The sequence below is a fragment of the Nyctereutes procyonoides genome, unplaced genomic scaffold (genome assembly GCF_905146905.1).
Source record: "Nyctereutes procyonoides isolate TBG_1078 unplaced genomic scaffold, NYPRO_anot_genome, whole genome shotgun sequence".
NCBI lineage: Eukaryota > Metazoa > Chordata > Mammalia > Carnivora > Canidae > Nyctereutes > Nyctereutes procyonoides.
This window is the reverse complement of record NW_026575133.1, coordinates 60,135,022-60,195,969: the sequence shown is the minus strand read 5'-3', so window position 1 is coordinate 60,195,969 and position 60,948 is coordinate 60,135,022. Positions and strand designations below refer to the sequence as shown.

Sequence of the window (60,948 nt, the reverse complement as noted above, 5' to 3'; positions counted from 1 at the left end):
AATCATAAAAGTCTTTGAAAATTTATCCAAGAGATTAAGACAAAACTAACCCTTGTTCACTCCATCTTCCTCTATAATGACTATTGTTTTCTTAGCTTGGCATGTTCGCCCACTTTCTGGGAATGGCAGCATAATTTTCTTCTTGAAAGTATTCTTCTCCCTGTCTTAATCCAGAGGGTTCAGGTCAATCTCCCACCCACCTCTCCTGCCCTCCACTGCTCTTTCTTCTCTGTCTCTGGGGGAGACATGTCATCTGGTTCTGGTCAAGCCACATGATCACCTCTCTGACCCGAAGGACTATCTCAGGACTCTACGTAACTGAAGCAAGACCAAGGAGCTCTGCTGTCAGAAACAAGTTTTTCTTGGTCAGACTGAAAGCTGGTGAAAATCAGGCTGTCAACCCTGAAGCCACCATATGGACAGAGCTGCCCTATAGGAGGGACGCTAACAAGGGGAAAGAGCTGGAAGACTGGTGCCAGCATTTGCCACCCTGCACTGAACCCAGTCACCTTCTCCTGTGCATGAGGATTTTTGCCTTTTGAAATTCAAATGTAAGAAAGAAGCTACCCTTTGAATGATACTTAGTATGTGAAATGACTTGAACTTTATTTAAAAATTTACATTTTCAGACTTCTTCAGCATCCTAAATTTATGAACAGAGAAAAAAAAAACTAGACAGAAATCATCACATAATCATTTATATTTTAAGTGGCACAACAAGCAACTAAAATTATTTTGATATGAAAATTAAGTTTGATGGACATTCAATGCCATTATCGAGTCTTACTCTTTTTTCAGTGTCCACATACTTTTAGCTTTGCTATTCTGGGAACCCATTTATTAAGAAATGTACATTTTAAAAAATGCATATTATTTACATTAGGATTTTCACTGAAAAAATACAATTAAAGAAACTAAGGCTTTCCATTCCCCCAAATTTAATGTTATTTTTCCCCAACCAGTATACAGAGATATCATATAACATTATACAGGTTTATTTAAAGCTATTTATAGCAGATACATTTTAATATAAAATGAACTTTTCCAACATACCTCATTTTTTTCAGTTCTACTCAGTATCTGATTTTAAATGTCTGCAGAGTTCACTGATTTGAAAAACATTCAACTCAATACACTAAGTATATTGACGACTGCCAGTACAAAAAATTATCCATAAATGAAAAGTTTTAGCTCTAGTGGAACATTACAGTAGGAAAATAAGGAAGTAATACTCCCCATGCCTGTATTATTATTCACTGACTAGTTACTGCCACAATGTGTGAACAAGTTTGTGCATTATTCCCACTTTTCTCTATCAGACAGTCCTGGATTTTCATTTCTCGTTGTTTTTTCAAGTGCATTATGTGAAACTCTGGACAAGAGTTATTCATATTAAAATTACTCTTTAAAAGTGAAGGCAATATTTTCTACGGCAGAATTAAAACAGAGCAAGACATGACAACACTCCAGTGTCTCTAGAAAACCCCCATCCATCTCTCACATGGACGGAATTTGCTCCAAGCTGGGAGCTCTGAATTTAGCAGGCAGAGTGAATCACATATATAGTATTCCCTAAGAAAATGGTTGATTTGGAAATCTTGTGCTTTCACTATTACTGGCATTAATTATTGCTTGCAAATAATGATACCCAAAGCAGTTGCATTTACTGATCATATGTTAAAATACTTGACAGGGAAAACAGCAAAAACATCACAGCTACCTTTATCTCTTATTATTGTGACTTTGAGCACTAACGATCAAGGCTGTGACAAAATTGGTTTCTTCTCCTCGAAAGCTATACATATAACACTAAATAAGTTCTGGAGATTAAAATGAAAGAAGATTTTTATTAAAAAGTAGGCACTGTGGAAACGGGTATAAATGAAATAACCTGAAAAATATTACATTTCTATTTTTTTCTAAATGAGGCAATCTTAAATATAATATTGTAGAAGCACTAACTATTACTTTTGCTATAAGTGTTAAAAATGTCATTCCTGAGCTTGTTGGAGAAAATTAAATTTCTTAAAGTAAGCAAATAGGAAAGAAATGGTTTCCCTAGATGGGAGGCTGAACTTGGATCAATATCTCAGCCAATTACTTTGTCATTTTCCCATATATCAGATTTTTCATTTGGGATATAGTCATACTGTACTTTATTTCCTAACTACTGGCCCCTAAGTATGTCACATCTTTAAAGAGCTGAAATGTTCAGCTGAAAAGTGGTATATAAGTAAAGTTATTATTACTAAAAATTTGCCATTGCAGGTAGCTTCTCTTTTTTACTAGTGAGAACATAAAAACAAAATGAGATTTTTACATCTGGTTTGACTTAAATAACATTTCAAGTATCTCCTTTAAAATGATATTCTGAAAAACATTAATATTCATGTACCACAAATTTAAATACATTTTCTGAAAGGCAGAATATTCCTCGAATATCCTTTGTTTTAATCATTACTTAGACTTATATAAAAATCAAAAGTTAACTTTGGTTCACATCCTATCTTTGAGAGTTCCTGATTTTTTCATCCAAATACCTAACTAATCATTTAGAGATAAAGTTAATCTCAAACGCATGAAAGAAAGCTTCAGACAATAACATTTCATTTAAAAAGCTATATTCGATGAAGAAATGGTCTAATGGAAGTCATTTGTTCTTGTTTTCAGTTACGGCCGATACAGAAGATGTTCACTGAGTTTTTGCATGAAATGGAGTTGTTTCATAGTCTTGAAAATGAATTCCCTTAGAGGTTGTGATCTTCATAATAGCGCCATTCAAAGCATCATCTTCAATGAGTGTTATTAACCCACTGGCAATCATTGATGGGCTAAAAATAAAGGGAATATTGTTTTTAAACTAAATATGAGGCATAATTATCACTACATTCTGAATTGCTTTTGAAAAATCTACTACCTTTAACATGTAATAGGGAAATATCTATCATGAAGCTATTGCTACCTCCATATTTTAGTCAGTTAGATATCAACTAAATTATATGATAAATTGAGTGTTAGATTTCCATGCCCAATCTCTGTCATTCTGACAGGAAGAATTTATGAATTTATATTTATTGTTTACATTGAGAAAATGATTATCTTCTCATCTTTATCCTAAAGTAGATCTTAGACTTATCAGATAAAAATGGTATTAAAGTAGATATGTGAAGAATTACTGATAAGAATGTCTCGTATTTATCTGTTGCTGGTTTAAGAACCTTTCACTATTCAATGCATTCTCGGATTATTTTGCACAAGAGAAAACTGAAGTACCCAGAGGTTGACAGATAAATGGTAGAGGAGGGATTTGATCCCAGGTGGTCTGATTCCTTCGACATGACAGTTATGACTCTGTGCTATGAAACCAACTGCTTGAATTCAGACACTGTCCATTAAACATGTGTCTCTGTCAACTGTTTCTTATAAAACGGTTGCAACTAGGGGGCCATATGAAATTTCACAAAAGGTAAGTGTGAATATTGCTTGGAATTCAGTCAAATAAGATATCTTTACTTCCAAAGGCAACTAAACATGAACATTAAAAAAAAATCTGATTATGACTGAAGGCATTATGATCTGTATCTCGAAATTCATAATGTGTAAACACATTCTGTTTGGAAATCCAGAAAAAAAATTTCTTTTAGAGAGTTTGCCAAATTAGTTTCTCAAATGTAAAGGGTTATTTTTTCCCTTTTTATTGTTTATGTCTAGACAATACTTTGTTCCATCATAGTTTTACTTACTCCAAAATTCCATAGAACTTCATCATATCCTTGATATGATCCTTATATTCTATGTATTGTCCCATGTTTTCTTCTTTCTCAATGGATTCAAGGATGGGTGTATTAACAAAGCCTGGGCAAATGGCATTCAGTCTAACACCACTGTTCATGAGATTCGCTGCCATCTGCGGATGAGAAGTAGAAGGTTACAGGCTTCAGTTGCTTTGTAAATATATACCATGGGACACACTGATAATTAAAGCCATTCCAAAGACCGTGATGTGAAAAATACTAGCTATCTAACAATGACAGTGTTAAGGTTGACTGGTAGCAGAAAGTAAAAGATCACATACTTAAAGTGTTAAATTAATACCTGAAAGCCTCAGCTAATTCATTCTTTCAAAATCAGTATTACTGGGAAGCTCCTGAAAATACTTGATTATCTAAGCTACTCTTATCTATTGAACTCTGCAGGAACCTAAATGCAAAAAACCGAGGCTCGGAATTAATATCTCAAGTTTGGTTTCAAAGATTAAGATTGCATAACAAAAAAAATATTTCTTTAAAAAATACTGTTGGTGGAAAGTTAGAGACTCCGATTGATGCTATAGATACTCTTGGTAATATGTACTACGTGGAAGGCAATTTACGTATTTCAGACTAGCATTCTTTGACTTAACTTTCAAACTATTGATTTTATTTCAATTATTTTTGAGACAAAATGTAGTTAATTATTTTTGGACCCCACTTACTTGTGAAAGTTTATTGGTAACCACCAAAATCAACAGTCATGGAGCTTTTGGGGTCAATTTTGGACACAGAGCAAATGTTCCAGCTAAAATAAAAAAGATGCTTTTGTTTCAGCTCTTATGCCATAAACAAATATCCTCTTTGTGATACATTTAGTCTATGTTTTTCCTATTTTTGTGCCATTTGTTGATGACTTTGCTATTTAAAATGCCTCCCAACCATGATGGTAAAGTGCTGTCCAATGTTCCTTCTAAGTGTGAGAAGGCTGTGATGTGCCTTACAGAGAAAATTCAGGTGTTAGATAAGTTTCAAGCTGTCATGAGGTATAAATGCTGTTGGTCATGTTAATACAATACATATTGGACACAGTACATATTATATAAGATGTCTTTACACAGAAAGATACATAAGATTAGGCTATATATGGATTGATTGGTCAAAATGCTGTGACCAGAGGCTCAAAGGAACTAAACTCTGTTTCTCCCCAAGGAGCAACAGTTCAGTATTCTCTAATGCAGTGTTTGCAAGTGAGTTTATAGAACTACCTACCACAAATAGTGAGAATTGACTGTACAGATTTTCACTCTTGTCATTGTAAATAGGAAATTTCTGGTACTTAAGATTTACCTTCTTTTGTAATAGCTTTATTGTTCATTAAAAGTTGAATTAATGATCAAGTCTCCGCAAAGTAAATAAAAATTTCCAAATCAATTTGAATTGTGAGCATGAGAGCTGCTTATCTTTCTTTTGACTGAATATCTACCATTCAGACATTTACTTTCTCTACCCCCATCTCTTCCCTGTCTGTCTCTGTCTGGTCCCTCTCTTTGCCTTACTTAGACTAATCATTGCAGAGATTCCCCCAACTATTGTATCTTCTTCTACGTTTGTTCTAATACAGTCTCTAAACAGTAGCCAGAATGGTCTTCTGAAAATGGAAATCTGATCTTGTCATGCCTTGGCATAAATGACCCACTCATGATGGCTGCAGTTAGAATAAATCTCATCTCACGGGGCACCCGGATGGCTAAGTGGTTGAGTGTCTGCCTTCGGCTAAGGTCGTGATTCTGGGGTCCTGGGATCAAGTCCTGAATCAGGCTCCCTACAGGGAGCCTGCTTCTCCCTCTGCCTATGTCTCTGTTTCTCTCTCTGTGTCTCTCATGAATAAATAAATAAAATTAAAAAAAAAGTAATCTCAGCTCATCACTGTGATTAATAAGCTGGGGTTTTTGTCTGGCCCCTGCTTCTTACTTTCCCCTTGCTCTTCAGGTTCCATTCAAACTGCCTCTTTTCAGTTATTATGAAAAGACAAGCACTTTCGTGTCATGCCATCAGTGCATGCAGTCAATTAGGCCCAAAATATTTTTCTTCACTCTGTACATTTCTCACCCTAGGCCCCATGGAGGCGTCATCCTTGACTACTCTCTCCAGTAAATTCCTGTCCCGTCCCTCTGTGCTCTCCTTTTTTTCCTATTTCCAGTGATAAGTAATATCTAGAGCACACTACATATTCTACTTAAGGAGGCCTAAAGTTAATAATTTTTAAATTTGGAGTCAATTATAAAATATAGGTAGTATCTTCCCATTTTCCCCCCTTAGGATATTTTTCTTTTCTAAAGATTTTATTTATTTATTCATGAAACACACACACACAGAGAGAGAGAGAGAGAGAGAGAGAGAGAGAGAGGCAAAGGGAGAAGCAGGCTCCATGCAGGGAGCCCGACATGGGACTCGATGCCGGGTCTGCAGGATCGGGCCCTGGGCTGAAGGCAGCACTAAACCACTAAGCCACCCAGGCTGCCCCTTAGGATATTTTTCAATACACATCTGTGTTTAGGAACTAACATCATTTTTAAAAGATCTCTTCTTCATTTGTTCCTTGATGTGATCTGAAAACCATCTTTTATAATAAAGATTAGAGGATAATTTATTTTTCTCTCTTAATCCAGAGGTGCTGATTTCTGAATTTATTACCCTCTATGTTATAGAACTCATGTTTCGTATATAGACAGAAAGAAAAAAAAAAGGGATGTTGTGGTTGTGATCTCACCGCTGCTGAGCGTGTGAATCCGATTATGCCATGCTTTGAAGCACAATACACAGGCTGTTGTGCCACAGGCATGAGCCCTGAAACAAACAAAAAATTTAAACAATTTCACTAAGAAAATAAGCAGACAAAATCCAATAATTGCTATGCAATTGAATAATTTGTGCCTGTTCTATTAGAAGCGTATTCTACAAAACACACTAAAATAATTACTGGACAATTTTCCTTCTGTGATCTCTACTATACTGGCCAGAATTGACCAGTATATAAGTTGCAGCCTAGAAATGAAGTGAAGAGTGATATGTAAGTCCTTCTTTCTCCCTGACCTTCTGGCAAGAAAAGTAAATGTAATCTGGAACATAAAGAGAATCACCTTTAAATCCAATGTTACCATCAATTTTCAGTTTTTGTTTGGATTTTTAAAAGTGTGTATTCTACATTTTGTAAGGCCTCCAAATGGCTGAAGTGTAAATTTCTTAAACGAGATTTGGAGATTATTTGACTTTGCTATAAATTATAAATTAGTGTGCATTTCCCCATCACCAATCATACTGAATGATCCCTTTAAAGCATCCAAGAAAACGTCTTTTGATTTTGATCTGTAGTAGATGCCTAGATCTTCTTGCCCATGACTTAAAGAAAACTAGAAATTCAAAAAAGTAAAGACCAGAAATAAAAATGTATGATCCTATTTTATTTCATTTCATAATTATGCACTCTAACAGAATTCAAGCAATTTTAGAATTGGTTTAATTCTCCACATAAATACAATAGTATCTATTTTAATGTACAACTGAATTCATGGCCTGCAAAAATAGTAGTATTGTAGCACACATAGCATGTTTTCTCCCCTACCTCCTACCCCAAACCCCCAAAAGAAACAACAGGAAAAACCTTTCGCTGAACTGTTACTCTCAAGTTTATTTCTCATAATTGTCAATTCTCTAATCAACAGTGATACCTTAAACTAGAGCCATTTGTATATTTCAGTTTTTAACAAATTTCCTCCATTATCTCCCAAAAGAAACAACAGGAAAAACCTTTCGCTGAACTGTTACTCTCAAGTTTATTTCTCATAATTGTCAATTCTCTAATCAACAGTGATACCTTAAACTAGAGCCATTTGTATATTTCAGTTTTTAATAAATTTCCTCCATTATCTCATTTTAACATTTTTAAAATTTGTGATTTCTGAGTCAAGAAACAGTGATCTCTGATTGCTATAATGTTATTAATATCAAATGTCATGCTAATAATACTAAATTATTCTGCTGAGACATGTTCATCTCCACCCAGCTAACTAGTCCCAGAGCACCACCAATCAGTTGAGCGTGTTGTGCCAAAGTTCAACAATAAATGCAGACCTTAACCACTCCCTGGGTGCCTGCCAGGTCTCAATTTATAAAGTATGTTTGCTCAAGAGCAGTTTAAATCCCTGAGGATGGTAGATCACACATAGTGTGTCCACCCAGTGATCTCAAAGTACTGTGGCTCTCTTCTTGTTATTGTTTTGTTGTTTTCTCTTAGGTTAAGTAAAATGTGTAAGTTAATTGAGTTCATCGCTGTCAGTCAACAGGAATTTATGATGCCTACACAGGGTACACAGGTGTGTTAGGGGTTTGGGATAAAACAAATAAGGAGGTGGAGCCAGGCATCGCTGCTGCTTGTTCTTCTAAGCTAGTTGTTGCTTTGTCTCTCGTTAAATGTTTATGAGACAAAGGCAGTTGGTTGGAGGATAGTGTTCACTGACTGCAGGAAATGCAGAAAGAACCTCAATCAGAGATAAGCTGACACAGCCACAGAAACAAAAAGCACAAGGACACTGTTCATAAATGTTGTCAAAGATGAATTTGGAATGAATTTTTGTTACTTGTATGAAGGCTCTGAACTTCTGAACCCCAGCTGGTTCAAAGTGTCACAGAAGTGAAATAAATCAAATGGTGTTAGGTTGGTTCCATTTAAGAAGCAAGCACAAAACATATACTCTCCTCTACAGGAACAACTGTAAATGTGACCAGAATATGAAAAAATTGTTTGCATTTTTAAAGTGGCACTTGGTTTTATGGATCTTTTGACATTATAATGACATTTTCACTGCTATCCTGCAGAATGTTTACTTGTGCATTGCTTTCACTTTCTGACATTAGATCAAAGGCTGTATAAAGCAGTATCAGACATTCAGAAATTGTGTCCTTTCTTATTTTTTTACAGCTTTATTGAGGTATAACGGTCACACAATAAACTATATATATTTAACGAGTACAGTTTGGTAAGTTCTGACATATGTATATACCCACGAAACCATGACCACAATCAAGATAATGAACACATCCATCATCTCAAAGTCTCCTCTTGCCCCTTTGTCATTCTTTCCTTCTGCCTCTCCCCTCCCTGTAGGCAACCACTGATCTGCTTTGTGTCACTGCAGTTTGCCTTTTCTAGAAGTTTATACAAATGTAATCTATATTGTAAACTCTTTTGGTCTGATTTCTTTCACTTGGGATAGTTATTATGAGATTTATCTATGTAGTAGTATGTATCAATAACTCATCCCCCCCCTTTTTTTCTAAATAGTATTCCACTGTAAGAATATATCCATAAGTTGCATATACATTCACCTGTTGATAGATATCAGGACTGTTTCCACTTTTAGGGTATTACAAATTAAGAGAATTCTTTTTGTCAATTATTTAGCAAGTCATAGTTAACTTAGAGATTTTTTTATCTTTCCATACATACAGATTTTAACTGTTGCTTCTTATGAGTCAAACAGATAGGGGTTAGTGATCTGCAGTGCTTTCCTCCCAGTTTCTCTACAGACTGAGTCTGGGTAGAAATTTACTATCTGTACCTCAGTTTGCTATTGTGAAAAGGAGGCTAAATGGGGAGAGAAAGTCTTTTTCTTAAGGCTTTTGCTTTTCTTTTTAACAATAATTTTATATTCTGAAATATCTCAGAAACCCAGCATTTTCCACTGGATCTCAAGACCCACTTTTCTTTTTATACATAATGTTACTGCTGTTGTGGATTAGCTTCAGTTTTGGTTAACCGTAGTTCTATTACTTACTTTAGCCCCACAACATTAATATATATTGTTCCTATATATTTGAAATAAAAATGTATCCTGAGGCTGGGAATCAGAGTTAGTACACAGAATTGTGCAGAGTGTGTATGTTATGAATCTGGAAACACCATTGACATGGCAGTATAAATTGTGCCCCCTCCCTCAAATTCCTGCAGTTTACAACTTGCACAACTATACATGGCAGCCATCTCTGGTAGAAGATGATGACCAAACAAAAGAGACTAAGAAGAAAGCACCAGTGGAGGTATGAAAAAAAACAAGTTAAGCACCATGTCCCGGAAATTAAAGATAGCATTCTAAGAAGTCTACAGTGGTCACCTTGAGATATGAACATGTCTCAATATCACTTGTCTTAAGGTAGCACCTTTGGTCTCACATTTTCCTTCAGCTACCCTTCCATATCTCTTGACAACAAAAAGTACTGAAGGGAATTACTCTATTCATTGTCTCTACTCTCCTTGCCTCCCACTTGCTGCACAACACACTCTACTTGGGCTTTCATTTCACCCCACCAATTGCACAGATCTTGTGATCAACACTTTCTTAAACTATTTAAACATTCAAAAACATCCTTTTAATCAAACTTGTCAACGGAGACTATAGCACGGACTCTGGGGGCCAGGCTGGCCAAGTTCAAATTTTGAATCCACTGCAGTGAGCTATGTGACCTTTGAAGGAGTAGGCACTGCCTATCGAGGTATTTTTCTTCTGTGAACTAGAGCAGTCACAGTAGTTGCTGAGCCTTGAATGAGCTAATTCACATAAAGTACTTAAGGCAGTGCCTGAAATATAATAAACACTACTATCTGTTATTATTTTATAGAAACATTTTTCCTTAAGATGAAATATCCCCAAAATAGTTTTATAGACTTATTTATCCACATTATATCTTTTTTATGAAAATGTACATTTTAACTAAAATGGCACAAATCTGGACCAGTGTCCTAACTCGGTTTGGTTCCTGAACCCTGGCAAGCTGTGGGCTGCTGTGAATCCTAGTTCGAGAGGATTTATAGAATACTTATATTTAAGGTCCATGTGTTTAGTACCTGTCAAGTATAAGGTATGATGAAATGAAGTAGTCTTTAAAATATAGTCTATTGTAATGTGTCAGACTAATGGGAGGTCCCCTGGTGCAGGGCGAGGCTAGAACATCACTGGTTGAACTGCTAGATCCGTGCCTGTCAACTGACTTGAAGGGAGTTTTGTCAATATTAGGACTACAGGACCAGTTGCTGGAATGAATTCGGGTTTTTAAAATCTTGCAAATTAATATCTATATTTACAGGGTATTCGTGTTAAAGGATTTAAGGACGACAACAAAACAACGGATTGTGGCAATGAGACATCGATCTCTAAAGAAATGACATTTTGTTTAGTATTGCGAGAAATTTTTTATTTGTGCTTAAAAATGGATATGTTACATTAAAAGTTAAGAATAGAGTTTTTATCTCTAAAACTCTCTATCTCTAAATTCTCTAAAATTTTCCTCTCTAAAACTCTAGACCCAGCATGGTACAAGTTCATTTATAGAATACCAAAGTGGCTCTCTCCAAAATTTAACATCTGATGAATTATAGTTTTATGTTTATTGTAACAATAGATTTAGGAAAAAATCTAAGAGAAGGAGAAATTCTACCCACAAAATAGAGAAATATTTTCTACCACCATTCAGGATAATAACACCAAATAGCCACTGACTGATGAAATAATTACAAAGAAAAATTTAAATGCCTGAAAATTACATATGCAATTACAGTACAAGGAAGTCATTTAGAAAAATACAATTTCCATTTCCACATTAGTTCTTCGATCTTTAATATTCATTCTGCCCATATTAGCAACAGCTTGAATCTCTACAACTCGTGGAAGGTAAAAAACTCAAAAAGATTTTGTGCAAAAAAATGAAATCTGCTTGGACAGGGCAATCATACTGGATCCCCAAACATGTTTTCTTTTAAATGGAAAGAAGGCATGTGAAACAGATTACACAGAAGTGCTAAAGAAATTCAACTTAGGAAAATAAGTGGAGAATCTAATCTCCACTTTGCATGATAAACTGTAGCTGAACAGCTGTGCCAAAAAGTGGTTATCTGAACCCCTTCCTTTTGTTTATAATCAAAAAGGGAATCATCTACTCATCTTTCTGTTTTTAACCATCAACTTCTCTAAGATAAAGGGCAAAGGGAGAACTGGTGACTATCTGTTTATCTATGTTTGTGCAGAAAGCTGAGTAAAGTAATGGGGACACTTCCTCATTATGTGATTTTCCACATAACGAACACCTTATCTGATGCTGCTTTTTCCCTTCGGTATCATGTTTGCCATTGATAAGTCATGTTTCATTAATTAATTAATCAATTAATTTTAAAGACTGATTGATTGATTCTTTGATTTTAGAGAGAGAGAATGAGCGAGCCAGTAGGGGGAGGACAGAAGGGAAACGGAGAGACTCTCAAGCAGACTCCCTGCTGAGCACAGAGCCCTGCGTGGGGCTCTATCTCGGGACTCTGAGATCATGACCTGAGCTGAAATCAAGAGTTGGATGCTTAACTGGCTGAGACACCCAGGTACCCCCAAATCATGTTTTAAAGTATGACATGACGTAAGAAGTCATATAAGGATTCCTAAAGCCCCACCTTCTATTAACAAAAACTCCTTCCAGGAAGGTAATTTTGTTTGTCAAAAATTAACTATTAATTCTTAGAAAGCTGCTTCTAATGTTGCACCAACAATCTTAAAAGTTCAGTCATTTCTGGTGTTGTGATCAGAGGAAATGGAGATGAATTTCAGGACCCACTCAAGGAATCCCCCCATGAAAACTAGAGGCTAGCTGCTCAAAGTGTGGTCCAGGGACCAGCACCGGAACTTCAGTATCCATCTCAGATCTACTGAGTCAGAATTTACATCTGAACAAAACCTCTAGGTAATCCCCATCCATGTTAGACAACTTGTTAGGCAACTCATAAATGTGATACCATATAGCCAATAGTTTATCACAATGCCTTGGCAGTTGCTAAGTATGTTAGGTCCCCTTCTCTAAACATGAACACTTGCAGAGAGTGGTACCAAGTGATCCTTTATACTTTTGGCCTGGAGCTGAAAGGTGATCAGTCTTTTAACTCACCTGAAATCTCTGGTCTGCTGTGACATATCAGTCCAACTAGTGCTCTTCAGGACACAGGAGTCCTAGTGCCTTGCAATTCAGTATTGCATTTGTGTTTAAAAGTCCATGCCATGCTAACTCTTTGGTTCTGACATGTTGATAAGAGACACGGATACACAGCTCTCTGGGTAGAAATTCTGTCTGTTTACTTTCATATCCCCATTTTCTTTTCTGCACATGCTCAAAATATGTTAGATTAAGTTGAATTTTTACTTAAAGTTGTAACTGAAGCATATCCGCCTTAACACAAATGGCAAGATAATTATATTAGTTTAGGTGGAACTTACAGTTAAGTAAGTATGATACTGGATTGGTATCTAAGATATGCTAAAAGAAAAAAAAAAAGATCCATGATTTTTCAAGTGTTTTCTTGAGACTCTAAATGTTTTCAGAAAGTGAGTTCTTTTATTTACTGTTTTCAATCTCAGTAGAGAAGACCCTCGTGGGATTTCTCACAAAATGCCCCTGAGTGACTCTGCTAAAGGCACAGAGAATGCCCCCAGTGAACACGAAGATCTCAGCAGCTGAGTATATAGGCAGGTTGGAAGCAAGACTGGCAGGCAGATTGCTTTTCCTGTGACAACAACTTTGTCCTTCCCACTGTTTGAGGCAACTAACTATATGAGAAGCACACTTGACTCTTCTTGGATGTCTTATGCTCAGAGCACAGCTATTTAATTAATTGTATTAAACCAGATTTCACTCGCATCTTTTGTTCCTCTCAACTTTTTTTTTTAATACTTAAGGATGAATGTATCAAAATGAATGAAGCTTTATGTATTATGTTTATAGACAAAAACTCATAGAGAAGAGTCTGGGTGGTCAACAGTGATGAGGAAAACTTTGGAACATCCCACTGGAGCACAAAAACTTCCCTCAATACATGGAGGAATCACTCTCCACTTGACTCCTGTTTGTTAAACTTATTAATTGCATTTGATACTTGGTCTGCGTCAGTGGTCATTACTCATTAACTTCTCTGCCCAAACCAGTGTTTCAACTTCAGGCCTCACTGACAGTGAAGGATTCCACTGAATCCATGTAAGAGATTGTGAACAAAGACTGGTGGAGTTCACCAGTAGCCACAGCCATTCCTTTAACAGACTGAGCAGTAAGAGGGAACACAGGAAAAAAAAACCTCATGGAAAGAATGTTTGGAAAACACTTGGAAAACACAGAGGAAGCAAGCATTAGAGATATCTTTCCTAAATTTTGCCATTTATATCTCAATGAAGCTGGAGAAAAAAATACTCTGACCCTGATAACTCCTCAAAGACTTTTTGGGTCATGTGGCCACTCCCAACATGCTATGACTTTCAAGGATATAAACTTGCTGGTAATATTTCTGAGGAAAGTGTGAAGCCAGAGAGGTTCTCACTGACCTTCTTCTACTATTACAAAACCTGAGTGTTTATCAAAGTAATCTTATTATGGGAAGAAGAAGAGCTCTAGGTGAGAGGCTAGAATACAAGATACCACATTTTAATACTCTTTGTGAGATGGAAGCACCTTAGTGACAAAGCCCTGGATGGGAAGGGTTGGGTAGGGCCTGCCCAGATTGGCCAGGGACAAAAGGGAAACAGTATAAAGGTACCAGGTATGGAGGTCGGGCATTATAGAGAGAATGTACCTCTCTACATAAGGATGAAGGCACCAAATTAAACAGAATGGATAAAGCTAAACTAGGCAACCATTATAAATAGAGTTACCCTGCTGGCTGGGAGGAATATGAGGTGGAGAAGCAATATGGAATGCTAAGATATTCATTAAATTGCACAAGTGCCAGAAAGGTAATTTAAAACCAAAATGATCTTATCGCTGAATTTATATTTATTCACTCTTTTATTTGCATGATTTGAGAAAGATCTACACAGGGTTCCAGATGTTGACTCTAAAACAGGTTAAGAAGAGGAAAAATACCCAGGGGAGGGGAGGGTGATAAAGCAAGCTCTTAGCCAAGAAAGCAAAGTGGACGTCTAATTGTAATCCTTAAATTGCGCTTCTCAGTGACGTGTTTTGACTTGTGACTTTGGTAAGCTCCTCAGATGTTTTCAGGGCTTTACTATGTGTGTCAAATGGGGCAAAAACCTAAGATACCCCTGAGGTTTAGTCATGTGGTCTTGAGATTAAAGCAGTGCCCAGAAGGCCTGAAGATAACTCGCAAGTTTCACTGGCTTATTCGAGTTCTAGGAATTCAGTTCCTTTTACTCCCAGGTAGGCTAAAGTAGCCATGGATGGAGAGACAAACTGACACTCTCAAGGACAGAAGAGTTAGACAACCTAGTGGATAAGACAGAAGAGATCTTGGATCAGGCTGCTTGCATGTGAATTCCAGCTTCACTGGTTCCTTGACGCGCAAGCTTGTGCAAGATACTTCAATTCTCCTACCTTTATTTCCTTCTCTGTGAAATGGAGATTATAGAATCTACATCATGGGGTTGTTGTATGAAATGAGGTAATGTGTATGTAGAGTTTAAAATAGTATCATGTAAACAGTAAGTGCTCAATGAATGTTAAGCATTATTACACATTTAAGTATTTTTATTGGATGAAACATAGTACACTACATTGCATTTCTTTATTCATTCTCTGAGGCAAGTAAGCCTCCTATTTTTTTTTTAAGCCTCCTCTTATGGTACAGAATGTCTCCCACAGAGCCCTAAATTGATCCAAACCCTGAGGCCTTCCAGACTTCCTGTCTGGAAAGAAAGAAGTGCCTCCAGTGACAGAAGGGCAAGGAGCTCCCTGGACAGGGTTCAAGCATCTCCAAAAGCCTTGCTAGCCCCCTTTTGCCTCAAGACACAGTCCATGGGATTATCTTGTGATCACCACCCCAGGTTTCTCTACATTTCCATTTTTATTAAAATATCAAATATTTCCTGTTAATTCTCCAATCAATTACATATTTTTCCTTTATAATTTCATTTCAAAATAGCACAGATAGAGCCTTGACAATTTGACTTTAGGGCTTCAGATTCCCAGAATCTAAAATGTGGTTCTCTCTTAGGCCAAAACATGCTCTCACCTTTTACCATGTCCTCAGAATGGAAATGTAATTTATAAGTAGACGTGACATTAGGTAGAATAACCAAGTTACCTCCCAAATGTACAGAATTAGTCCTGTAATAACTTTATAGAGTTGTCATTTTGTCTTTAAGCAACACAGAAGCTGAGATGCTAATCTGTTTTTTGAGAACTTCTAAAGAAGGAGATTTCTAAGTCTCCCTTGATGGCAGGTGCACAGAGGCTTAAGGGCCAGCTGACAATGATTCTCAGAGGAAGGGGAAAGAACAATGCTGAGAATCAGACCTCTGTTGTGGTCCCAGACACCTCCAAACCTGACCTCTGAAGTACAACTGGAGCTAGTAGGTGGGGCACAGGGAGAGGGATGGAGACCACCTATTCTGAAATTACCACACGAACTGAAATCAGATAATGTAAGGAGGTCTCCCTACTTTTGGAACCGCATAGTTTAGATGTGCTGTCAATACTGGTCAGACTTTTAAAACCTCATCATTTATTTGAATTACTGAAGAACCATTGGTGAATCTTTCTTCCCCCTAGAATTTTAAAAGTCAAGTCATTTGGTTAAGTTGTTCCAACAGTTCCTGCCAAAAATTTATAGCTACTATTGAGTAACATGGTATCCGGTGGTATTAAATCCTACTGTCCTGAATAGAACATACGTTGGGATGCAAGTTGTGGCAAAGGTGGTTAGCCATCTACATGAATCTATTCTTTCCTTAGGTACATAGCTACACTACATTCTCAGAGTCTTTTGTGATTATGTGAGCCATGAGATCAAATTCTATACCAGAACATGAACAGAAGTGAGGTTTGTCATTACTGAGCTGGGGTGGGGGGTGTTTAGAAAACCAGCTTCACCCCCTCAGTGTTCTCTATTTCAATGTCACAGAGAAAAGAGTCCCCCTACGCCACCCCACCCCAGTACCTCCAGCAAAACTATGGATGCTCCATGTCAAAGAGCTTTTGTCAGCCTGGTTTTCCAAATGATTGCATATTGAAGAGGCTCCCAACCACAAATCTCTTGCCCAGGGCTGATGATATATGAGAAATAAGCTTATGCTATATTTAAGCCACTTCGTGTTTCTGTTTATTACAGCCATTTAGCACTGAAGAGTAGCAGGATAGATCACCCCAAAATGTGTCACTTTGGCATAAGGATTATTTTAAGCTAAAGGCACTTGAAAAACAGCAGGTATAAGAAGGGCACTCTGACCTTTCCTTTTCCTCCTGAAAGCAGGTGATAAAACTTCCATGTAAAAAATATGCCCTTCCTATACCAGGAGGAAAGAAACATTCTTATCACCAGAGATGGGGGTTTGAGGCCAATGGAAATCTGTACAGACCTTGTTAAAATAACTCTTATCTTCCTTTAGGCTCCCTATATATTTTAGTTGCTTCCCCACAATTACCTCTCTTTGTTCAACCTTGTTTATAAACGCTAGGCCTAGCCATTTTTGAGTCTTGGTTTTCCCGTGGGGGCTTTCATGTACACATAAAAATCTATAAGCTTTTTTCCTATTAACCTGTCTTATGTCAATTTAATTCTCGGGCCCAGCCAGACCGTAAGAAACTCCAGGTAAAGTCTGGCCTCCCCTACCACAGAACCAACTACTATATATGCCATATTTCAAATTATATATTCTTTCTAAAATCACATGGAAGTAGAGACACCTTAACTATGTTTTAGTACTCTTTACTTTGTCAAAGATGCTTTCACTTGCATTATCACTTAGTGCTACAGTAAGAGAGCTTAAAAGTCACCATTTAAAATAATAGGAATCAACATATACTTCAAACTTCTGATCTTATGCAACAGAAAATTCCATAGAGCCAGGAGAAACAGAGCAAACAAACAAATTTTCAATTCCCAACCTGATTTGATAATAAATATACTCGAAAGATTTACTTTTATGGTTCAAATTATCAATAGGAAATTATTATCAATGTAGATTTACTTTTGTGGTCCAAATTACCAATAGGAAGTCATTATGAGGTAATCATGGTCCTTACCTGCTAAAGATGACATGTTTATAATGATGCCACCTTCTCCTCCATTTTGCTTACTCATGTAATCCAAGCCAAGGTAGGTCCCACTGATAACAGAAACCTAATCCAGAGGCATAAATGGGAAAAGCAACACAGCCATTATTTATATATCATAGTCCCAAGTTTTAAGGCTATTGGAGACACCCAGGGAGATTTCTGCAAATACTATCACCAAAAATTTTTCAAGTGGCTGCTTGCTTTTTTTTAAAGCTGGTCGTGCCTGGACTCTTTTTTGTTTGCCTCTACCTGAGGAGCTTCTCACATCTCTGCAACTTCACTTCATTGTCCAATCTGAGATTTTATGAAAAAAGTCATATTACCATAGTGTCTGTCACTTGACCTCAAATCTAAGCATCTTTGAGAACTGTATATACAGTGTTCTTCTTTTCTGAATATTGGATACAAAACTCATTTACCCTTCTTAGCATATGGTTCTCAGATCCAGGTATTTTTCATTCATCTGCTCTGTTTAATTCTCTTGGACCTTGGAATATATAATAAGGAAAGCCCTTGATTTTCTACACAGCTTTCATGTCCTTTTTTTATTTCTAATAAAAAGTCTGTTTTGCACTTGTTTCTGCAGGGGAAGGTGATCTTCTTAGGTTTAGTATGGACACTGATTAATTTTTTAAATATTTTATTATTTATTCATTCATTCATTCATTCATTCATTCATTCATAAGAGACACACAGATAGAGAGAGAGGCAGAGACACAGGCAGAGGGAGAAGCAGGCTCCCATGCAGGGAGCCGGACTTGGGAATCGATCCCGGGTCTCCAGGATCACACCCCGGGCTGAAGGCGGCGTTAAACCGCTGGGCCACTGGGGCTGCCCGACACTGATTAATTTAATCTAGTCACAGAAACCCCATTCTCTTTGCTAGTAACTTGTTTGGAGGCCTACATGTGACCCATTTCTAGCCACTGAGACCTGAGGAGCAGTCAGCTGGAGTGGGTCCAGGCAAGGGGGCAGGTGGTGGTGGAACAGGATGTTACTGAAAAAAAAAATTGTTGCTTTTAAGAAAATCAGAAAGAAATTATTACATCAGAATGAGGGCTTCTTCCATCATTTAGTAGGGGTGTGATGGCTGGAAGATACAGTTACATTGTTAGTATCCTTAAGATGAAATCTCCAAGAAGGGAGGCCGACTGGAGAGATGAAAAGAAACTGAGTTCCGGTAGCACTGTGTTGCAGTATCAAGCAATCCTGACCTCTGTGTTGTGTGAGACCACATAAGTTTTTCGCTTGGTTTCAGCATCCGAACTTCTGATCAGCTAGGCACATCTTCCTACTGTCTGCCGCTTAATCTTCTGCATCACTCTTGCAACTGCCTTTGTGAGCGTTTACTCTGATTTGTTTCTCACCTCTATGCATAAGCATGGTTCTATTCTAACATTTGAGAATTCACCACTACCAAAAACAACCTGTGATACAAAACTCCTACTTGATGCCTTATTTTCCCTTTATTTTTATTTTTTTGAGATTTTATTTATTTATTCATGAGAGACACAGACTGAGAGAGGCAGAAACATAGGCAGAGGGAGAAGCAGGCTCCATGCAGGCAGCCTGACATGGGACTCTATCCCGGGACCCCAGGATCACGCCCTGGGCCGAAGGCAGGCGCTAAACCGCTGAGCCACCCAGGGATCCCCTTATTTTCCCTTTTAGATTTAAGAATTCCTCTCCCTTCCAACTCAGACTTTTAGCAGGTGAACATTTTCTTTTGACATCTTAATTCCTGCTTTTTTGCAGGAAGGTGGAGGTGGTCTTTACAATACTGCAAAGAAAATGATACAACAGTAATGAGTCTGAAACTGAGGGCATATATTGGCATTTACCTTCTTTTTATTTTAAAAAGTCTGTTTGGAGTTTTCTTGACATTCAACGTTGCCTCCCTACCTAATAGCAGTTATGAAAAAAAAGTAAATTAAAGATTGTATTCACTTAAGCCATGTGTCAGTTTGATTTTAAGTAGGCTTAGGGAGAATGAGTAAAATCTCCACGATTCCTTTTAAAAAGAAAAAATACAAAACATTAAATGGTTTATATAAGAAGGAAAAAATGTACATGGCTGAAATTATTGAAGTCAGTTAGATTCTGGTAGTTTCTGCCTAAATCTCTAGCATGTCTGGACAGAATTTCTGTTTACACATATTGGTGCTATGCTTTTATTCTCAGGTATTTATAGCTTTGCTGACACTCTGTTTTTGTGTTTTCAACCTCCAGAAGATGCAGCCAGATAGAAAGTTTGGAAATATTTAAGCTTTTTTTTTTTTTTTTAAAGGAAGATTTCCAGGTCTTTAGTGGAGGAGGCCAAAGGATTATTTTCCCATCCATTATCAAGAACGAAGTAATTTTTCAAATCTACAAAATAGGGTCTAATGCTTTGGTTGGGACATATGTGATATTTTCATCTTCTTTCCTAGAACAATCTCTTCCTTATCCCAAATAATATAATCAAGGAAATGTTAGGAAACCACAGAATAAAATGTTTTTTTATTAATGTTCCTAATATATTTGTCCCTTGGCAATATTTATATATCACATAGATTGGGTCATTAAAATAGCAAGCATCTAGGGAGAAAAAAGAAAATTAAAATTATAGACAAGTTCTAGCTACAAACACAAAACAGTTGAGATCTATAGCATTATTTTAGTCTATCATACAGGTACTCTCAAATTTTGTATTTGACCTTCAAAAAAATTTTTTTAAGATTTTACTTATTTATTTATGAGAGACAGAGAGAGAGAGAGAGAGAGAGAGAGAGAGAGAGAGAGAGGCAGAGACACAGGCAGAGGGAGAAGCAGGCTCCATGCAGGGAGCCTGACGTAGGACTCGATCCCAGGTCTCTAGGATCACACCCCGGGCTGAAGGCGGCGCTAAACTGCTGGGCCACTGGGGCTGCCCGACATTCAAAAAATTTTGTACTTGACTCTCAAAAAAAAGAAAAAGAAAATCCTATGCCTAATTTCACATGGTGCAAATAAAAATTCAATTATTGGCAAAATGGTCTAGTTAACATATGCTTACTCAACAGTTTTGGTTATGACAAATTTTTATATGTAATACCAAAATTATAACTGCTGCATTCCAAATCCTAAATCATTTTATAACTGCTGTATTCCAAATCCTAAATCATTTTTTTCCACAGATTAAAGCATTCTATAAATTAAAACCACTCATAAATCCCCCGTACTGGGAATAATTCTTAAGTAACAAAGTTATATGGACAAATGGTAATAATGTATTTGTTTAACCCTTCTTATCAGGCATCATCTCTTCTTAATATATATCTATAACATATATTATTATATATAATATATAATATGTTATATATTACATATATATTTCCATAACCTATATGTAAAAAGCGCACACACGTATTCACTACTGAAATTTTCTAATCTAACATTTTCCTTATCTTCCTCCCCTCTGAGGTTCCTTTTAGCTTATTTCTGGTCCTTATATACACTCTAATTTTAAAAACTCTGTTATCTAAATCATGTGACATTGCCTTTCAAGTTTCCTGTCTTTTCTCCAGCCTGATTCTAGGGGAATACTAATATAGATGATTTTTTTTTCTAAAATTCTTTTTATCTTTTATTTCCAGCCTTCTTCCATTTTTGCTTGTTTATGTGGTAAATATTATTGTAGTCCCCCTTGCAGAGCTAGTTATTTAATTTGTAATCAACATCCTTGGGAGCCAAGAAAAGGGAGCACATTTTGACATTTCTGCCCATCTCCTCAACTCTTCCTTAGAGGTAGAGTAGGGCAGAGGAATCTACCTCATATAGAAATGAGATTATAAGAATGAAGAAAATGTAAGTTTTTACATTATGGAGGATAAATGTAATTTATTGAGTGATACTATCTATGTAGTAAGAACTATGCTGGATATTTCATGTAAGTTTCACTTTAGTTAAGCTTAATCATCCTTCAGAGTAAGGAAATTATCTTTGTCCCCTTAAAATTGGGAAATTCAAGACCAGAGAAATGAAATAAAAGTTCATGAGTTCAAGCAGCCTGGGTGGCTCAAAGGTTTAGTGTCGCCTTCGGCCCAGCGCCTGATCCTGGAGACCCAGGATTGAGTCCCATGTCGGGCTCCCTGCATGAAGCCTGCTTCTCCCTATGCCTGTGTCTCTGCCTCTCTCTCTCTGTGTGTGTCTCTCGTGAATAAATAAATAAAATCTTAAAAAAAAAAGTTCATGGATCCTAAACTCATAACTGTAATCTAGTTTTGGCTGATTGTAAATGTATACCCTTCCCAGTACAAATCTTTAGTCAACCCTTGTATTTCTGAAAAAAAAAAATCAATAGCAATAAGCCATCTGTTTTGTTTAGTTTTTATTTGAGTACACTAAGGGATTCAATATATGTTAGTTACATGTCCAAATCAGATTATAAATCCCACCTGAATGGGAATGAATTATTTAGGCTTACTAAAGGTCAAAAAGTAAAAGAAATATATCAAAGAATGGCCTTATCAATATTCAAAGTTAAGTCTACCTCCACCCGCCCAATTGCCAGAGTAACCTTTGATAGTTATTCAAAGGTTCAGTCTTTTCTGAACACTTCTAATGAGCTCTGGGTAACTATAAATAAAGCTACTGCAGTTGGCTTCAGATTAAGGAGGAAGCACAGAATAGCCTAATGGAAATGAAGAATGGGAAGAGGTTTAATGTATCTCTTGTGTGGGAAGAATGGTGAGATCTGCTCAGTTGAGGATAAGGAAGCAGTAAGTTTGGTAAGGAGTAAAAGTGGAAGGACATATGATACAGCTTGGCAACACTGATGTATTAGGAAATAAACCAAATATATTAAAATACAAAAATGAATATTCATGAATGCAAAATATCATAGGATAAGAGTTTATTTATCCAATAAATATTAATTGGACATCTACTCTGTACACAAAATTTTCATTTATTAAGAGAGCTTACAGTATACTTGCATAAGCTGCACAGGCATAAAAATAATTCTAATAAAATTTTTAAATTTGTAAGCCCTATAAGAATGGTATAATTATGGTATACAAGATTCCAGAAGAAGAGATATTTGGTGAGGTCCTTTAACTAAGTGGTTACTCTCTGACAGGGACAGGAACATAGAAAAACATGCAAAAGAACACACGGGGTACTGTAAAAGGAGGCAAATTACATTCAAAGTCTAAAAAAAATAATATGAACCAAACACAAATATTTGCATTGTACTAACAAAGATAATCAAGTTGGAAGGATAAGGACAGATCAGACCCTAATCTACTCTTGAAACGGGTGTTGCAGGTAGGAGGGGAAGTAACATGTTTTCAAGTTATATATAGGTAACAAAGGTTATATCTTGCTCTCTAGATGTAAAATTAAATAAACGTCTTTAGTTCCTGGAGTTAAGCTAAGGAGTGGCCTATGTCAGCAGAGTCCAAAGAAAAATAAAGGCCAGATAATTTCAATGAGGAAGAATCCAGGAGAGTGAGTTGTAACCAAAGGAGTCAAATAAAATTCTCCTGGTTTTCTAGAATTCTCTATTTGTAGACAATGTACGAATTTTTAGCTTGCAACAAGTTTATTCATCCAGGCTATGTTAAAGCAAACATGCTCTCTCAGCCAGATGAAGACTGATGATTCTAATCTTATTATTTTTGTGATAATGTCTTCACTATCTTCATTTTCTTTATATCAACTCTAATCATTACAGTTTTCTGACTGCTAATTTCTTAGAAGACACAGTAAGTGTTCATTATTAATGCAACAAATATATGCAACTTTATGCCCTTTATCTATAAAATAACTGTAGCTATTACTGATGAAACTGTTAAAATATCAGTAGTGAGGCTATAGGGAGAAAACTGCTCTGTGATTTGTGCTTTTTCAGTAGCAAAGCTTGATTCAAAGAAATTCTTATCATGTTATGTGGTTGTGGAAAGTGCCATTAAGTTTATAAAAATATATTCTTAAATATTCTTGAAGTTCTCAACTGGTCATACATTTATTTGTTTCTTGATCTGGCAACCAAAGGATGTAATGAAGTATGGTTCCTAATGAGTCAGGGGCAGCATCCAGAGATTAATAAAATGTACAATTTTCAAGGTACCTGGGTGATTCAGTTGGTTAAGTGTCTGCCTTTGGCTCAGGTCATGATTCCAGGGTCCTGGGAACAAGCTCCACATCAGGGTCCCTGCTCAGTGGGGAGTCAGCTTCTCTCTCTCCCTCTGCCTCTTCCCCTAACTCATGAGCACTCTCTCTCTCTCTCAAGTAAATATAATCTTAAAAATAAATAAATAAAATGTACAATTCTCTTACCAGCAGAAAAAATTAAATGTATCCTGTGGAATTTAACAAAGGAATGGAAAAAGATAAAAAAACAAAAAGAAAACTTAGTAAATTCAAAATATGAACTAAAGGGGAACGGTGGCTCAGTTGGTTAAACATCTGACTCATGATTTCAGCTCAGGTCATCATCTTATGGGTCATGAGATCAAGCCCTACATCAGGCTCCACACTCAGCAATGAGTCTGCTTCTCTCTCTCTCTCTCTCACTCTCCCCTACTCCTCTCCAACTCATTCTGTTTCTAAAATAAATAAATGATTCTTTAAAAAAATATTTAAAAAATAAGATACAAACAAATCTGTAAGAATAAATCTCAGTAGAGGGTAATAATAAATATAAGTGGCTTAAATTCACAAATATAAAATGCAGATATACTCAGGTGTGACTTAAACAATAAGTGCTCATGCTATACTGTCCGCAAGAGACAAATTCAATATGAAAGTTGACAGGTCAGGTCTCTAAACACACAAACATATCCTAGAAAGACTTTGGGGGAAACTTGACAGGTAGGTTTTAAAGTTATTTTGAAATCTAATGATATCTAGGAACACTTGAGACAAGTGTTAAAAAGAACTGGAAGGAAATTATACTCTAAAATAGCAACTTTAATTCTCAGTTTAAGGACTTTAGGCATCTGTCTAAACTTTGTACCATGTGGAGAAACTTTGTGGAGAAACTTTGTACCCTTCAAAGTGGTTCAGTTCTTTTGTGAGGTAGTATAATTCTCATTAGTCCCATCAAGTTATTAGCTAAGAAATTACTCATGGGAATGTAGATTCAAGTCATATATTTATTGACTAAGCACTATCTTCAAGATATTGTGTTGACTACTAAGAAAGAAAGATAAAACACAACACATCCTGTTTTTAAGGAGTTTATCATTGCCTAGGAGGGCATCAAGAAGTATGGGACCACTCCCTGTATGTTTATACACACAGTGGCCCTTCTGTACTTTACACATACCTGTTTTGCAAGACTAGTAGGATGACCTTAACAGGTAAAGCATGGTGACCCCTTGCACAGCCTACCTCTTACAGCATGCTTTGGCTAAGATTTAAGTTTCACTACACCCCACTATCTTACCTCAATGGTGTTTATAAAGTGGATAGCCAACAAACTTGTGATACAGAGGGTAAAACAGAAATTATATTTCCTATTTCTACATTCTTTGTAATTTAGGAGCTAAATAATCATCAAACATTGTAGAAGTTACACACACACACACACACACACACACACACACATTGACTTTCAGGATAAAAATCTTAATAATTATAAAGTCCAACAGTCACTTTTGCCTTGCATGCTGTTATGTTTCTGGAATTAAATTAAGATTTAGTTTATAAATAAGTAATTGAAGCCAGGATTGACAAGTATTTTTCTGTAAAGGGCCATATGGTAAATAGTTTAGTCAGTGCACATCATAAGGTAGTTACAACTATTCAACTCTGCTCTGTAGCAAAAAGTAACCATAGACAATATATACATGGATGATAGCTGTGCTTCAATAAAACTATAAACATTGAAATTTAAATTTTATTTTTTTAAGATTTTATTTATTTATTCATGAGAGACAGAGAGAGAGAGAGAGGCAGAGACACAGGCAGAGGGAGAAACAGGCTCCATTCAGGGAGCATGATGTGGGACTTGATCCCAGGTCCCCAGGATCACACCCTGGGCCAAAGGTGGTGCTAAACCGCTGAGTCACCCAGGCTGCCCAAAATTTAAATTTCAGATATTCACATAGTTTGTATTTTTTTTTTTTTTACATTTTTTCAACCCTAAGAAATGTAAGACCCATTTTCAGCTCCCAAGTACAAAAGCAGGTGGCAGGCCAGTTTCATCTAGGACCATGGTTTGGTAACTCATAAGTTACGTGATAAACTATGGTTTTTTTTCATATTTCCTTTTAAGATTTTTAAGACAGATTTATTTGCATAATTAGACGTTTCAAATGTCTTCCCATTTGTAAAAGGAAATTCTTCTTTTCTAGCTTTCTGTAACTTGCCATTCTCTATGTTGTTGGTCACTATACTGATTCCATAATGTAAGAACCTTTTCTCCAGTAAAAGCATCATTTTATTAAATAGGTTTAGGCAATAAACATGGCTAAGATGGCTTACCAAATTAATTTGCACAGTTTTTTCCCAGTTTTTCTCATTATTGACACCAGCGTTATTGACCAAAATGTCCAATCTTCCAAAGTGGTCCACAACTTTTCTAAAAGTGTCTAAGAAAAAAAAAAGGCATTATAGATATATTCTTGTGTTCCAGATGTACATTTCAATCCTACCCTGTGCCTTGACATTAATTTTCATTTATTCACTTTTATAATGAAAATTTTACTCTTAGACTATAACTTAATGCCTTGCTTCTAGGAGCATGGTTTGTGAGCCAGCAGCATCAACGGCGTTACCCTGAAACTTGTTAGAAATGCATAATCTGGGGCATCTGGGTGGGTCAGCTGGTTGAGCATCTGACTCTCAATTTCAGCTCAGGTCATGATCTCATGGGTCATGAGATGCCAGCACTGTTGGGGATTCTGTACTCAGTAGAGATTCTGCTTGAAGATTCTCTCTCTACCCTTCCCCCTACTCATGCACTCTAAAATAAATAATAAACCTTTTTTTTTTTAAATGCATAGTCTGTTGCCACCACAGACCTACTGAATCAGACTCTTTAATTAGGTCTGTAGATGAGCTGTATGCACACTGAAGTTCTTAATGTAGTAAATTTTAGACAACTGAGCCTCCTAAGCTAAGAGCTCTTAGAAGTCCACTTGGACAGCCAATATCTCTTGGTTCTTAGGAAATTACTGAAGTTCTGTGGCTTAGACTATGACAAATATCCTTTTTTAATAAGCCATATTATCTTTATAAAGTGTTATATTAAACATGTGTCTTCTTGTATTCAGATTCATTATGATCATTTCAAGGAGTCTGATACCCCAGTAAGAAAAAGTATATTTTCATTCAGTTGATCTGGCTACGGTGACTTCAATATTTACTATTCTTTTTTCTTTCTATTATTGCTACTTTGAATTACTATTTTGTATAACTATTTTGTATAAAAACTACTTTCAACCAGGGTAAAATCTACATAGATTCTGAGGCCTGAAGGTCACTCATTACATGGTCCAACCACATATCCCGTCTAGTCCTTCCAAACCCTCCTTCCTTAGCCAGTTCATACTTGACTTTACCACTTTTGTATCAAGAAACACATTATTTCTCAAAGCAGGTTTTGACAATAGTTGTGTAGATTTAAACTGTTTCCTTGGGCCTTCTACCATTGGTTCTAGGTGTATTACTTGAGACTATAGATAACAATCATGGTTGTTTTTCCAAATGATAGAAATGTATTCTCCAGTCTTAGGGCCAATATAGGAATTAGTTGAAAACAGAAAATCTAGACTAGCTTTATTTTGATTAATAAATCTAGAATCATTAACAGCCACCAGACATATTGAAGAGGGCATGGCTTCATCAGTTCCCAAATGGATAAACTACTATGCAAGTTAATTGCCAAAAATATTGCAAAAGCCATTATTTACAGTACTTTACCATACTGTTATAGAAAACAACAAAATAAAAATTTTCTATTCTTTTATGGAATCTTTAAACTGCGTAGAATCTCCAATTGATACCAGAAAAGTCCTCTAGCAGAAAATATCTAAGGAATATATGTGACTTATATATATATAACTTATATATATAAATTTTATAATATAATATATATATATATATATATATTTTTTAATTCCACCTAAAGCATTTTCTACTCTTCAAAATTCCACATCCATCTTATAGGAAATTTAGGTTGGTAAGTATTTAAGTCCAATTGCTTCTTTAATTTTCTTTCCTCATTCTGGTCTCTACTGCATTCCTTATTCTCTGCCCTTATCAATATCTAAAACATCATCTTTTCTCTGACCTACTACTGAATTTCAGGTTGAAGTGGCTTACAGTTCAGCTCTTGCTGACATTTATAAGCTATACCTAAACTCTCCATGCAGTATTTTTTTTTCATTTGTAAAATGAATTACAGTTGGATCATCTCTAAGAAACTTTTCACCTCCGTATTTATTTGATTTCAAAGAAGTCTCCGTTAGTCACAGCTTAAACAGTTTCAAAAGCTGTAGATGGCATTAAATTCTGAAATTGTTAGAGTCAGGGCCATGTCTTCCTTAAATGCAAATAAATGCTGATGTCTAGACAACATGTGGACTTCTCATGACCAACATGCCTTCTCCTGGTCACTCACTATGTGTCTGAGTTTCCTCCTCCACAATCACTTATCCTTAAGGAATGTGTTTACAGCCAAGATACTAATTTTAAATACTGGGAAGGAAAAACAATTAAGGTTAAATGTCACATGTGAAACCACATAAATTCAGGCAGAAGTAGTTTTAGATGATCTATACTGTTTCCTATTTCATCAGCATGGATGTTGGAATTTGGCATGACTTTATCCTCAATCCAAAATATCATGCACAATCAACAAAACTTTATTTTCTAGCAAAATATTCCACTAGCACTGGGTTCACAGATCTCTTCTAGTCATGCTTGTAATTCATGTTATAGGTCCTTATTACCATTTTAATTACATAATTTCCTTTAAAACAATCTCCTTTAACTGTAGGAGGAACACCCCCTTCTAAGATACCACTCCATCTTCACCCTCTTATAGAATATTCCAACATTTCAAAGAAATTTACATTTTCAGTGTTCCTTTAAAAACAGGAGTACAGGAGTGACTTTTATGGAAGATTTTTTTTTTGCCCTTTGATTACAGATGTGCCTAAACAATTTCATCTTCCAATAAAACTGTGAAATACATATATTTTATTTTTCTACTCCCCTCCCCCAGGAAATCGTATTTTTTCATGCAAATCTATCAGGCCGCCATATGAACAAATCTGTTAATTGTACAGCCAATACTGTCCTCCCTATCTCACAAGTAGATTGTTCTATTTTAAGGGAGTAGATCGGAAACAGGAAAGCATTGAGGAAAGTCTGATAGAAACTTTTCTTCTGCAATTCTAACACTGTAGCGCAGCTATTATTATTTTTAAGTACCATTTCAGAGGGGAAAAGCCAGAGAGAACATTTGGTTGAAAGCATCTAGCACGTCTGCGATGATGATCCTTGATCTTGCATTCTCTTATGTTTAAAAGGAAACATTGCCACATTTGGTTGTCATTGGACTCTGCATCTTCAGCGTTCTGGGAGAAGTTGTTTGCCACAGTCCCTTAGCCTACTTCAACTTTCCAAGTTCCATCTGCAATTTCGATCATTTAATAATTACTGCAGCAGCACGGTCTTTGAATACACAAAGGAATTGTGATTACATTCTGTGCTGCCAAATGACTAGAAGGTGTCTCAAGCAGCCTTGGTTCTCCCCCCACCCCCACCCCCCTTAGTTTTTATGGCTATCCAGATGTCAGCTGGAAACCTAACAGTCCAAGTTCTCTATTGGAGCTTCTCAGGAGCTGCTTTCCAGGAGGGAGCCGATCTGCCCGCACCCAGGCTGCTTGTCTGGCTCGGGCTGCCTTCAGGTCGCTGCTTGCTCAAGGCGTGTTCCCTGTGGGTGGATGGACTCCCCTCACTCACCTCTCAGTTGTCCCTGGTCAGCCACATCGCACTGGATGAACAGAGTCTTCTGAGGTTCAAACTGCTCATCCAGGGCAGCTTTACACTTTACACCTGCTTCGAGATTCCAATCGACCAGCGCTACCTGCAGACAAGGGAGGAATCGAGGTCCTGCACAGCTTGTGCAGCAGACAGGGGAGCAGTAAATAAACACCGGGACGCTCCCCTCCGGGAGCTCAGATTCTGCGATTCAAGTTCAAGGTCTCTCCCCGCCGCTCTGGAGATCTGCTCCAGACCGTGAGCCTCGGCAGCTTTCGGAACCGGCCGGGGGGTGCGGGGGGTGGTGGTGCTAGGGCGCGGCCCCCAGCTCGCGGGGCGTCCCTGGGCGGGGGTGGGGGGGGTGGGGGGCGAGGGTCCGCGTTCCCGCGGCCGGGGCGCGGCGCTTACCTTGGCGCCCTTGTGCAGCAGCGCCTCGGCGGAGGCTCTGCCGATGCCCTGCGCCGCGCCGGTCACCAGCGCCACTTTGCCGTTCACGTGCATGGCGCTGCCGCTGCTCCGGGCGGTGGGCGAGCTCCGTGTCTCGGCCTCCGCGCCGCGCAGCCTTTATAGCCCCCGCCGCGCGCTGTCCTGCGAGTGGGCGGGGAGGAGCCTGTCCGGCCCGCGCCGGGAGCCCACGGCCGTGTCACCTGGCCCCGAGCGCTCCGAGGCTCCCAGCGTCGCGATCTTTGCCTCCGGGACGCGGAGCCCGGGTCAGAGCCCCTCCTCGGCCTCCCACGGAGGGGCCGCCCGGCCGGGCGCTGACACGGACAAACAGCAAGGTTATTTCCCCCAAAAGATGACCCTCGGGGCGCTGAAGACCACCCGGAGAAGAGCAGCGCAGGGGAGGGGCTCGGGAGCTTGGGTTCCTCCTCCTCCTCCCCCTCCTCCTCCCTTCAGGTCCTCCCCTCTTCGACCCCCTCCCCCCCCCAAAAAAAAAGAATAAAAACCAAGCAAACAGCAAAATTTTAGGGATGGTACTCCTTGTCTCAATCTAAGTTTATGTCTGAATTCCCATGTCATGACCACCGTGGTGTCAACTGGGCTCCCCCGGAACAGTAAGCATTTACTTGCACAGGACTTGCAGAGTCGCTGTGAGCCTGGTAAACAGTTGGTTCAATGGAATGCTTACTCATCGACTCATGCTCGCCTTGGAGGCTCTGGGCATGGGAAAGAGGTTCTCTGTCCTCCAGGAACTTGAGCATAAGCTGTGTATCCAAGATGCATTCAGCCACGGCTATTCTTCTGACCTAATCACTTTTTTTTTTTCTTGTTATCACCTGCAGGCTTCAATTTTAACGCTGTAAGCTTAATACCTGGTTGGCACCTATTAGGAACAAAGAAACCTAAGCATTCCAGGAGATGAAAGTCAGGCAACAGGCTTAAATGAACAGCAGAATGAATCCTTTGTGTGCTTCTTTGCTGCCTACAGGAGATAAGGGGGAAGGTGACTGGGTCAGCAGTGAAGGCGTGGGGGGAGCGGGGAGGGTGCTGTGTAAAATACACACACGCTGTCACTAAGCCAACTAAGAAAAACTTCCAAGTTGATTTGAAATTGGGTCTTCAAAAAAATGTTGAGAAATTAAGACAGAGTAAGTTGAGAGATCGTACTGAAAAAGAACACCAGGGGACATCTTAAAAAAGGAAACAAAAACCCAATACCTCTTAGTGGCATGCACAGAACATAGAAGAAAAAAGGGAAAGAGCTCTTCCGCAGGAAGGAACTAGCGGAGGAGGAACCACTAGAGCCACATTGGACCATGTTGGGACAGCAAAGTGTCGCCACAAAGATGGGGAAAATAGCTTCAAGAAGAAAGGTGGAGTTAATTGGCAAACTACTTTAAGGAGCACAAGGGAAAGACAGATGGAGAAATGCTTTGAATTTTTCAAGAAAAGAATTAGTGTGAGTACGTTCACAAGGCATAGAAACCAAATTGAAATTTAAGGAGAAAACGGCTGGTGAGAAGATGGGGATCGCAGGAGCTCAAGACATCACATGGGAAGAAATAGATTGGACAGTAGTCAGAAGCATTAGAGGAAAAACCAAGTTTTCCTTTAAGGAAGGACAGAAATACAGATTCAATGTAAAAGGCCGGGTGTCCACTAGAGTGAGAGGCACTGGAAGCAGTCTGGAGGGGGGTGGGGTGAGATATCAGAGCATCAGCTTCAGATTCAGACAAAATGGGTCTGGATCCTGCCTCTGTTTCTGACCAGCACTGTGACCTGGGACAAGTTGCTTCAACTCTCTGTGCCTCAGACTTCTTAGTAGTAAAGAAGCAGTTCCTATGAGAATTTGGTGAAAATTAAATTAGGAAATACATGTAAAGCACAGTGCCTGGCACAGAGCCATACGATAAATATCTGTTCTACGTAATTACTTCTGGATTATTAATAAATAATACCTGAGAGATAGAAAAGAAAATGTGACAAACAGTTTTTGTTTATTTGGGTTATTTACTTATTTCTAACACATAGGAAGGACTGGGATCTAGGGCAGTTGGGACCTTTCTTCTCAGCTTTCATTGTTAGTGTCTTTATTCAGACCCTTGACTTTCTCCTGTGATAACCATAGCAGTTAACATCCTGAATTACTTTGCCCACAAATTTCCTAAATCCATTTCAGCTTCCACACTCCTCTCAGTAAAAGTTCTAAACTGTAGATCTCATCATGTTTGGACATTTCAAAATCCGTAAACTATCCGAACTCTAGGGCACTGCATAGGAGGAGGGCACCACATTCCATGCCCCTGCCTATCCCTTGGCCCCTTTATTTAAAGTCTAGAAAGCAGAGTCACTTAAAACCTACCCCATTCCCCAAGCTCAGGCCTTTGCCATCTTCTGTCTGCTCACCTGAGGATACGTCCCCTCCTACTTTCTTCACTTGTCTTCCAACTCAGCTATGAAAATTCTACAGTGACAACACCCATCACATTATTCTAATGATCTTACTATCTCTGTGTGTCCAGCTCTCCTGGAAGGGAGAGCTGGGTTTTTGTTTTTGTTTTTGTTTTTTTCTAGATATCTCCAGCATCCAGCACAGGGCCACCCAAAGTGTGTGCTCGTACATATTGAACAACGAACAGTACAAATAAACATGAGATATGTGTCTGAGAGAAGACAGAAAATTTGAAAGAGATGGTGAGATTTGCCATATATTGTGATCTTTTTACATAATTTAAAAGTTAAGCCTGGAAAAATTACATTGGAATGGTATTTTTTGAAGTAGAATGTCCTGATATTTTACCATATTTTGTATTAGATGTACGTTTTGACTTAAAATGCCTACAAGACATTATATATGTATATTCTAAAAAACAGAAAAGTACTTTTTACTAAATAAACACATCCCCCTGTGGGTTCTGATATACATTTCTCAGCTTCTGTGTTGATAGCATCATTTAGTTTCATTGACACTAGCTATACGATTTTATCATCAATGTAATTTAAAAAATAATTCTTAAGTAAAACTGAGTTAAATATGAAACAATCCATCATTCACATAATTTGCGAAGCATTCCCATTTACACGTTATACTTTATTTAGTAAATTTGAAAAACACTTTCTTTAAATGAAAAGAGATAAAATGCAAAATTAAGTAATCGATTTGAAGGGATGATTTTTCTCTCAATATATTTGCAGGTATTGGGTATTGAACATTTACTCGTCTCGTAAATGCTAAAAGCATAGCCATTGCAATCAAACTGCCTGGCTGTGAATTCAGCTTCACTACCTACTAGCCATATGTCCTCAAATTTCTTAACTGCTCTGAATCTCAGCTTCTTCATCAGTTACGTGAGGATGTACCTATTTCATAAAGTTGTTGTAAAGACTATACTGACTTAAATAAGTTCAAATGAAGTGCTTAGACCAGTGACTGGCACATAGCAAATGCTATGAAAATGCTATTATCACTAAGCACTATACATTTATAATTACATTTATTATTTACTACCAAACGGTGATGTAGTTATTACGGTGGTCATTTTACAGATTAGAAAAATAGGCTTAAGGACATTAAGGAATTTGGCAAAGGTCACTTATCTAGAAAATTGAAGACAGTGGGAAGTGGTTTTGTGTCAAGGTGTGGTACTGATTTTTTTTAATTAAACTTTTTATTTTTTATATAATTGTAACTAAGCAGTAGTTGTAGCCATGATTAAATAGTGATTTCTTTAAGAAATGGAAGTGAAAAATAGATTTAAATTCAAGTCAGAATTCCTTATCGAATATGTATCTTCATACACACACTGTCTTTGTTGGCTCAGTTCTGACCTGCTAAAACAAGCCAGTCATAACTTGATTTTCCTTCAACCATGCCTGGGGGATGCATAGACATCCCGAGAGGTAACTAGTCACAGACCAGGCTAAAGATAGAGGAAAATCAGTTATCTGATAGATACCAACTTATTTGACTTTTAAATGATCACAGATGAATCAATATAGAAAAAGACTTTTTCTTTACAAAACCGAAAAGCACTGCTAAAATAATGCAATTTCTGCAAATGTTGGGGTCAAGGATTCTTGTTCCAGCTTTGCCTGCACAAGAATAGACAAGCTGACTATGTGTGACAAGAACTCAGTTCTTGTTCTTTTGTGTGTTCTCACATTTAATCCTTTTACCAATCCTACAAAGATAAATAGATAAATAATACTGTCCTCATTTTACAGATGAAGACACTGAGGCTCATGGGAAACAAGTGTGTCCCAAAGTCACACTCTGACATTTAGCAACAAACCTGGGTTCAAACTCAAGTCATGTAGCCCCAAAGCCCCTTTGCTTTCTGTGCCACTCGGCTATCTCAGACAGATGTATGCTCAAAATGCAGTCTCTTCCTCTTTGCTAATTGTATGATCTTGGGCTGATTACTTAACCTCTGTCATTCTAAGTTCCCTGAGCTGTTAAGTGGAGAACAGGTTGATGTACCAGGCACCTACCTAGTACAGTGCCTGGCACATACACACATACCCATGAATTATTATCAGTAGGTCTTCTTCCTTAATTTTCATATTTCTTTCTGGGTTTAGATATGAAGACTTAGTTCGAAATGGAAAAAGAGTAATGATAAGGGTAGAGTTTCAGCTCCAGAATACAGATAAGCAGTTTCAGACTTTGGTAGTGTATTAGTCTGTGAGGGCTGCCATAACAAATATCACAGACTCTGTGACTTAAATGATAGAAATTAGTTTTCTCCCAGTTCTGGACTGGAAATCAAGGATCAAAGTTTTGGCAGGTTTGATTTCCTCTGACAGCTCTCTCCTGGGCTTGCAGCTGGCTGCCTCCTCTCTGTGTCTTCGCCTGGTCGCCCCTTGTGTGTGAGCCCCTGGTGTCTCCCTGCTTATTCAAATTTCTTCTTCTTATAAAGATCTTAAGGACACCCCTAAAGGCCTCCTTTAAAGTGATCACATATTTAAAAGCCCTATCTCCAAATACAGTCACATTCTGAGGTACTGGGGGATTTAACAAATGAAATTGAGAGGGTGGGGGTGACACAATTCAGCCCACAACAGATGGATTTTCCAATTTGGAAATGCAACCCTACAGATGCATTAAGCATCAAGCCAGTTTTGTGCCATGTAAATGACAAGGTATCATATATTCCTGTGACTGGCAGGAACTGGGAGGCAAGAGAAATGGGAAAAGAGTGGTCAAGAGTATACCTGTGTTGGTCATCTGTGACAAGGAGGGAAAGAAGAATATATTCCCCTCTGTGGATGATTTGAGGATCAAGGGCACAGAATCTGAATAATTGTTGCTGGCATTAGTTGTAAACAACTGCTCTGAAGTGATCTCTACTTCATATTCTATGCTCATACGGTTTGTATGATTTATTTGACAAATGTTTCTTAGGCCCCAAAGGTTATGTCCTGCACTAGGACATGAGGACGTGCAGTAAATAAAGCACATGGTCCTATCCCGCTATGGGGCTTGTAACCTAACCTGGCTGGGAAGGCAGACAATAATTTGGGCACAGGCTGGTGTGTCGGAGCACATGTCAGAGAGACTTAACATAATACTGGGTGTGGTGTGGGGAGCGACAAATCCTCTGGAGAAAGTGCTAGCTCTCTTGGAGAAAGGGTTGTGTAAACAGGGAACTCTACAGACTCTAGGACCCAGAAGGAAGGAGAGTGCTATGTATTCAAACAGAGGAAAGCCAAGTTTGAGATAGTGGTGGAGTGCAGAAGTTGAAGCCAGAGAAAAAGGAAAGAGCCAGATCATGGAGAAATTTTAAAGCCATGAAATGGGCTTCAGATTTCACTCACAGATGATAGCAAGACACTGGGTGGCTTTAAAAACCAGAGACACCTCTAAGATTTGGGTGTTTGAAAGATTGTGCTTGGAGAATAAGGTGTAGTCAGGGGCAAAGGAAGCAGATAAACTGTATTGACCCTGCTTTTACTGTTGAAGAATTTAGGGGTTTAGGAAGAACAGAGGAATTAGAACACTGTAAGCCTCCATCATGATGCCAACCACTAGAATCCACCTGATAGGATGGAATCGACTGGAAGAATGTCAGTGAAAGCCTTGGGGGGAGTCACTCATTCGTATTTGCATTGGATTGTTTCTTATTTTAAGTTGGTATAACTCTTTATAACAATGAAAATAATATTGAATATAATTCTGGATGTCCATTTGGGTTTTAAATTTGGGGAAGGAAATTTTTTTTCTACTTGGCTGAGCTGTTCACCTGTGAGAGGTTATTTATTCTTGCTGAACTTTTGGGTAGTGTCCCAGAAGATCTTTTAGGACCGGCCCTTTGGCAATTTGACCATCTGGGTTGGAGCAGAGTAATCAGATTAGTCTTTTCACATTTCACAGTGTGGTGAGGCGAATGAAATGCAAGTTTCCTGCATGTAAGGGATTCCTCATCATTTTTAGATCCTCCTAGGCATAGGGGAGAGAACAGCTTCGTTCCTTTTCATGGTTGTGTAATATGAGGTCTTATCAGACAGGAAGAGATCTGAAAAGTACCAGCACAGCTGACTTATGTTTCAATATGTACAACCAAACTCCTAGGCTGAGGGAAGATTTGGAGTCTAGAATGTGCATATGGTGCTGATGTGCCATTAATGATGAGAAGTTTTTCGGGTGATGCCCATACAGGTCGTGATCTTTAGCACCTGGTAGCAATAGAGGACACTTTCCAGAAGCTCACTGCCTAAACTTCAAAGAGACTCTTTAATGTGATTTTCTGGGTTTTATACATTCTTAAGAGTTTTTAAGGTAGTAAACTTAATAGACTTCATAGATTAAGGTGAAGAAACCATCAGTGAATTGATTTTTGGTACTGAGAGATAGAATATACAATAGAAATTCAGAATTGGAAACTTTTAGGGTTGGTGACTTGGAAGTCAAAAGAATTTGCCCTGTGGCGCCTGAGTGGCTCAGTGGTTGAGCATCTGCCTTAGGCTCAGGTCATGATCCGGGGGTCCTGGGATCGAGTCCTGCATCGGGCTCCACGCAGGGAGCCTGCTTCTCCCTCTGCTTATGTCTCTGCCTCTCACTCTGTGTCTCATGAATGAATGAATGAATAAATAAATAAATAAATAAATAAATAAATAAATAAATAAAAATAAATAAAATCTTTAAAAAAAAAAGAATTTGCCCTGGTATAGGCTGATGTGAATAAGCTGTGTGAGCATTTAAAGATCAAATAAGTGCTCAATGTTCTCATCTGTAACATTATGCCTGGGTAAAATGGAGAGCTTCTCTATGGGAGCTGCTTGCCCTCTTTTCCATAATCCCCTGTCTCCATCATGCTTCTTTCTGTCTCTCTCCTTCTCCCCTATCCTCTTTCTAACCCAAGGTTATACATTTTTGCAAATAGGAAACGAAGGGGAGTAGAACAGGGAAGAAGTGATTGTTGCGCGTGATTTCTTCCTTGGTTAGGAGCCTCTGTGTGTGAAGACACAGGACGCAACTCTTAGATCTACTTGAACCCTGAATAAAGTGGGAAATGAGAGGAGGCAACATGGATAGCAGGACAGAGGAGGAGAGAGCTAAGACCACAGGCTGCAGTGGTTCACATCTGTCCATCCCACTTATCACATGCTCTCTGCTCTTGAAATATTGCTAAAGAGCAGTGTCGCTGTATAACAACACAATTAAAATCATCAGAAAGAAAGCAACGTGGAGGCTAGATATAACATTTGCTAATACCGTGAAACTTACAGTGTAGATCTCTGCTATATTGGATCTAATAACACAAACTGCAACAAATAATGTATGTTAGGATGTAGAATTTGAAATGGCCATCTTTATGTGAGAAGCCTATGAAGAGACACATTTATTTCAAATGGGGACAACTACATTACCTTCTAGTTTGAAAAACGTTATACTAAAAAAACAAAAACAAAACAAAAACAAAAAACAACAAAAAAAAAGAAAAACGTTATACTCAACTTCTTGTCATTGACCTGCTACTATCTTATATTTATGAACCGACTTCTTCAAGATAATCTAAAAATACTAAACAGTAATAATTAAGTGCTTTACAATTTATTGAGTATGTAGATCAGGGAACATGCTAGAACTTCTAGAACTACATCTGATCAAAGCAGCCCTCTACCCTTTCATTGGCACCATGACTCACAAAATACCACAAATAATGAAGGAAGTAAGGACAAGTGTATTTTTCCAGCTAGCCATTTTTTAAAAATGTTATAGTTTGTTCCATTTTGATTTAAAATATATTTGGACATGTCTAGAGAACTCAAACTATCAGGCTTTTTAATTGAATCCTGACATTGAAGTTGCCTTTTCAAATTTTGTACTTTTGTATAAATAGGCTAGCTTGCTTGCACTCTGCTTTAGAATTTAGTTTTCCTAATTGCTGTCAACCTTTCGAACCTACAAGGTGAGATCTTATATTATACTGTGTAAATGACAGGGCAAGGTAACTATAGAGAAATTCCTACTGATGGGCCCTATGGGTATTAAGTGTAATTATGCAAGTAACCTAAGTATTGTGTGAAATTAGAGGAATAGTCTGGCTTAGAAAGAAGAGTGTAAGAGAGAGGACAGAGACAGAAACAGAAACAGAGAAAAAGATTGAGGAAGGAAGGAAGGAAGGAAGGAAGGAGGAAGGAAGGAAGGAAGGAAGGAAGGAAGGAGGGAGGGGGAGGGAGGGTGGGAAACAACACCAACATTAGCTTTGCCTGAACAGGTGTCTCTGCCCTCTGCTTGGGAATCAAGGTATCTCTGCTGGAGTGAAGCACAGGGACTGTCCCAGAAGGGCAGTTCCCAATAATGGGAGTGATACAAATGACTATCTTAATAGTCAGATAAGACCAGATGTCTTCCCAGTGACTCACTGTGAAGAAAAATTCAGTTTTTGCACAGTTTTTGCTATGGAGAGAATAGCACCATTAGTAAACTTTTGTTTTTAGAAGATTGGGTGCGTTTGGAAATTTGCCAGATGTGGGTTTTAGAGGTAGTCCACACTTGAATAAAAGAAGGAAAAGGATCTTTCTTTTCCCTGTATTTCTCATCTTCCTTAGGTACACTGGAATGGAAGTTCACACATTGTTTCTTCTCCCAAATTTCTCCTCAACATTATGGGAAAATTTAGGCAAAATATGCAAAATTTTCATTTTACATACAGGTGGGTTTTATTTTTCTCCTAAAACAGAAATATTTCTGCTACATACTACTTAAGTAATTTATAGGGATTTTGTAAGAGTTAAAGAGGTAACTCTTTAGATCATGGCAGGTGATCTAAGGCAGATCTACTTCTTCCAAGGAATGCACTACTATGTTTAGTTGGCATTGAGTTGATTTGGGGATGGTAAATACTTTATTAATCTCTACTAGAGGGATCCCTGGGTGGCGCAGCGGTTTGGCGCCTGCCTTTGGCCCAGGGCGCGATCCTGGAGACCCGGGATCGAGTCCCACGTCGGGCTCCCGGTGCATGGAGCCTGCTTCTCCCTCTGCCTGTGTCTCTGCCTCTCTCTCTCTCTCTCTGTGTGTGTGACTATCATAAATAAATTAAAAAATTAAAAAAAAATCTCTACTAGAGAGAAATCCCTTCATGTCTTATTATTTTCGGAGTGAAAATGATGTAATAATTTTCTCCAAGGGCTAGAAATTAATTTAGTGAACTGGAACTAGAGAATAATTTATTCTTTACTACCACAGATGTTAATTATTTATCACAAAATGGAGTGGGCCAAGAGATAATTTCAGAACTTTTGTTTGAATGGAGTCTTTGTTATTTATTATGTGTTCCAATTCCTTTATGTTAGATAGGAGTATATAAAAGCAGTAAGGCAAGTGTCTTTTGTTTGGTCACAGAGTTCTTATTGGTTGGGTCCTATCTGAAAACTAGATCAACTCATCCAGTGAGTACATTTTGTGCTACATAGCTATCTTCCTGAAGGAACTGAAAATTCCTCAGAAAGTCACATTAGAATAAGAGGAGTTTGATACCATGTTTAGGGTTGTAGTGGCTTGTTTCAATTAAATAGATGTACATTATTTTCCTGATGCATGTTTCCAAAATAGTGATGATGATTACGATGATGATGATGATGATGATGATGATGATGGCAGTTATTGTTCATTAAGTTAATAAATTAACTTTTCTCAGAAATGACATTATATTTAGAGGTTTACACACATTATTTCATTTATTCCCTAGAATGGTGCTATGGGTTGGAACCTATTATTTCTTCTGTTTTACAGAAGAGGAAAGTGAGATTTAGATTTAGTAAATTGTATGACTTCACACCATTAAGAATGGCATAGTTGACCATTGTGACACCACCCTATGCCTTATCACAAAATTGTTTTGATATACATTTGAAAGACTGCCAAATTTCATGAGGCTTACTATATACTACTATTCCCCCCCCCCGATTTGTGTTGAAATAAATGGCATTTCTAGAAGACACTGTTGACAAATTTAGGCAAATTTTAGGATTGTATGGGAGAAATAAGATACGGGGCATTAAGTAACCATATGGGTAGGAGGTGCTGAGTACCAAGATCCTTCTGGATCTGGAGTTTTAAAAAGAATAGTGGTAAGGGGAGTCTTCCGAAGTGGAAAGAGCAGTAAACATGAATCCCCCCTTACTACTTACCAGCTGTAACCAGAGGCAAGTTACTTAATCTTTCTCAGGTTGGTTATATAAATCTGAGATAAGGATAATAGTTTTATAATGATATCAACAGGAAAGTTGAGTGATAAGATTTATGTGAAGTTATTCAGCACAGTACTAGGTAGACCATTAAATGTTAATTGATCCCAGGGAGTTCTTGGCAAAGCTGGAACACATTTCAAGGGACTGGATTTTAGTGAAACATTTAGAGGAAGGGGGGAAATACTTAGATAAAATTAAAACCCAGACACTTTGGAATGGTTTCCTGGTAATTCTTAAATGAAAACAACAGGAGGAAGAATTGGAAAATGTAAGTGATTGTGAATAATGAACAAAATGAAATTTATATTTAACCATAAATAGATGAACATGATCTTAATTGTTACTATGAACTAGTGGGAAGGCAGAAATAGATCTGAGAGCAGAGACAGGGAAGTAAAAAGCATATGTACCATAGAAACTCCAAGAATCTAAAAGAGAAATTATTTGAGCCAAGAAAGAAGGAAAAAGAGAAGCATTATTAATTTTATGTAGTGCATACTGAGATCCAGCTTGTATAAATAAAAAGGTATATTCAACCCAATTTAACTTAAAGTTAGCGCTCCCACTTCTAGTCAAAGTCTGGTGCTGGATTTTGAAGGAATTTTTAAAAATGAAGACATGAGTCTTGACTTTAAACAATGTCACCTGGTGGATGTGAGTAGAGCAGGTGGGCAACAATTGGCACAGAGTGAAGGCTCGATAGTGATGAGGCTGATATATTTTGTCTATTTTCAACTGAAAGAGCAAAGCATATGAAAAATACTCGACCTACTTTATTTTGAGTTTCTGAAGATAGATGAGATGAAAAGAGGAAAGTACAGCTATGCTGAATTCTAATCCAAAAGGAAGAAACAATTTGTATACTGAGATTTTTACAATAAATAAAACAATGTGGTATTCATATTGGCCAAAGGAAGAAATTCTGGAATTACTTTTTCAAAAGCCGTATTATGGAAAATTGAGAAAATATGAGAGAGATCCCATAAAGAAATATTATTGGAAATGTTTGTGAGGCTTGCAGTAACCAAGTTCTGCTTTACAACCAAGAGTTATCACTGTGATAGGTATCTATTTGGAAGGTATTCTAAAGAAGGTGACAGGGAAAGTAGTAATAAGTTCCTGGGCAGGAGGCGGATAACATAAGCTTAAATTCACTTATTCATTTAACCAAGGCAAATATTCAATCTGTACACTCTGGCAGGGCAACTCCAGTTGTTGACATCTGGCACCTGCTCTGACTGTTACGTCTGTACTGTGCCAGTGGGTGTTTTGAGTCTTAACACTGTATTCAAGAGCTTATTTAACATTTACTTTGTGCTTAGGTCAGTAATAAGCCCTAGGGTGACAGTAATATTCCTGCCTTCACAGAGCTCACCTTGTAGTTGAAAGAGACAGAAAAAAATTATTACAGGGAGTGACGAGTGATACTAAAACAATAAAATAGGATTGGGGTAGAGCGACATGGGTGGAGGAGGAGGAATCTGGGGAGATCCAGTGATGAACAGAGGCCTCTGAAGAAGAGACATTGGAGCTGAGAAGGGAAAAAGAAAGTCAGCTATGTGAAGATTGGTAGAAGAATGAAAAGAAAGCACAAGATTTGAAGAAGAGAATTAAGATCAGAGCTTTCTAACGAACTGAGATGTCTAAATCACGGGGCAGTAATAAAAAGGCTTCTTAAAATATGTGAAACAAGAGACACCTGGGTGGCTCAGTCCATTAAGCATCTGCCTTCAACTCAGGTAATGATCCAGGGTCCTGGGATAGAGCTCCACATTGGGCTCCCTGCTCGGCGGGGAGTCTTCTTGTCCACCTCCTTCTGCCCTTCTCCCCTGCTTTTGCTCTCTCTCTCTCTCTGTCAAATAAATAAGTAAAATCTTTTAAAAAATCATGTGAAACAAAACAACATATATATATTTATATATAGAGAGATGAATATAAATTCATCTTTATGTATTGATTTAATATACTATGTGAATACTATCTACTGTGTGTATACTATATAGGGATGGATTTATATTCATGTCTCATGTATATAACATATGCAAATAAAAATATATATAATTATATATGTAAAGGTAAGAGCTAGAGTAGCTGATGTAACAGATGATAGTGAATTCCTGTGTATTCATAGCTTCTATGATATTATTTTGTTGTATCCTTATTTTTCCAGGAGAACATTATTTGAATTAGAAAGAACAAAGCAGAGACACCTGGGTGGCTCAGTGGTTGAATATCTGCCTTTGGGTCAGGGCCTGGGATCGAGTTCTGCATAAGGCTTCCGGCAGGGAGCCTGCTTCTTCCTCTGCCTGTGTCTTTGCCTCTCTCCGTGTCTCTCATGAATAAATAAAATAAAAATCTTTAAAAAAAAAAAAGAAGAAAGAAAAAAGAAAGAAACAAACAAACAAGCATGGTCTGAGATCACAGGAGTCTTGGAAGATTGAAAGGCATTCCCTGAATCCTGTAAAATAAGTTAATTATTAATCCAAATACTGTCTTCACTATCTAAGCATTTCCTTTTATGATTGAAGACACTTTGTGAACAAGCGTGGAGGAGCATATGACAGGTGCCAAAAGACCAGAAAAGCACAAATAGGCTATGTTTTCACTAGAGAAGTTACCATGAGGGTTGGGGATTGAGGTTGTGGAAGGGGTTAACACAGATAAATTCCAGAAGTTGTGATGGGATGACTCTGACATCCATCTTCAGTATAATTTTATGCTTGAATATTGAACCAATTATTTTGGGGCTCTTAGTGAGGCAAGATGGTTACTACTAGAAGCCAGTCCATGTTCAATAAGAATTTCTCATACCAAACTCACCTAATGTATTTTCCAGAGTAAAAAGACAAATAGTAAAATAATTCTATATTTGAGAAAGGCATGTGAGAAAAGGTCCGGTTTAATGACTTGCTTATTCAAGTTAAAATTTTACAAATTCCATTCAGTTTAAAAAACGCACAGGGATCCCTGGGTGGCGCAGCGGTTTAGCGCCTGCCTTTGGCCCAGGGCGCGATCCTGGAGACCCGGGATCGAATACCGCGTCGGGCTCCGGTGCATGGAGCCTGCTTCTCCCTCTCTGCCTATCTCTCTCTCTCTCTCTGTGACTATCATAAACAAATAAAAATTTAAAAAAAAAACGCACAACTACCTCACAAGTGGCAAATGTACTTCTTGGTGGTAAAATGCCATTCTTCATTATTAATAACTCTCTCAATCCCCCTTGTTTTAGAAATTTACATTCTAAGTAAAATGCATGAAATGATGAACATAAATGTTTTCATGAACAAAATACCCATTTTCGTTTTTTAATAGACCAACAAATTCCAAATTTGCCTTTGGAGACTATATGATAGGGTAAATCTATTCATAATTAATATATGGTTATATTTACATCTGGTAAAAGAATATGTGACCCTATGAAACCCTGAGTTTATCCATTCTTTGAAAGTGCAAACTTAATGACATGATGTGGAGTTAAATAATATACTTCAATCTATTATAAATAAAACTATAGGGATCCCTGGGTGGCGCAGCGGTTTAGCGCCTGCCTTTGGCCCAGGGCGCGATCCTGGAGACCCGGGATCGAATCCCACGTCGGGCTCCCGGTGCATGGAGCCTGCTTCTCCCTCTGCCTGTGTCTCTGCCTCTCTCTCTCTCACTGTGTGCCTATCATAAATAAATAAAATAAAATTTAAAAAAAAAAAAAACTATATACAGAGGAGTGATCTGCCAATTGTACTAGTGAGTTATAATGTTACATGAGAGATTTATGAGTTAAGTTCACTGGGTAAAGATTTAAAATTACTTTTTATTTTGAAATAATTTCAAACTTAGAGAAATGTTCAAAAATAGTACTAGTAAAAGAAACTTTTTTTTCACAGAACTGTTTGAGAATTGTCAACAGGATGTCCCATCATCCCATATTTCATGCCAACAGCAAAGACATTCTTCTACATAAGTACAATATAACCCTTTAAAATTTAACGGGGCTAAGGGATAATGGATCAGTTGCAGAATAATGCCTGTTGCTCCATGTTACAAATACTGTATTAGTTTTATTACTATTCTTATCAATATAGTTTATACATGTTTGATACAAATGCATTTGTAATATTTGTTATCGTATTTTTGTAAACATATTTCAAATGTCTTTTTGTTCTATTAAATTCATGTGGTCTAAGATGAGGATATAATAACTGAATATTGACTGTTTGAATTATATTGCCATTAACAAAATGGCACATGTGCATGACTTTGCTAACAATATGAAACAAATCATTCACATTTAAACATGTAGGGACGCCTGGGCGGCTCAGTGGTTGAACGTCTGCCTTTGGGGCGTGATCCAGGAGTCCTGGGATCAAGTCCCACATCGGGCTTCCTATACGGAGCCTGCTTCTCCCATTGCCTATGTCTCTGCCTCTCTCTCTCTGTGTGTGTCTCTCATGAATAAATAAATAAAATATTTTTTAAAAAAAGGAAAAAACCTCTTACATATAAACATGTAAATAAATCAGTCTCAATTGTATTTATATAATGATGTGATAATAAAATATTCATATATTACTCATTTTATCATTTTTGTCTATAGCAAGTAAAGTTATTTATAAGATTTGTAAAATTTGGCATACGAACTGGAATGCATTTGCTGTAATACTAACAACAAACATTCTTTTAAATGACAAAATAGTATTCTATGGAAGAAATATGGCAAAATTTATTTTTATTTTCTAATATCTTGTTGTTTGGCATTTAGATTATTTGCATTTTTACTTTGGTTTTACTTTTTAAGTTATTTCCTTAGGTTAAATTCCTAAGAGTAAAATTTCTAGATTAAAAGGATATGCCAGATTGATGTCCCAAAAATGTGATACCAATGCATACTCCCAGCAACCAGTATAAGAGTGACCATATCCCGGCTGTCTAATACTTTTGCACTTTTAAATCTTTGCCAAAGGTTGGCAAATAAAATTAAAGAGTTGTTTTTATTTGAATTTGTAAATCTTTATTGCTAGTGAGATTAGATATTTTTCTGGGTTTTTTTCTTTGTATCATTTTTAGTTAGGGTTTTTTGTTTGTTTGTTTGTTTGTTTGTTTTGGTCTGTGAATTGTTTACCCATTCATCTTATCCAACTTTTGTCATATTTTGCTTTGCTTTTTAAGATTTATTTATTTGAGAGAGAGAGAGGGTGTGCACAAGCGGGGGTGGGGGCAGAAGGAGGGGGAGACAACCTCAAACTCCACACAGTGAGGAGCTCAATGTAGGGCTCAATCTCACGTCCCTGAGATCATGACCTGAGCCAAAATCAAGAGTCAGCCACTTAACTGACTGTGCCACCCAGGTGCCCCAATTTTTGTCATATTTTAAATATTTTACTCAGTTACTAATGTTATGAAATTGCATTTTTGAAATGCATTCTGAAGAGGTTATGCATATTAATATGATATCTGGGATTACAGGTTAAATAATCCAGTAATGTGGAGACAGATGAAATGAAATGAGAATAGTCATGCTGACAGATTATGTTGGAAAACTGGGGAATCATTCAGGGAGTTTCATAGGGGATTCCTCTCCATTCGCATATAGTCACAAAAATACCCATTCCAAAAAGTAGGATGTGACCTTAAATCAATAATTTTATATGTCATAAGGGATAGATTTAAAAGGGCAAGAGGAGGGATACCCAGGTGGCTCAGCAGTTGAGTGTCTGCCTTCAGGTCAGGTCATGATCCTGGGGTCCAGGATCGAGTCCCACATCGAGTCCCACATTGGGCTCCCTACGGGGAACCTGCTTCTCCCTCTGCCTATGTCTCTGCCTCTCTCTCCATTTCTCATGAATAAATAAATAAAACCTTCTAAGAAAAAAAGGGCAAGAAGAAACTTTTGATTTCAAGGGTTTAAGCATGTATCAAGACATCAAATTGTACGCTTAAAATACACAGCTTTATTTGTAATAGCACCAAAGTGGTAAAAGTCCAAATTTCTACTAACAGATAAATGGATAAACAGATATTATATCCAACCATACAATGGGAAACTATTCAACAATAAAAATAATTAACTATGACATTTAGGAGTCTGAAAATAATTATGTAGCATGAAGGAAACCAGAATAAAACAAAAAGCAAACACTTTATGATTCCATTCATATGAAATTCTAGAAAATACAAACTAATGTAATGCCAAGGAAAGTAAATCAACCATTGTCTGGAGGGCTCATAAGGGCAGGAAGAGATTATAAAAACAGTATAAGAGGGATCCCTGGGTGGCGCAGCGGTTTGGCGCCTGCCTTTGGCCCAGGGCGCGATCCTGGAGACCCGGGATCGAATCCCACATCAGGCTCCCAGTGCATGGAGCCTGCTTCTCCCTCTGCCTATGTCTCTGCCTCTCTCTCTGTGTGTGTGACTATCATAAATAAATAAAAAATTAAAAATTAAAAAAAACAGTATAAGATATCTATAGGGGTGATGGGTATGTTCATGAACATAGTTATGGTTTCATGGGTTCATATGTGTACCAAAAGTAATACAGTTGCACACTTTACAATATGTGAGTTTATGGCATGCCAGGTATACATCAATAAAACTTAAAAAAAGTATATCCATAAAAGTTTTTTTCAGAACCAGAAGGTTTGGCAACTCTATATTTACTTGCCATCTCCTTCTTCATGCCTTGGGAAGGGTAGCTCTCTTTTAGTGGCAGGTAATTTTGGCAAGCAAATGAGATCATTTTTGTGGATCAACAAAAACTCTAGCTGAGTGATAAAAGTCACATTTCTGCACCATGGGATTCCCCTTTTCTGTATTTACACTTTCCTTACTGGGCTGCAATGACCTTGAGGTGAACAGTCCAGAGACTACAGGAAAAAAACTCTTGCTCTGACAATGACCAAGAAACACACCAGTATGAAGTCTACAAAGACTTCATGTCCTATGACTGCAGTCACCAGAACATGTGGGGAAGAAGCATATTCTCTTTAGTAGGGTGCAGCCTTCTCCAGACTCTCTTAGCTACACACATTGTTTCGGTCTGGCTCCTGTAGTCTTACTGCAAGTGACCCAGCAAATTGAATTCTCGACATCAGGTGATATAGTTCTCTTGCAGTCTATGGGGAACAGCTGCCCCTCAGTAGTGCTGAGTGTTATGTGACATGCCTTGGGGACAAGGGACCTAATTTTTCTCTTTCCCCAAAGCACTGAAGGTTGTCATGGCAACTTCTCCTTCCTCAAGGTGACCTCTGGACCTGCAATACAAATTCTGAGCTCCAAGCCACAAAATAGGACCACAAACTGTTGCAGGCTTTCCGAGGTGGCCTTTGTCAGCTATGCAAATTAAATCAAACTGAAAAAACTAAGATATCTTGCACGTTACCACTGTTATCCACTGGGTCTTCTTGGTCAAAATTGTGTCAGGGCTATGCCTTAACTTGTCAGAGAGAAGAGAATGTGCCCCCCCCCCCCCACACACACACCAGGACTAAGACTATTCATGGTTTTCTCCAGGGCCTGGGAGAGGAAGAAGAAATATCTGCCTTCCCTTATGACACTGGGTGATTGAAGTACACATTGGGGACCTGCTAGGGTGGAGAGATGAAATGGTAAATGCCACAGAAACTGGCTATGACATTAATATGGCAAGTGCCCTGGTCTGGACAGGTTAAAAAGTACAGTGCAGCTCATTAAAGCTTCCCACATTCCTAGAATCTATGGGGAATCTTCCATTGTGTATATTCAGATAGGAGGAGTCCAATTCACAGCTCTCTCACAGAGGCTCTCCTCATGTGTGTGTGTGTGTGTGTGTGTGTGTGTGTGTGTGTGTGTGTGTGTTTGAGAGCCAGAGACATAGGCAGAGGGAGAAGCAGGCTTCCTGTGGGGAGCCCGATGTGGCTCTCGATCCCAGGACCCCAGGATCACCATCTGAGCCAAAGGCAGATGCTCAACCACTGAGCCACTCAGGTTCCCCTCTCCTACGTTCTTACACTGAACAAGGAAGCTTTCCTCCAGTGTGAACTCTGCTGAATGAAGTCAGCTCTGTGGTTAAAGGATTTCCCATATTCATTGCATGATTCAAGTCTTCCTCAAATTTGAACTCTGCAGTGTCAAATGAGGCCATGGGTTTATCTAAAGGATTTGGCACTTTGGGCACATTCATGAGGCCTTTTTCCTTGGAATTCCCTGGCAGTTACTCAGGATGGAGCTGAAGCTAAAAGATTTCCCACATTCACTGTAGGAATAAACCCTGGCTCCAGTATGATGCATGATGTTGGAGCTTTAGCTAAAGAACTTTCCACACTCATGAGGACTTTTCTCTGTCATGTATCCATGGGTGCCAAACAAGTTTGTATTTGAAGCAAAAGACTCTCCCCACTTTGCTGCACTTGTCATGACTTCTTCATTGAGAAAGGTCTCCCCAGGCAGCCCCGGTGTCTCAGTGGTTTATCGCCGCCTTCAGCCTGGGGTGTGATCCTGAGGTCCCGGGATCGAGTCCCATGTTGGGTTCCCTGCATGGAGCCTGCTTCTCCCTCTGCCTGTGTCTCTGCCTCTGTGTGTGTGTGTGTGTGTGTGTGTGTGTGTGTGTCTCATGAATAAATAAATACAATCTTAAAAAAAAAAAAAAGAAAGGCCTCCCCACACTTGGTGCTGCCATGTGGCTTCCATCCAGCTGGGAGTAGCTGGCACTAAAGAAAGCTGGTGTTGCTCTGGAAGCCCTTCCCACAGGTGATGGGCAGCCCTTCACGGAGGAGGGCCTTCCCACACCCCATCTTCACGGTGCTCCTTTTGATGCTGGCCAACTCTTGTGCTCAACCTGTCTTCCATATGCTTTGCAAGTGCTCAGCTGGGGCACACAATGTGTGTTATCACCTGGACACACATCTCACAGAGATAAGTCTTCTGGAAGAATGGACCTGGCTGTGTCATTCTGCCCTGTGACATTTTTCTTCTGAAACACTTTATATAGAAGGGGGCACCTTGGGATCCCTGGGTGGCGCAGCAGTTTGGCGCCTGCCTTTGGCCTAGGGCGTGATCCTGGAGACCCGGGATCGAATCCCATGTCGGGCTCCCGGTGTATGGAGCCTGCTTCTCCCTCTGCCTGTGTCTCTGCCTCTCTCTCTCAATCTCTCTCTCTCTCTCTCTCTGTGCGACTATCATGAATAAAAAAAAAAAAAAAAAAGAAGGGGGCACCTTCTGTCTTCCAGTCCATACCAACCATCTAGGGAGGTTATAGCCACAAAATTCTGTGGCATCACAAAGCACAGCCATCTTAGGTCCTCATCAAGGAAGCCCGATTCCTCTTAGGAGATGTCACAGTGTCAGCTACAGTCTTAAGATAGTCACACTGTGGCAGTTTCTGCTATGGGATTCTGTGCATGCAGCAGGCTAGTGGTAGCTGTGCTAACCAGGGAGGGGACTCTGGAATCAGAACCACTGTCTCCAGCTGGCCAGGAAGTATAGTCACTGCAGATGGGAAAGGCAAAAGATCTAGAACAGCCCACAGCATTTTAAAGAACAAAGAGGACTGACATTCTCCAACTTCAAAATTTATCATAAAGTTCCAATAATCAAGACAGTGTAGTGTCAATGAAAGAAAAGTGAATAAAATCAATAGAACACAAAAGAGAGACCTGAAGCAAACCCACATAAATATAGTTAGCTGATATTTGACAAAAGAGAAAAGATAATAAGGCAAAGAAAACAATTTTAACAAATGGTCCTAAAAGAGCTAGACAGCCACAAGCCAAAAAAAAAAAAAAAAAAAATCTATGATAGTCTTTCCCTGTACCTTTCTCAAAATAATTTAACTCAAAAGGAGTCACAGACCTAAATATAAGATGTAAAATTATAAAATTCCTGGAAGATAACATAGGAGCAAATCTAGATGAACTTGGGTTTGGCAAGGGCTTGCACATCCATGGCATGAATAGAAAGAACTGATATGCTGGATTTAGTTAAAATTAAAAATTACTTCTCTATCAAAGATAATTTCAAGAAAATTAGAATATAAGCCACAAATGGGGAGAAAATTTTTGCAAAAGACACATCTGAGAAAGTGTTGTTACTAGTTTAAAGATCTCCTAAAGCTCAACAATAAGAAAACAAACAACCTGAATTAAAAATGGGCCAAAGGCCTTACTGGACACCTCACCAAAAGAGATACATGGGTGGAAAATAAACATATATTGTTCTACATCATATATCATTAGAGATATGCAAATTAAAATAACAACGAGATAACTACTGCATACCTATTAGATTGGCCAAAATCCAGACTGCTGACCACTAAATGCTGGTAAAGATGTGGAACAACATTCATTCATTGTTGGAATGCAAAATGGTACAGCCACTTTGGGAGACAATCGGATGCTTTCACACAAAACTAAACCTACTCTTACCATAAGATCCAGCAATTGTGCTTCTTGTTATTAACCGAAAGGAATTGAAAACCCGTTTCCACAAAAACCTGCACACAGATGTTTATAGTAGCTTTATTCATAATTGCCGAAACTTGAAAGCAACCAAAATGCCCTTCAGCAGGTGAATGAATAGATAATCTGTGGTAATCTAGGCAATGATACATTACCAGTGCTGAAAAGAAAGGAGTTATCATGCCAGGAAAAGACTTGGAGGGACCTTGAACACATGTTACTAAATTAAGGTAGCCAACCTGCAAAGGCTGCATAATTCCAACCACATAATGTTCCAGAGAAAGCAAAACTTTGGAAACAGTAAAAACATCAGTGGTGGCTAAGGCTTAGTGGGGAGCAGGGTCTGATTATGGCAGTATGAAGCATTTTTCAGGGCAGTGAGACTCTTTCGTACGGTAGTATAATGGTAGATACCTCGTATTATGCATTCGTTCAAAGACAGAGCGAACAACACTAGGAGTGAACCCTGATGTGAACTGTGGCTTTGGTTTATAGTGATGTGTCCCTGGAGTTTCATCACTTGTAACAAATGTACCAGGATGGTGGGAACTGTGATCAGCAGTGAGGCAGGCTATGCATGTGTAGAGGGAGTAGAGGGTATGTGGGAAATCACCACACTACTTGCCTTTAGTTTGCTTGTTTTAGTATGAACTTATAATTCCTCTAAAAAAATTAAGTCTATTTTTTTAAAGGGTCCTTTCCTCATCTTCCTTTGTCTCCCTACAAATTACTAGGGGCTGTGAAACCAATGCCTCCCTAGCACGTGTCTGTTCTCCATTTGACTTTGTACCTGAAGTTCTGCTTTTTCTTCTCTGTCCTGACAAATGAGCAACTACCATATCCAGTTTTCTCTCTGGCTTCCAGTTATCTTTCACTTAAGAGGTATGTGGGTGGCTCAGTTGGTTAAGTGTCTGACTCTTGGTTTCAGCTCAGGTCATGATCTCAGAGTCAAGGAATCGAGCCCCTCGTCAGGCCCTGCACTCTGTGTGGCGTCTGCTTCAGATTCTTTCCCTCCCCTCCACTCCCCTTCCCTGCTCATGCTCTCTCGCCCTAAAATGAATAAATAAAAAAAATCTTAAAAACAAAACAGTTCACTTAAATCAGCATATCAAAAATCTTCCAAATCTTTTCTATCTTCAGCAAGACCAAATAAGTCCACCATTTGCTCTCTGCATACCTGAATTTCTTGGCAAACTAATTGAAAATACTTAATAAAATATTGGAAATTATTCAAGGTGTCATAGAAGATAGTTAAGTCAATGTTTGTTCAAAATATTCTGCTGTAAAACTATTTTTTTCAAGTATGTATTCAGATGTTTGTATTTTTGATATTTTCCCATTATTTAGGCATTCATTATTCAAAATGTATTATTATAATCTTTAGAGGCTTTCAAACACTGGACCGCCAGATCATTGGCCATTCTACTTTTTTTCCTGTTAAGCTTCTCATGTCTTTTCTCTATTTGTTGTCTTTTCTGGATTCTACAACCCATTATTTGTATTACTGTCTTGACAATTACTTTAGTGCCATTGTCCACCTATTGGATCTGCACTGACAAATCTATCCCACTTCTTGATTTTCAAATTCGGGCTGCTAGGGAACCATGAGGGGAAATCATAAACTGCAGCAATAAGAGTGGCCCTCTGCTGCTCTTCCTCTGGTGCTCTAGCAAGGCTAACATAAGCACTAGAACTACCTTCTAACCCCTTCATCTCTTTACTTCCCCTTCATAAAGCGGGATTTCCTCTCCTTGCTACCAACACATCTGGGATTCTATGTCCTCCATCCTTGCTTCCAGATCATGCTAGCAATGTCGCTTTGGCATAATTCTGGTCTCTCCATTTGCACTTTGAAATCCAGTCCTCTCTCTCTTCCCAAAAGTACTATTTCATCATTTATCTGTTTTCTTTCCCCTGACTTTCAGTTCCTCTTTTTCTATGAGCATCAGTCCCATGGCATGTAAATATTTTCAATTTGCTTTTCTGTTGAATTAAAAAAAAAAAAAAGAAAGAAATCCCTTGCTGTCATGTTTAGCTAATTTATTTTGATAATATTTCACATTCTATAGTTCTTCCGACATTTATTTGGATATTTTGTATATTCATTACCTCAAATTCATCCCTCATAGTCATTTTTCAATCCACTGAAATTTGGCTTCCCTTCACTTATTCCTGATTGTCTGTTTTCCCTACTTCTGGAATGGATGCCCCACAAGGGCAGAGGTCTTGGTCTGTTTTTTTTTTTTTTTTTTTTTTTTTTTTTTTTTTTTTTTTTTTTTATGTATCCCAAGCACCTAAAAGAATTCTCTTTGTCTTTCTAAAGAACTCCATTTCCTGGGATAGTATAGGGCCCTTCAATAAATTTTTTTTTTTTGAATGAGTCAATGGGTGTTAGATGCTGAGGAAGGCTCTGAGAGTAGGAGAATAAAGCAGAACCATCTTAACTTTCCTCTTATGATGACAAATATCAATGCTGCCACATCTAAGTACATACGGTCTTTATCATCTTTGACTTTTCTTCCCCACCCTGACCCTCTTTATCTCTTACTTCTTGGAAGATTGTCTTGCCTTGAGTTTCATGACCTTGCCCTCTATGTCTTTCGACTTCTAATTTTTTTAGTCTTTTCAGGATCCTTTGCAAGGTCCTCTTCTGTTAATCTTTAGGTGTCAGCTCCTAAGTGTTAATGCCTTCTCTTATCTTCAATCCTTATAGAGACTCCTGAATATGCACATTCATTCCCATGGCATCAACTTTATCTAAATGCAGAGCATTCTTGAATCTAAAGCTCAGTTCTGAACCTCAAGGTGTTGTTTTTTTTTTTTTAAGATTTTATTTATTTATTAGTGAGAGACAAACAGAGAGAGGCAGAGACATTTATAGGCAGAGGGAGAAGCAGACCTCCTGTGGGGAGCCCCATGCAGGACTTGATCTCAGGACCCCGGATCATGATCTGAGCCAAAGGCAGACGTTCAACCATGAGCCATTCAGGCACCCTGAACCTCAAATTCTATCCATATATGTCAACCTTTCCTGATCTCCTCCAACTGTCCACAGAATCATGTTCTTGTCCTGTGTTCGGCATCTCTGAATCACAACACTAAACCTTCACTTTCCCAAGTCAGAGACCATGCTCATATTTTTACTCTTCCTTCATTTTTTCTTTCTTTTTCTAATCATTTTTCTATCCCTGTCTATTTTAACTCTGCAATATCTTCAGATTGACAATAATAGATTAGCAATAGATTTGTGAACAGTTCTATCAACCGATTAACTTAAACTTACCCATTACTGTGGAAATAATTATACTGTATTATAAGTCCTGGTTCCTTTGTCCTTTTCACTCAAGAGAGTGTAAATTCCTTAATTATAGGAATATATTCCTATCCCAGCTCCTCACACATGGCTGGGTGGTCAGTATGTAATTAAAAAAGCATTTGTTGGCCAGTTGGCAATAGATCACTCAGCTTAGGTGCATAAAAAGGGGGGGGTACATAGCAATAATAAATGTAAAAACCTGCTTTAACAAAAGCATTTGTTGGAAGTATAAGCATTCTAGATAAATTATAATCTTTAGGGGGTCCCTGGGTGGCTCAGCAGTTTAGCGCCTGCCTTCAGCCCGGGGCGTGATCCTGGAGTCCCAGGATCGAGTCCCACATCAAGCTCCCTGAATGGAGCCTGCTTCTCCCTCTGCCTCTCTCTCTCTCTCTCTCTCTCTGACACACACACACAAATAAATGAATAAAAATATATATATATATATAATTTATTTATTTATGATAGTCACACACACAGAGAGAGAGAGAGAGAGAGAGAGAGAGAGAGAGAGAGGCAGAGACATAGGCAGAGGGAGAAGCAGGCTCCATGCACCAGGAGCCCGATGTGGGATTCGATCCAGGGTCTCCAGGATCGCGCCCTGGGCCAAAGGCAGGCGCCAAACCGCTGCGCCACCCAGGGATCCCCTGAATAAAATATTTTTTAAAAATTGTAATCTTTACTGATTTGTGTCAGTATCTCTAAGTTTCATAAAATTGAGTAAATAATAGCTGCAGGTATATATTGAGGCAATATTTTAAAGCTTTATTTTGATAGAGGAAATTAGACTAGGCTAACAGATTTGAGCTTAAAGTATACTACATGAGGGGTGCCTAGATGGCTCATTTGGCTAGACATGGATGGGACTCTTGATTTCTGCTCAGGTCATGGTCTCAGGGTTGTGAGATGGAGTGCTGCAACAGTCTCTGTGCTGGGCATGGAGCCCACTTGAAAAAGAATCTTTCCCTGCCCTCCACCAAAATAAAATTAAATTAAAATTAATAAAGTATACTATTTGAATACATTAATTAGTATAAGAAATTTATGTGACAAAATTCCACATATAATTCTCAAATAACTACTACTATTATTACTAAACATGAAACCCTCCTTTCATATGCACATATACTCTAAACATTAGCAGAGAGAGGGTATATGCTGACAACTACAATAGCATGTTTAGATCTACAGAAGATTCCCTAAGAAGATATTTGCCTTGCCAAGTGATGATTATTGGCACTGTTTCAGAAATGTAAAGAATCTGAGAAATTCAAGCTACAACTTGGCCAAATTAATCTTAATATGCTGACATTAGAGTTTTTAAATACTCCAATGACAGCTGAGAAAAAAATTAACCTTGAGACAAAATTATGACCCCTAAACATTTTATTTCTCATCACATTGTTAAGTGAATGGACCTTAATTTTAGGATAGTTTTAGGTTCATAGAAAAATTGAGCAGAAAGTTCAGAGTTACCATGTACCCTTCTCTCTCCCCACATTTGCACACATCCCTCCCCCAGCTAGCCTGCGCATTTCCCTTATTATTGTTTTACATTGGTGTGGTATGTTTGTTACAATTGATGATCCAATATCAATACATTATTATTACATTATTACATTATTATTATACATTATTAAAGGCCATAGTTTCCACTGGGCTCATTCTTTGTGGAACAATTCCGTGTTTTGACAAATGCATGTCATATACCCACCATTATAAAATCATAGAGAATAGTATTGGTACCCTAAAAATCTCCCTTGCTACACTTATTAATTTCTCCCCTGACTCTGTCTGTCCAAATGCCTGGCAACCATTGATCTTTTTATTGTCTCTAAAGTTTTGCCTTTTCCAGAATGTCATGTATTTGAGATCATACAGTATGTAGACTTATAAAACTGGCTTCTTTCACTTAATAATATGTGTGAACACACATTGAATGCTTTCAATGTACAAAGCATTAAGCTAGAAGCTGGAGAAATAAGAATTCATCCATATAGTGAACTCATGATCTAGGGCAAGGATATATATATAAATAAATAAAATACAATAGATGAGGATAAAGTACAGGGGTCTTATTAAAAATACATAAAGGTAGAGGCACTTTGGTGGTTAGGTCCGTGAAGTGTCTGACTTTTAATTTTAGCGTGGGTCTCTATCTCAGGGTTGTGAGTTCAAGCTCTCATGAAATACACACACACAACACACACACACACAGAGAGAGAGAGAGAGAGAAACAAAGGTAGCATAATAGAAAATAAAAAACAAATTATCTATAGATAGGGGCAAAAGGAAGGCAATTTAGTTAGGTTTCCCAGAGGAAATGATTTCTTAAGCTGTGTTCTGTGAGATGGGTAAGATTTTGCCAGAACAAAGGAGTCATCTTTCCTGAGTTTCTTTGTTTTTCTAATTGTTGAAGCCATTTACACTAAACATGTTTCATATATAACCACTTGAAATTCACCCCCTCTCATATATATTTTTTATATGATATAGGATTATATTGGTAGTATAATCTGGGCACACGACGAATAGATATATGAATACATTTTAAAAGAGATGCTATTCATATGGGAAAAATGATGTTACTGCCCCAATCTGCTTGTACTTTGACTTGTTTTTCTGTTAGTGATACTAAATTTGTGACCAATATGGCTGGAATTAAGGGTGTTGTCAGGGACTGTAAAAGAAAGTAATCTGTCACATGCTGAAACTAAACATATGACCTTCAGTTCTATGCCAGAATAAACTATCATGATGGTTTAATGGTGGTTCAAACATAAATATAGGCACATACATATACAATATTTGTCTGAAAACCTTATTGATTTTTCCTTCGGGCAAATTTCTATTCTGATAAAATGCGTACATTAAAATGATTATCAATTATTTGAGGTTTGTTTTTTTTAATTTCCATGCCTTATTAGAATTTTGAGGTATTTGTAATTATAAATGTGAATTGGATATGAAATACTCAATAAATATTTCTTTAGATGAAAGCATAAATATGAGGTTTATAAACCAGAGAATGAAAGATGTGAAACTAAGTATCATATTGAGATATTTAAAACTTGTTTTAATGTTTTCTCTAATTTCTTATTCATACCCTATAAATTAGACCATATAGTCTGGATCGCTGCAAATAACTTTGAAAGCATGAGGGAGTCTTATCATCAACCTATTACTTTAGGTAATTAGGTAATAATTCTTTGGGTTATTGGGCACAGTAATCTCAGAGAGAAATTTGCAGATGATGGGCATAGCTTTAATTGGCTATTTGCCTCAGAACTTCTGAAAGACTCAACCTTTAGTCATGCCTTAAATAAAAAGAAATACAGAGTGGCTCAAGTCATTTCCTGTACTTAAAACATTTGGCAAAAATGAGTTCCAGGGTTGTTAAAACTGATGTGTTCAATTTTGGCAGCTTCTTTTGTCCTCAGGGTACATTGTAACATCTGCTATTCCATAGTACATATGCTAATCAGGAAAGGCTTTGTTTTATTATTGTTTTTTTTTTTCAATCCTTAAATACATGTGAAAAAGTAAATTCATACAAGCCTCTTAGGGTAAATTATACTGTAAAATTATTTTTGTGGCCAAGTTTTTTGGGAAAAACCCTCATACCTCTTTTCATTCAAATCCAAAACATATGATTTGAACACCTACAGGTTAAAATGTCTTTTTTAAAATCCATTTAAAGACCTTAATAAAATAAAGAAATTAATTTCCTAAATTGCAATATTGAAGAATCCTTGAAAGGTAGCAGAATATGCCATCCCAAAATATGCCCCATTGGCACAAGGATTATTTTGAGCTGAAGGCAATAGAGAACAAGCAGACAAAAGAAAAGCTCTGTGCCCTTTATTTGGCTAAAAGCAGGACATAAATTTATAAAGGTGTCCCCTCTTCCCTCCCTACTAGGAGGTATAGAAGTTAAGTACGGAAGACAACCCTTGTCAGTCCAGAGATAGAATCAGAGGCATACACATAATAAACTTTGCTAAAACTAGACCTTTTAACTGGTTACTTTCCCATATATTTGCTTTTCCACAATTTGCTACTCCTAGAAGTTCAAAGTCTTTTTCTTTGGTCTTGCCACTTCTCTACAAAATTACTATTCTTTTGTTAAGATGCTGTATAAACCCCAGGTGCTCCCAAATATATGTACAAGGCACATGTTCATGAACTTCTTGTTCTCTTGTTAATTAGAGTTTAAGAAGGAACTTATCCCATACCCCAAGGAACAAGTAGGCACTCTGCAACCCAATCATCCTACAGCCCTGGTGAGTGCACGCATGTGTGCATGTGTGTACATGTGCATGCGCATATGCATATGTGTGTGATATTAATTGAACTTCACATAAGTAAGATTTTGGGTGGATAGTTTGCTGTCATATATGTGTATATATCTTAAAGAGTTGCATAATTTTTAGGTAAATTTCACTTTTTTAGTTTTAGATTTACAGAAAGATTATGATAGTACAGAGTCTCCCTACACCTTACACCCAGTTTCCCCTATTATTAACATCTTATAATAAACAGTATGGTACATTTGTTATAGCCAATGTGCCAGTATTGTCCATAGTTATTTTAGAAAGTCTCTATATTATGCAAGATTGTCTTAGCTTTTAACCTAATGCCCTTTTTCTGTTCCAGAATCTCACCTAAGATATTACATTTCATTATCATGTCTGTTTAGGTTTCTCTAGACTGTGACAGTGTCTTAGAATTTCCTTGGTTTTGAGGACTGTGAGAGTTTTGAGGAGTACTGGTCAAGTGTTTCACATAATTTTTTTCATTGATCACATTCTTTAAAAATTACTTAGGCTACAGCTAACAGGGAAATTTCCCTTCATCTAATTTAGTGATGCAAAATAGTGATTCTAATTTCCTTAAGGTGAACTAAATGTCTCCATTGCCAGATCGCATCATTGAAAAGCTTCCTTGGTATAAAAGACTAGATATTTTCCCAAGATTTCTACTGTATGAAACAATATTCTCACATCTAGTGGGGGAGCCCTCTTTTTAAAATACATTTTATGTAGATGTTTATGGAAACTATAAAGATGCTTCTGTGATGATCTAAATGACTATTGAGACAATAATGAGCATTTCAGTTGCTAACACTCAGGTTTGATCAGGAGTTATTCTGAAACGAAAGCTATGGGTCTTCTTCGGGTTCTCTCATCTGATTGAAATACTGCATTGTAACTAGTACTATGAAATGTAGTGTGTGTGTGTGTGTGTGTGTGTGTGTGTGTGTGTATTTCCAGAGATTACTTATACTCATTCAATAATTAGTTACTGAGCCCTACTTCTGTGTCAGACATGGAGCTATTTGCACTGATAACTTCATTCGTGAGCCATTTGCATGGCTTATTCCGGTGATTAACCAGCGTCTCTGTTCTCTATTTCCTGACTGAATCTCCCCGTGAACTCTTGAAGATCAAACCTTGAAGAAACCAAATTAAATTGACTTTACATTATAAACAAGTTAGATCAGAAGTAACTATTTTAACACTGTAAGTGAAAGAAGCAAATCCTACAGAAAGCTAGCTTTGTACCCAGACTATGGCTGAACATGCATATATGTAATACCTTGTGATCCCAAATGTGAATCATTAAATTGGGAGCAAACATTGCACATTAGGTGGGATTACTTCTTTTTCTTTCTTATTTCTGAGTCATTTGTTTCTCAAAGAGTTTATAAAGCAAGATTTTCCTAATTTTGTAAGTTAGCTATGATTTTTAGACCCATAGTTTTGACAGATTGCCCCCATACTGATAACCCATAAATCCATAAATACTGTACACTAATAAAAAGGACAAAATCAAAGTATTCATTTCTGCATATGTTTTTCTTGAAATTTTTTATTCTTACTATAAGCATTCAGCTTCAATTATTTTGCAAATTTCAAGAGTTAATTTATTTACTTGTCATGCCTTTTGATAGATATAAAAACCACTTATTGAAGTATAGCATTAGAAATAGGCCTTAGAAAATATCATATTCAATAAGAGATGATATGCATCATGAGCATATGGAAAGCAAACAGGAAAATCTGCTGTTTTCTTGGGTTTCTTTGTTTTTTGTGTTTTAAAAAAATGTATCATGTGCTCCAAGGCCAATTATTTGCAGGAGTCTTAGAAAGAATATAATTTAAATATACAGTGTCAACATAAAATAAAGAAAACATTAGCTTTTGATTTTGAAAGTATTTTAAAATTAAAATTAAGTAATGTCTGCAGAGGTCCAACCATTTCTTTTTTCGGTTTT

General features: G+C 37.7%; 1 protein-coding gene across 1 annotated transcript; it reads right to left on the bottom strand.

The window, feature by feature from the left end:
• Positions 1–585: 585 nt before the first annotated feature.
• HPGD (15-hydroxyprostaglandin dehydrogenase) lies at positions 586–30,641 on the bottom strand. Its single transcript, XM_055300015.1, has 7 exons — positions 30,207–30,641; positions 29,781–29,904; positions 26,292–26,398; positions 17,808–17,904; positions 6,523–6,599; positions 3,744–3,907; positions 586–2,831 (listed from the first exon to the last, which is right to left on the bottom strand). The coding sequence occupies exons 1-7, from the start codon at positions 30,297–30,299 to the stop codon at positions 2,693–2,695; spliced, it is 801 nt and encodes a 266-aa protein (XP_055155990.1). The 5' UTR covers positions 30,300–30,641; the 3' UTR covers positions 586–2,692.
• Positions 30,642–60,948: the final 30,307 nt, after the last annotated feature.

What these genes read in the sequence shown, in the direction of transcription:
- HPGD (XM_055300015.1), bottom strand. Translation starts at nt 30,299, where the DNA reads ATGCACGTGAACGGCAAAGTGGCGCTGGTGACCGGCGCGGCGCAGGGC. An exon ending in AAACTGTGCAAATTAATTTG is followed by an intron (nt 17,905 to 26,291) that starts GTAAGCCATCTT and finishes CCTCTGGATTAG; the next exon opens with GTTTCTGTTATCAGTGGGAC. An exon ending in AAGTTCTATGGAATTTTGGA is followed by an intron (nt 2,832 to 3,743) that starts GTAAGTAAAACT and finishes CTTTATTTTTAG; the next exon opens with CCCATCAATGATTGCCAGTG.